A 67,797-nucleotide genomic window follows, 5' to 3' on the forward strand; every position below is an offset into this window, starting at 1 on the left:
TGGGAGGTGGAGGTTGCAGTGAGCTGAGATCGTGCCATTGCACTCCTGGGTGACAAAGCGAGACAAGAAAGGAAGGGAAGAGAAGGGAAGGGGAGGGGAGGGAAGGGGAGGGGAGGGAAGGGAAGGGCAGGGGAGGGGAGGGGAGGGAAGGGCAGGGGAGGGGAGGGGAGGGAAGGGCAGGGGAGGGGAGGGGAGGGAAGGGGAAAGAGAGAGAGAGAGAGACAGAGAGAGAGAGAAAGACAGGAAAGAAAAGAAGGAAGGGAGGGAGGGAAGGAGGGAGGGATCCTCTTACTGGGCTGTTATTATGAAGCCTGTTTTTAAAATCACTTTTATTGAGATATCATTTATGTACAATAAAAATGCACCCATCTTAAGTGTAAAGTTCAATGAGTTTTGACAAATCTGTGCGCCCGTGCAACCACCACCACAATCGTTATATAGAATATTTCCAACACCTCAGAAAGTTCTCCCATGCCTTTTTGCAGTCAACCCTCCTCTCATGGCCCCAGGAAACCTCTGCTGTGCTCTCTGCCACCATAGATTAGTTTTGCCTATTTTAGAATTTCTATAAACGAAAGCACACACACAGTACATATTCTTTTCCTCTAGCTTCTTTTGATTGTCTGTTTATTTTAATGCTTATAGAGCATACTTATGTTTACATGTGTCATAGTTTATGCCTCCTGTGTTAGATAACTGTTGGAAATAATAAAATAATAGGCAGGATACAACATGGGTTCATAAATTCCACTTATTATTAGCTATTTCAGACGTCATGGAATGCAAAATGAACAGAGTTTTTAATATGTCTTTCCCCACTTCTGAAAACTTTACTTCATGAAGCACTTAGGGACCCTCAGAATAGCATTTTATTTTTTATTTTTATTTTATTTTTATTTTTTGAGACAGAATCTCGCTCTGTCGCCCAGGCTGGAGTGCAGTGGCGTGATCTCAGCTCACTGCAACCTCTGCCTCCTGGGTTCAAGCGATTCTCATGCATCAGCCTCCCAAGTAGCTGGGACTATAGGCATGCACCACTACTCCTGGCTAATTTTTTATATTTTTAGTAGAAATGGAGTTTTACCATGTTGGCCAGGCTGGTCTCGAACTCCTGACCTCAGGTGATCCACCCGCCTCAGCCTCCCAAAGTGCTGGGATTATAGGCGTGAGCCACCGCACCCGGCAGCATTTCATTTTTGAGACGACATTTACAATCTGCCCTGTCCTTTTGGAGAAGTTTAGTTTCTAAAGCCAACCCCAGGATGCACCTTGTTTCTACTCTGGTACCAGCTGAACCGTCTTCTGTCACTCAGCCCCCTCCATGTCCTCTCCTGACACCGAGTCCCTTTGGGTTTTATGGAGCTCACCTAACCAGTTCGGCCCAGGCTGTAATGAGAGGGACCAGTGGAGTGTAAATTCCTGCAGGTGCAGGACAAGGGGGTTGAGAGGGCTCTCACACCAGATGTCCCCTCAGCTCGAAGGGCAGAGAATCAGGTTCCAGAGTGTCCAAGTCTCCGGCCACCTGGTCATAGATTCCTCTTGGATCCTGATATGTGTCTTCAGGCCAGTGGAGGTCCCAGGGGCCCTGACAGGCAAAAAGTGGAGTTAGAACCATGGAGAGATGCCCTGTAGGTCTTCATTGAAGATCTGGGGGATACACGCCCCTGCTTAACTTTCCAGAAAAAAGTGTTTTAGCTTTTACTAAAATCCCAACATATACAAAAAAGGAGTGTGATTATAATGAATGCTTATGATGAACCCCATGTGCTTATCACCTGACTTCAACAATATCAGGCTGGGCACGGTGGCTCATGCCTATAATTCCAGCACTTTGGGATGCCAAAGCAGGAGGATTGCTTGAGACCAGGAGTTCGAGACCAGCCTGGGCAACATAGTGAGATCCTGTATCTACAAAAAATAATTTTATTTTTCTTAGACAGGGTCTGGCTCTGTCACCCAGGCTGGAGTGCAATGGCACGATCTTAGCTCCCTGCAACCTCCACCTTCTGGGCTCAATCCATCCTCCCACTTCAGCCTCCCAAGTAGCTGGGACTACAGGCATGCATCACCACACCCAGCTAACTTTTGAATTTTTTTTTTTTTAAAAGACGAGGTTTCCATTGTTGCCCAGGCTGGTCTTGAACTCCTGAGTTCAATTGATCCACCCGTCTCAGCCTCCCAAAGTGCTGGGATTATAAGTCACTGGGATTATGAGCCACTGCACTGAGCCTATAAAAAATATTTTTAAAGAAATTAGCTAGGTGTGGTGGTGAGTGCCTATAGTCCTAGATACTCAGGAGGCTAAGGTAAGAGGATCGCTTGAGCCCCGGAGGTCAAGGCTGCAGTAAGCCATGATCATGCCACTGCACTCCCGCCTGGGTGACAGACTGAGACTATCTCAAAAAAAGAAAAAAAGAAAAAAGAAAAAACCAGTAGCAACCCTTGGTCAATTGATTTATCTATATTTCTATCTTGTTCCCCTCCCCTACTAACTGGATTATTTTGAAGCAAGCCCAAGATACCCAATGATTTCATGTTAGAAAAATAATGTAAATGTCAGAAATATAAAACCTTTAGGCCGAGCATGGTGACTCATGCCTGTAATCCTAGCATTATGGGAGGCCAAGGCAGGTGGATCACTTGAGATCAGGATTCGAGACCAGCCTGGGCAATGGGCAAAACCCCGTCTCTACTAAAAATACAAAAATTAGCCGGGCATGATGGTGCATGCCTGTAATCCCAGCTACCTGGGAGGCTGAGGCAGGAGAATCGCTTGAACCTGGGAGGTGGAGGTTGCAGTGAGCTGAGATTGCGCTACTGCACTCTAGCCTGGGTTACAGAGCGAGCCTCCATCTCAAAAATAAATAAATAAATAAAATTTTTAAAAATGAAAACTTTAAAAGCCCATGTTATCAGGTATGGCAACTGTGGACTGTAAGTTATGATTATATTGTCCTGTGAATTTCCAAAACAGTTCCCTAATCATAATAGAAAAACGAAGCAAAGCAAAACCAAACAAACAACAACAACAAAAAGAACATGAATGGTAGCCCTAACTGGGGATGTATTTTGTTCTAGGGCTGGGAGAAAATGATTATTTTAGTTCAGCAAACTTTAGAGCAGATTGGCCCATGCTCCAAATATGGCCTGCCGCCTGCTTTTTTGTACTGCCCAAGAGCTAAGAATGGTTTTTATTTTTTTCTTTTTCTTTTTCTTTTTTTTTTGAGACGGAGTCTTGGTCTGTCGCCCAGGCTGGAGTGCAGTGGTGCAATCTTGGCTCACTGCAACCTCCGCCTTCCGGGTTTAAGCGATTCTCCTGCCTAGCTTCCCGAGTAGGTGGGACTACAGGCGCCAGCCACCACACCCGGCTTTTTGTATTTTTAGTAGAGAGGGGTTTCACCATGTTGGTCAGACTGGTCTCAAACTTCTGACCTTGTCACCCGCCCGCCTCGGCCTCCCAAAATGCTGGGATTATAGGCATGAGCCACCGTGCCCGGCCTGGTTTTTCATTTTTTAATTGTTGGGGAAAAATGAAAAAAGATAACATTTGTGACATAGAAAAATTACATGAAGTTCAAATTACAGTGTCCAAAAATAAAGTTTTGTAGGAACATAGCCACACTCATTCATTTATGCATCGTCTATGGCTGCTTTTACTTTACCATGGCAGAGTTTGTGTAGAGTTTGAGGAAGACCGTATGTCCCACACAGCCCAAAGCATTTACTATCCGGCCCTTTTCGGAAAAAGCGCGCAGCCTCCATCTGCGCTTTAGAGAGTGCATATGGTCCAGCACCATGGACAGCGCTTTGCGCCATGCTGGTGAGGAGCTAGGATCTGACAACAGTCCCGGTATCGGAGGTCGTTCACAGAGACAGAAGGAAATCCTTGGCCCAGAGGTGCCAGAGCATCAGCCAAAGCCACATAGGAAATCAGGGGTTCTGTCCCATCTCCCTAACTGTGCAGCAATGGGTGGGGATTGGCTGGTGGTCAAAGTGCCTGTCTGTTGTTTTTGCCTGTACAGCCACCATCCTCACTTCCCTGTGAGCTCTCTGTCCCTCTCCCACTCTCAGCCCAGTGACCTGAGTGGGGCTGGCCCCTACTCCCTGATCCCATGGTGAACCGACCCAGGCCTCTCCTCTTAGCATATTCCATCCCCTGACTCAGGGATGTGTTCAGTGATGAGAATGTGACCCAAGCTAGACCAATTAAGTGTCAGCATTGGGCATTTGGGGCCACTGGAAAACAGGTATTCTCTTCCTTTGAAGATTTCTAATCTCGTAGGATACAAATCTAGATTTTCTGGGAACATTTTTTCCCTTTCTTTTTTGAAACATGGTCTCTCAGGCTGGAATGCAGTGGCACAATCAGGGCTCATGGCAGCCTCAACTTCCCTGGCTCAGGCATTCCTCCTACCTCAGCCTCCTGAGTAGCTGAGACCACAGGCATGCACCACCATGCCCAGTTAATTTTTTAAACTTTTTTTTTTGAGACAGAGTCTTGCTCTGTTGCCCAGGCTGGAGTGCAGTGGCATGATCTCGGCTCACTGCAACCTCTGCCTCCTGGGTTCAAGCGATTCTCCTGCATCAGCCTCCCAAGTAGCCGGGATTACAAGTGTGTGCCACCACATCCAGATAATTTTTGCATTTTTTGTAGAAATGGGGTTTCACCATGTTGGCCAGGCTGGTCTCGAACTCTTGACCTCAGGTAATCCACCCACCTCAGCCTCTCAGAGTGCTGGGATTACAGGTGTGAGCCACCATGCTCGGCTTAACTTTTTTTTTTTTAAAGATGGGGTATTATTGTGTTGCCCAGGCTGGTCTCCAACACCTGGGCTCAAGCAATCCACCTACCTCAGCCTGCTGAGATTAGAGATATGAGCCGTGACCATGCCTAGCCATAAGAACATTTTTAGGGAGGAAATTCTGGGCCCAGCTGGGCCTGATGACAATTGTATGCCTTGATTTTTCAGTTGAATGGGCCCCCAAATTCTCTCTTTCTCTCTCTTTAACCAGTGGAGTAGATATGGCTAATTATCTTTAAAAATTCATGTCTACTTCCTTCCACAGTAGCAGAATTGCAGCAAGACACATCACTGCTAAGCTAGACCACATTTCACAGCCTCCTTTGCCGTCAGATGTGACCATGTGACTCTCTTCCCACCAGGGGAGTGAGAGCAGAGTGGTGTGCACCATTTCTGGGCCTGGGCCACAAGGCAGGGTTGTGCCTCCTCCACATTCTTTCACCTTTTCCCATGGATTGAACCCCCAGTGAACTGGCTTATTCATGTAGACTCGGTTGACTTGAGCAGGGCCACTCACGTCTGACTGAAAAAGAAATAGACTGCCTTCTTTTTTTCAGAGACAGGGTCTTGCTCTGTTGCCCAAGCTGGAGTGCAGTGGCACCATCATGGCTCACCGCAGCCTCCAACTCCTGAGCTCAAGGGATCCTCCTGGCTCAGCCTCCTGAGTAGCTGAGACTACAGGTGCACACCTCCATGCCTGGCTCATTTTAAAAAATGTTTTGTAGAGACAAATCACTATATTGCCCAGGCTTGTCTCAAACTCATGGGCTCAAGCGATCCTCCTGCCTTGGCCTCCCAAAGTGTTGGGATTACAGGCATGGACCATCATGCCCAGCCGACTGTCTTTAAGCCACTGGATCATGGTCAGGCCTCTTTGTTACAGCAGCTAGCTGGCCCTAACTAATACAAGCAATAGGAGGTAGGCTCCCAGCACTAGCCAGGAAGGATGGTTGCTGATGCAAAGCTTCTCACCATCTGCACTTCATCGTAGAGGGGTCCCCAGGCTCCAGACGGGGGGTACGTTCTTTCTACCTCATCATACAAGTGCCCAGGGAAGGCCATATCCTCATCTTCACCTGTGAAACCTGGAGTTGGAGTGGAAGGGAGACACGATCAAGGCACCCAGTCCAGGCGTCGGGGGTACCTCTGAGTGGGGGAATCCTGACGTGGTCCTAACTCACCTCGGGAATAAGACACCTCCTCCTGCGTCGGGGGCAGCTGGGGGCTGAAGTCCCTCAGGGAGCGGTAATACGGCTCTGCCTCTGTTGTGCTGACCTGTTCCCCACACGCAAAACAAACAAAGCCCTTTCCATCCTCTGACCCCACTGTGCCCAGAAGGGCAATGATCAACCTGATGCTAACGGCAGGACTTCAGTCGCCGTCGGTGCCCTGATTGTGGGGTCGCCAGGGCCACCCCCACTTACCGTGGAGCTCTGAGTGTCCCGCTCTCCCGTCCACTGGCTCTCCTCATATTCGTTCCTGACTCGGTCCTCTTCCGACCTTCCAGGATGAAGGTGTGGGGGGAAGTTGAGTGCTGCCCCCCGCCACCAGTCTCCCCCAAACCTCCCTCAGAGCCTTCTTTACAGAAAAATATCCCCACTTACCCTGCCTCTGTCTTCTCTGAGATGCCTGAAGGAAACAGGAATAAAGGGCTCAGTGACCCTATACAAGCCCCCCTCCCCGGCCCCAGGAAGACCTTCAGTATGCAGCAACCACAGGGTTCCCTATCACCCTCAGGTCTCCACCCTGGCAGGGAAGGGTCTCTCCTCACCCTCAGCAAGACGCCTGAGTCTCCGCTGCCAGAGGACCCCCCCGACACAGGAGGCATTGGAGAGGAGCAGAAGCCCCCCAAGAGCGAACAGCACAGGCAGCAGGGGCAGCCCCGAGGGTCCTAGGGGTGGAAGATACCCCTCAGTGAATCCCAGACAACAGGCTGTAGGCCAGGGGTGGGTCTCCCCGAGAAAGTGTAGCCCTGACCAAGTCCCTCCCCCAGGGTCAGAGAAACAGATGGGCAGAGGTCTCTGTGCCCACCCTTTCTGCCCACCCAAGGGCAGGTGGCTTCTTTCTTACGTCAAGCCATTAGCAAAACTTCCTCCGTTTGCTTGAACTCTGCAAACTCAGAACGGAACTCTGGACTCAGGAGGGAGCTTCAGCTCCTTAGCTGGGCACTGAAGACTTTCTGTGGTCCAGCCTCTTCCCACGCCTCCAGCCATGCCCACCAAACTTAGACCCTGGTGCTGGACTGTCCAGCCACACAAATCAACCACCAGCTGTTTCCAGAATCACTGAAGCAAATTCACACCTCAGAGCTTTGGAATAGTTAAGTGTCTGTCCTCAAATGTCCTTTCTTCTCAAGCAAACTTCTGTTTGCCTTTCAAATTCCATCTCAAGGTCAGGCGCTGCAGCACATGCCTGTAATCCCAGCATGTTGGGAGGTCAAGGTGGGAGAATCACTTGAGCCTAGGAGCTCAAGACCAGCCTAGGCAACATAGTGAGGATGATTCTTTACAAAAAAATTTAAAAATTTAGCAGCATGGTGGTGCATGTCTATAGTCCCAGCTACTCGGGACACTGAAGCAAGAGGATTGCTTGAACCCGGTAAGTCAAGGCTCCAGTGAGCTATGATAGCACCACTGCACTCCAGCCTGGGCAGCAGAGCAAGACCCTGCCTCTGAAAAGGACTTCTTTATTTTATTTTGTTTTTTAATTAAGATGGAGTTGGCTGGGCACGGTGGCTCACGCCTATAATCCCAGCACTCTGGGAGGCTGAGGGGGGTGGATCACAAGGTCAGGAGTTCAAAACCAGCCTGGCCGATATGGTAAAACCCTGTCTCTACTAAAATACAAAAAATTAGCTGGGTGTGGTGGCAGGCACCTGTAGTCCCAGTTACTTGGGAGGCTGAGGCAGGGGAATCACTTGAACCGGGGAGGCAGAAGTTGCAGTGAGCCGAGATCACGCTACTGCACTCCAGCCTGGGTGACAGAATGAGACTCTGTCTCAAAAAAAAAAAAAAAAAAAAAGAGTCTCACTCTTTCACCCAGGCTGGAGTGCAGTGGCATGATCTTGGCTCACTGCAACCTCCACCTGCAGGGTTCAAGCGATTCTTCTCCCTCAGCCTCCCAAGTAGCTGGGATTACAGGCGCATGCCACCACACCCGGCTAATTTTTTTTTTTTTTTTTTTGTATTTTTAATAGAGACGGAGTTTCGCCATGTTGGACAGGCTGTTCTTGAACTCCTGGCTTCAAGTGGTCTGCCCACCTTGGCGTCCCAAAGTGCTGGCATTATAGGCGCGAGCCACCGTGCCCAGCCTCAAATGACTTCTTTCCACCAACTTCCATCCCAGCCAATATCAGGCTGACTTGGCTGCTATATCCCTGAGGACAAGGCTGAACCCCTCTAAGTAGGCATCTGTTGGGCGGGCAATCTCCCCTGTCTTCTACTAATAGCACTTTTTTCCCCTGGGGAGAACAGCCACTCCCCAATCTCAGTCTTGGGTTCAGGCAGGACTCCATAGTGGGCACATGGCCCGGCCTGGAAAATAAGAGTCTCCATTCCTCTCTCCACAGTGATTGTTTAGACACAGGCATTTGACCCAACGTGTGTTTTTAACAAAACATTTAGGACAATTCTACTAGCTGTCAAGAGGATGGAGGTGGAGGAGGGCTTCTCTGCCCCTCTGATTGAAGAAACTCAGAAAGAAGCCACCACAGATGAAGGCAAAGTTGAGAGAGGGTGAGAAACAGATCGCTGGTGACATTTTTGAGCACCTGAAAGTGGCCACACTTGGAATTTTTTATTTCATATACCAAGACTTTTTTTTTTTTTTTTCTTGAGACAGGGTCTCAACTCTGTTGCCCAGGCTGCAGTGCAGTGGTGTGAGCTCGGCTCATTGAAGGCTCAACCTCCTGGGCTCAATCAATCCTCCCGCATCAGCCTCCTGAGTAGCTGGGACTGTAGGCATGCACCGCCATGCCTGGCTAATTTGTTTTGTTTTTGTTTTATAGAGATGGGGTTTCACCATGTTGCCCAGGTTTGTCTCCAACGTCTGGGCTCAAGTGATCTACCTGCCTCAGCCTCCCAAAGTTCCGGGATTATAGGCATGAGCCACTGTGCCCAGCCAAGCCATTCTTTTTCGTGTTGACAAAACAGCTGCATTTCTGTCACTTGCAACCTTTTTCTCGGGCTCTGAAGGGGATTTTTTGCCAAATGGTTGCAATCGTCTCCCAGTAGTCACATCCTTGAGTGCAGGGCCTTTCCACACTGACTCTGTGTTGAGCCATGTGACTTGCTTTGGCCAATGAGACACAACTATGACAGAATCAGCTAGTAAATTGGAATGTACTCTCTTGCTGCTTTTGACCCCCGTGACCACCTCCATGTGAAAAAGTCAAGAAGAGACACGCGCCCAGTTATCTCCATTGTTCCAACCAAGAGCCAGATGACTATCAGAAGTGTGGGAAGGGGGCAACCCTAGACCACCCGGTCCAGTGGAGCTGCCAGCTGACTGCAGAGATGATTTAAGCCAGCCCAGACCAGCACTGTTCCGCCAGACTCAGAATCATGAGAAAGAATGTTGCTATAAGCACCCATGTTTGGGGTGGTTCATTATACAGCAAAAGCTAACTGATGCAGGCTTCTTACAGGACATGGAGTGAGCTAATTCTTACGCAATTAAACTAAATTTGGAAGAGAAGAAAATTTATCACTCCAGGCAAGAGGAAGATCTAAGAAAAAAAAAATTGGCCAGATGCAGTGGCTCACGCCTGTAATCCCAGCACTTTGGGAGGCTGAGGTGGGTGAATCACGAGGTCAGGAGTAAAAGACCATCCTGGCTAACGCGGTGAAACCTCATCTCTACTAAAAATACAAAAAATTAGCTGGGCGTGGTGGCACGTGCCTGTAGTCCCAGCTACTCGGGAGGCTGAGGCAGGAGAAGAAGCCGGGAGGTGGAGATTGCAGTCAGCCGAGATCGCACCACTGCACTCCAGCCTGGGCAACAAACAGAGCAAGACTCCGTCTCAAAAAATATATAAAATAAAAAAAAATAAAAAATGCCGAGTGCCATAGCTCATGCCTGTTATCCCAGCACTTTGGGAAGCTGAGGCAGGCAGATCACTTGAGGTCGGGAGTTCGAGACCAGCCTGGCCAACATGGTGAAACCCTGTCCCTACTAAAAAAGTACAACAATTAGCCAGGTGTGGTGGCAGGTGCCTGTAATCCCAGCAACTCGGGAGGCTAAGGCAAAAGAATCGCTTGAACCTGGGAGGTGGAGGTTTCAGTGAGCCAAGATTTTGCCACTTCACTCCAGCCTGGGCAACAGAATGAGACTCTGTGTCAAAAAAAAAAAAAAAAAAAGAAAGAAAGAAAGAAAGAAAGAAAGAAAGAAAAAAGAGGAAGCTCTAAGGAGTCTGCAAGTCTGCAATTCTGCAGGGACAGAACTAAGTCTTTTTTTTTTTTTTTTTTTTTTTTGAGATAGGGTCTCCCTCTGTTGCCAAGGCTGGAGTGCAGTGGCTCAGTCATAGCTCACTGCATCCTCCAACTCCTGGGCTTATGCAATCCTCCCACCTCAGCCTTCTGAGTAGTTGGGACTACAGGCACATGCCACTACACCCAGCTATTTTTTATTTTTGCAAAGATGGAGTCTTGCTATGTTGCCCAAGCTGGTCTCAAACTCCTGGGCTCAAGTGATCACATGCCTTGGCCTCCCAAAGTGTTGGGATTACAGGCGTGAGCTACTGAGCTTGGCCAGAACTAAGTCGTTAAGCAGCTGTGACTACAAGCAGAGGAGGTAGGGTCAGAGACCAGGAGGTTCCATTCTCAGGGGAGCTGGGAGGGATCAGGGGACTGAGGACTTGCCTGAAGGTGGCTCTGTGGGCAGCTGGTCTTCAGGTTCTCCAGAAGGCTGGTCGAGACCTGGGGGGTGGATATAGAGATTGTGACTTAACACTAAGAATCTGAGATAAGCTTTAAATATTTCTCAGCCTCTTCTTAAGTCTATTAGATTCATGGGAACTGGTATATAACTGCTTAAGAATATTTCAAAGAGAGCTAGAAATTGGTGATAATAATGACAATACTATTAATAGCAATTCTAATGGTAATGCTAATGCTAAGAAAAATTTGTTTTTTGAGACTGAACCTCTCTCTATTGCCCAGGCTGGAGTGCAGTGGTGCAATCTCAGCTCACTGAAACCTCTGCCTCCCGGGTTCAAGCAATTCTCATGCTTCAGCCTCCTGAGTAGCTGGGATTACAGACGTGAGCCACCACACCGGGCTAATTTTTGTATTTTTAGTAGAGACGAGGTTTCACCATGTTCACCAGGCTGGTGTCAAACTCCTGACCTCAAGTAAGGACACTTTTTTACTTGAGGCTCACACCTGTAATCCCAGCTACTTGGAAGGCTAAGGCAGGAGAATTGCTTGAACCTGGGAGGCGGAGGTTGCGGTGAGCTGAGATTGTACCACTGTACTCCAGCCCAGTTGACAGAGCAAGACTCCATCCACCTGCCTCAGCCTCCCAAAGTGCTGGGATTACAGGCCTGAGCCACTGCACCCGGGCAATTTTTTTTTTTTCCCCGAGACGGAGTCTTGCTCTGTCACCCAGGCTGGAGCGCAGTGGCGCAATCTCGGCTCACTGCAACCTCCGCCTCCCAGGTTCAAGCAATTCTCCTGCCTCAGCCTCCCAAGTAGCTGGGACTACAGGCACCTGCCACCACGCCTGGCTAATTTTTTGTATTTTTAGTAGAGATGGGGTTTCACCATGTTGGCCAGGCTAGTCTCAAACTCCTGACCTCGTGATTCGCCCACCTCGGCCTTCCAGAGTGCTGGGATTACAGGCGTGAGCCACTGCTCCTGGCCATTTTTTTTTTTTTAAAGAGACAGAGTCTCACTCTGTCGCTCAGGCTGGAGTGCAGTGGTATGATCATAGCTCACTGCAGCCTCAACCTCCTGGGCTCAAGCTATCCTCCCGCCTCAGACTCCTGATTAGCTGGGACTACAGGCATGCACCACCATGCCTGGCCCAAAAATTAATTGTTGATGAGCACTTTCGGTGTGCAAGGTCCTTTTCACCCGAATTATCAATTTGTTGAGTTAACCAAAAAAGACTTTGGGCTCTCGATCCCTTAATAAAGGTACAAGTTCTAAAGCAAAGGAGGCAAGTGTCATACTTTATGTTTTAGTGTTCAAGGGAAGACTGGAGTGGGGTGGGGGGAAGAGCAGAGAAGATTGTAGGGGTGAGAAAGTGTCCTTACTTCCATTGAGAAAAAGCCTGCTCTGTCAGGAAGAGGAAAACAGAAAGAAGAAGCTTGCAGCCAGGAGTGGTGGCACACGCCTGTAATCCCAGCACTTTGAGAGACTGAGGCAGGTGGATCACCTGAGGTTAGGACTTTGAGACCAGCCTGGCCAACATGGTGAAACCCCGTCTCTACTAAAAATACAAAAATTAGCCAGGCGTGGTGGTATGCACCTGTAATCCCAGCTACTTGGAAGGCTAAGGCAGGAGAATCGCTTGAACCTTGGAGGCAGAGGTTGCAGTGAGCCGAGATCATGCCACTGTACTCCAGCCTGAGTGACAGAGCAAGATTCCATTGCAAAAAAAAAAAAAGAAAAGGAAAGAAAAGAGAGAAAGAAAAAGAAACTGAGCCACAAAGATCTGTGCTATATATTTTTAGAAACTGAGACACTTGCCTACGGTCACACAACTAAGAGGTAGCAGAGAGGGGATTTGAACCCAAGCTTCTCTGAACCAGGCTCTGAAGGATTTACCACTACAGTAATACTGTGCCTATCAGAATTGTAACATATTCATCATATTCAAGGAATTTGTCCTTCTCATCCAACTTGCTGAATTTATTGAAATAAAGTTATTCATAATATTCCCTAATTATCCTCTTAATGTCTGTGGAGTCTGTGGTAACGTCCCTTCTTCCATTCCTGTTATTGGTAACTTGTATTTTCTCCCTTTTATTTGTCTTAATCGGCTTTATAAATGTTATCGATTTTTTTCAAATAACCAGCTTCTGGTTTCATTGATTTTCTCAATTGTTTTTCTGTTTTCTAATTCATTCATTTCTGCGCTTACCATTATTATTTTCTTCTTTCTGTTTACTTTGGGTTTAATTTGTTCGTCTTTTATTAGCTTCTTTCTTTCTCTCTCTCTCTCTCTCTCTCTCTCTCTCTCTCTTTCTTTCTTTAGATGGAGTTTTGCTCTTGTTGCCCAGGCTGGAGTGCAATGGCACCATCTCTGCTCACTGCAACCTCTGCCTCCCAGGTTCAAGTGATTCTCTTGCCTCAGCCTCCCAAGTAACTGGGATTACAGGCATGTGCCACCACACCCGGCTAATTTTGTATTTTCAGTAGAGACAGGGTTTTTCCATGTTGGTCAGGCTGGTCTCAAACTCCCGACCTCAAGTAATACACCCGCCTTGGCCTCTCAAAGTGCTGAGATTACAGGCATGAGCCACAGTTTCTTAAGATGAAAACTTAGAATATGCATTTGAGGTTATTCTCTTTAAAAAAAAAACAAAAACAAAAACAAAAACTAGGCCAGTCGTGGTGGCTCACACCTGTAATCCCAACACTTTGGGAGACCGAAGCTGGTGGATCACCTGAGGTCAGGAGTTCGAGATCAGCCTGGACAACATGGTGAAACTCTGTCTCTACTAAAAATACAAAAAATTACAGGTGCATGCCTGTAATCCCAGCTACTTGGGAGGCTGAGGCAGGAAAATTGCTCAAACCCAGGAGGCAGGGTTGCAGTGAGCCGAGACGGCACCATTGCACTCCACCCTGGGCAACAAGAACAAAACTGCGTCTCAAAACAAAAACAAACAAACAAAAAGTGGCCAAGCGTGGTGGCTCACGCCTGTAATCTCAGCATTTTGGGAGGCCAAGGCAGGTGGATCACCTGAGGTCAGGAGTTCAAGACCAGCCTGGCCAACATGGCGAAACCCCGTCTCTACTAAAAATACTAAAATTAGCTGGGCATGGTGGCACTTGCCTGTAATCCCAGCTACTTAGGAGGCTGAGGCAGGAGAATCGCTTGAACCCGGGAGGCGGAGGTTGTAGTGAGCCAAGATCGTGCCACTGCACTCCAGCCTGGGTGGCAGAGTGAGACTCCATCTCAAAAATAAAAAATAAGGCCGGGCATGGTGGCTCAGGCCTATGATTCTAGCACTTTGGGAGGCCAAGGTGAGTGGATCACAAGGTCAGGTGTTCGAGACCAGCCTGACCAACATGGTGAAACCACGTCTCTATTAAGAATACAAAATTAGCTGGGGGTGGTGGCACATGCCTGTAATCCCGGTTACTCGGAAGACTGAGTCAAGAGAATTGCTTGAACCCAGGAGATGAAGGTTGCAGTGAGCCAAGATCACACCATTGCACTCCAGCCTGGGCAACAAGAGTGAAACTCCGTCTCAAAAAAATAAAAAAAAATTAAATAATTAAATAAAATAAAAAACTAAAATAAGCACTTAATGCTATAAATTTCCCTCTAAGTACTGCTTTAACTGCAACCTCAAATTTTTATATGTTTTCATTTTCATTTAATTCAAACTATTTTCTAATTTCCCTTGGTCATTAATCACATTCAGATAGTATGGGTTGTGGTTAACGGTTGGTCTCAAGTTCATCTGCCTGAGTTTCAATCTCATCTTTATCTTTTACTAGTTGTGTGACCTTGGACAATTTGCTTAACAGCTATAGGCCTCAGTAACTCACCATAAAAGGGGAATAATATTGACTTCACCATACTACCCTACACATCCTCTGAGGAACACTCCAACCTGCCCAAGCCTCCCTTCCCACCTGGGGTAGTGATGGGAAGCTGGGTCCCTTTGTCAGCCAGTCCACTGTCCCCCAAGGCATTACTGGCCAGCAGCCAGACCCTGTATCTTGTAGAAGGCTGTAGACCAGTCAGCGTGAAGGTGGTGGCCTGGGGTGGTAGGACATCCACATAATGGAACCCTGGAGTCCCCAGGGCCTCATACCTGCAGGACAGGGGGATAGTCAATTCAGGGAAGTGCCCTAGCCCATTCCCTTCCCTCCTGCCTCGACAAGGACCCACCTGATGCAGAACCTCTGTGGCAGGCCCCCATCAAAGCCAGGCTTCCACTCCAGCCCCACGGAGTGTGGGGTCAGACTCACAACCTTTAATCCTGATGGAGGGTCAGGGCGGCCTATGGGGAGAAAGATGGGAAAGCAGTCAGAGGATACAAAAGAATTCCAGAAGATTCTGTCCAGGTTTTCCCTAGGAATTATTTTAAATACACAATCGCTTCTCATTGTTCACAGCATACTCATGTTCTGTAAGGTCATGGTGAACACTGCTCTGGCAAACACCAAACTGTCCCTGTAATCCCAGTACTTTGTGAGACCAAGTCTGAAGGATGCTTGAGCCCAGGAGTTCGAGACCAGCCTGGGCAACATAGCAAGACCCTGTCTCAAATTAAACATTAAAATAAAAAATAATTTTAAAAAGAAGTAAGTGAAAACAAAACCAAAAGAAACAGCAAAAAAATTCAAGACCAAATGGTTACTTCTATGGAAAATGAAGGGTTAGGTTTGTTTCTTTTTTTTTTCTTTTTTTTTAGATGGAGTTTCACTCTTATTGCCCAGGCTGGAGTGTGGTGGTGCAATCTTGGCTCACTGCAACCTCCACCTCCTGGGTTCAAGAAATTCTCCTGCCTCAGCCTCCTGAGTAGCTGGATTACAGGTGCCCGCCACCATGCCCAGCTAAATTTTCATATTTTTAGTAGAGATGGGGTTTCACTATGTTGGCCAGGCTTGTCTCGAACTCCTGACCTCAGGTGATCCACCTGCCTTGGCCTCCCAAAATGCTGGGATTACAGGCATGAGCCACCACGCCTGGCATGGTTAGGTTTCTTTTCTTTTTTTTTTTTTTTTTCCTTTTTTTCTTTTTTGAGATGGAGTCTCGCTGTGTCACCCACGCTGGAGTGCAGTGGTGCGATCTTGACTCATTGCAAGCTCTTCCTCCTGGGTTCACGCCATTCTCATGCCTCAGCCTCCCGAGTAGCTGGGACTACAGGTGCCCGCCACCATGCCCGGCTAATTTGCTGTATTTTTAGTACAGACGGGTTTTCACCATGTTAGCCAGGATGGTCTCGATCTCCTGACCTCGTGATCCACCCGCCTCGGCCTCCCAAAGTGCTGGGATTACAGGTGTGAGCCACCGCACCCGGCAGTTAGGTTTCTTTAAACGTCTCATCATAGCATTTGCGTCAAGCAATCAATACATGAATTTTTTTTTTTTTTTTTTTTTTTGAGACAGAGTCTTGCTCTGTCGCCCAGGCTGGAGTGCAGTGGCGCGAACTCAGCTCACTGCAACCTCCACCTCCTGGGTTCAAACAATTCTTCTGCCTCAGCCTCCCGAGTAACTGGGATTACAAGCGCATGCCATCACGCCCGGCTTTTTTTTTTTTTTTTTAAGTAGAGATGGGGTTTCACCATATTGGTCAGGCTGACCTTGTGATCTGCCCGCCTCAGCCTCCCAAAGTGCTGGGATTACAGGCATGAGCCACCACGCCTGACTAATCCTGGTATTTTCATACTACTGTTAGGAAGAGAAAGAATTCTGTTTCCTCTGGGAATTCTAACAGACCACTGTGAGGGCCCTTAGAATAAAGCCAACACAGAGACATGCAGACATAAGAATGAAGAGGGCTGGGTGTGATGACTCACACCTGTAATCCCACCACTTTGGGAGGCTGAGGCGGGCAGATCACCTGAGGTCAGGAGACCAGCCTGGCCAACATGGTGAAACCCCGTCTCTACTAGAAATACAAAAATTAGCTGGGTGTGGTGGCGGGCACCTGTAATCTCAGCTACTCGGGAGGCTGAGATGAGAGAATTGCTTGAATCCAGGAGGCAGAGGTTGCAGTGAGCCAAGATCGCGCCATCGCACTCCAGCCTGGGTGACAAGAGTGAATCTCCATTTCAACAACAACAACAACAAAAAAAGAATGGAGAGTTGCTGATGACAGCTGAACCTGGATCCAGAAACCCCTGAAAATCTATTTTTCAGTTACTTGAGCTAACAAGTACCCCCTCTCCATCTTTTTTCTTTTCTTTTCTTTTTCTTTTGCCTTTGTTGTGGGTCTCCCTGAAGATCCAGTCTCTGTTAGGATTTTCAGGGCAGGCAAAAACTCCATCCTCACACATACACAGAACTTCCGGTTTCAGAAACATGGGCAGCCCAGGGCCAATCAGGGATGTGGGAATGGATCCAGGGAGCACCCCCTCCCCAACACCCTCACAGTCCCTCCATACTGATGCTGACAAGTTGAATGTTGGTTTGGTCCGAGCCAAGGGCGTTGGTGGCTGTACATGTGAAGAGGGCGTAATCCTGGGCGGCAGACACGTTGGCAATGGTCAGGAGGCTGCTGTGGACACCACCTTGGTGGTATGTGTGCTCCGTGTACCTAGAGAGAAGGTAGGGCACCACTCACCCTTCCATTCACCCAACCACTTATGCTTGGAATCATCTATGCATCCATCCATTAATGTAACCGTCTGCCTATCTATCCATTCATCCATTTATCTTTTCATCCACTCATCCATTCACTCACTCATTCCTCCACCCATTCGTCTTCCTTCTCTGCAGGGACTCAGGGAGGGGAAGTGGGGCTGGAGGTCCAGACCTGGGGCTGGAGTGCTGCCTGGCTGGGCTTGGGCTTACCTGGGATCTTGGAGATCCAGAGGGACCCCGTTTTTTGTCCAAGTGAAAACGATGTTGGGGACACCTCGGGCACGGCAGTGGAGGGTGGCAGAACTGGTGCTGTCTCCAGCTGCAGCCACCTTAGTTAGGGGAGTGGGGTGCTCCACCTGGGGGGCAACTGGGAGGGGATGGGCAGTCAACATGAGCTATGTGGGAGACATGAGGGCTGTGGGTTCAGTGGCAGGTCTTGAAGTCAGGTGTTTGGGTAATACCCACATCTGACAACAAGACGGACCAGCCGTCGTGCTGGAGGCGCCACCCCATTGTCCACAATGCACTGGTAAGCGCCAGCCTGGGCCAGTTTCGCATGGTGAATCCGCAGGCGCCCCGTTGGTCCCCTGGATATCTTCTCCATGTCATCCAGGCTCTGGTCCTCCTCATCTTCTCCCTGGAGGCCCAAGAGTCCAGAATTGGCCTCCCAGTCTAGCCCCAAATCCATCACTGCCCAAACTGTCCCTTCTGTAGCCTCATTCTCCTAGCCACAATCACCCTCCACAGAGGTATTGAAGAAAAAAAAATTCTCCTGTCATCCATCTATCCATTTACTCAATCCATCTTTTCATCCACCAATCCAGGCAACCACCTACCCATCCATTCACCCAACCACTTATGCTTGGAACCATCTATCCGTCCATCCATTCATTTATCCATCTGCTTATCTCTCCATTCATCCATTTATCTTTCCATCCACTCATCGGTTCACTCACTCATTCCTCCACCCATTTGTCTTCCTTCTCTGCACCCATGTATCCACCCCTGTAGCTCTCCACCCATTCACTCAACTATTCACTCACGCTTGCACACCCATAAATACATGCATCTGTTCAGACATTTACCCAGCTACCTATTTATTCATCTTTCCATTGATCTACCCACCCATCCATTCATCAATTCATCCATCATCCTTCCATAGATATCTTTCCTCTGATGGTGTATCCGTCCATCATCTACCCTCTATCCACTGATTTTTCTCCTTCAATCATCTTCCCACCCATCCACTCACCCATTTATCCATCCTTTCACTTGTCCATCTGTTCCTCCATCCACTCACTCATTCATCCACCTGTTCATCCACTTACCTAACTTTTGACCTATCTATCCATCTACCTACCCACTCGCCTGGCTGTCTAGCCATTTATCCATGCATTCATTTTGCCACCAACAGTTATTCATTCTGGGAGCATGCCCTGGCGAGTATATAGTTATACAGGGTCATACAGATGTATGTGGTCCCCACTCCCAAGGAACTCACAGTCAAGAAACCACAACCCCTTGACCCCACCTCTATTCACCAAAGGCTGGGTCCTCACCAGTCTCTCCCAGCTGAACATGCCCGGGAGGATGGGATTGGCATCAACAGTGCAGACTATGTCCACAGAACCCCCGACGTTCACCTCAGTGGGGTCCTGGAGGGCACGGATGGTGGGAGCATCTGGTGGAAGGCAGAGGCTTGGGGAAGACACTTGGGCCCAGACAGGTCTGGGTGTGAGAGGGCCCCAGGTGGGAGGGATGTCTTAGGGGTTCCAGGAAAGTTATGGGTGTGGACACAATCTGCCCTTAATACCAAAGAGTTGGAGGAGAGTTCTCGAGGTTGGTGAGGTTGTCTCCACCCTCCACTATGCCTCTGTGATAATTAGAGTGAGTTGAGTGGGCTTCCAGAATTGTGTGTGTAGCAAGGCTTATACAGTGGGCTGTCATTCCTGACGGGAGCAGCTTCCGTGTCTAGGCGGGCACCCTCTCTGGGCAGAGATTCCACACTGGGTCTCTCTAGTGGGAGGGGTTCCGCAGTAGGCGTGGTTACACCGCGGCTGGGACTTCCAGAACGGGAGGGTTCCAGGATGGGTGGCTATCCCTGGGTGGGCGGAGCTCCCACAATGAGGAGACTCCACAATGGGCAAGGTTCCTTGGATGGGTGTGGTTTCCATGGTGGGCGGGGCTCACAGTGCACGTCCAGCCGCAGCAGCGCTTCCGCGGTGCCCTCGGAGTTCTGGCAGTGCAGCTGATAGAGGCCGTCGTCCGCGCGGGTCACATTCCACAGATGCAGAGCCCCGCTGGACAGGATGCGATGCCGGGGGCCGCCCGCTGGGGAAGGCCAGAATAAGGGACCTGGCAGGACCTCCCATCCCCGGGACCCCTCCCCATGCCCACTTCCCTCACCTGGACTGAGGCGATAGCCGCGGAAGGTCCAGTTGAAGGCCTCGGGGGCGGGGTTAGCGGACACGGACACGGGCAGCAACGCCTCGCCCTGCTCCACCGCGGTCACTACCAGCACCTGCTCCCCCAGAAACTCTGGACGGTCTTCAGAGGGGGCGCCGCAGGGAGTCAAGATTGTTGTTAAGGTTAGGGTCAAGGACAGATTGGAGATCAGGCACAGATTCAAGGGTTAAAGTTGGGGTCACGACGGGGTTTAAGGTTGTGGACAAGGTAACAAGTTCAGAGCTAAGCTCAGGGGTAAGGTTCGGGATAGAAGTTAGAATACAGTTTAGGAAAAGAGCAGAAGCCAGGGTCAGTTTGAAGGATGGAAACAGGAGTCATGAGGGGGGTTAGGAGAGAGGACAAATGCAAGATGGGAGGAGGCAGGATAGGAGTTGGCCCAGGACCACGGGTCAGGATGAAGGTCGGGAGTTTCAAGTTTCAGGATGGGGTTAATGATAGAGTGATAGTGTCAAAGCAAAGACCCAGGCCAGGCGCAGTGGCTCACGCCTATAATCCCAGCACTTTGGGAGGCCAAGGCAGGAGGATCACTTGAGTCAAGGTGTTCAAGATCGGCCTGGGCAACATAGAGTAATGCCATCTCTATTTAAAATTAAAAGTACAAAAAATCAGCCTAGCATAGTGGCACGCGCCTGTAATCCCAGCATTTTGAGAGGCCAACGCAGGAGAACTGCTTGAGCCCAGGGGTTCAAGACCAGCCTGGGCAACATAGTGAGACCCCGTTGCTACAAAAAGTAAAAATAAACTAGCGAAGCGTGGTAGCGCACACCTGTAGTCTCAGCTACTCGGGAGGCTGAGGTGGGAGTATCACTTGAGCTCAGGAGTTGGAGACTGCAGTGACCTATGATTGCGCCACTGCATTGCAGCCTGAGCGACAAAAAATGAAAGAAAGAGAGAGAGAAGAGAAAAAGAAGGAAAAAAAGTAAGACCCAAGGAGTAGTTTAGGGTCAAGAAGGCATCGAGAGGGGCTTTCAGGCCGGGGCACATACACAGCACGTTGAGGCGATAGAAGGAGCTCACGGTTTCGCGGAGCTCGGCGCTGTGGGCGCGGCAGGTCACGCGTTGGCCATGATCGCGGGATGACACTTGCAGAAGGACGCTCCTGGCAGCGGCGGAGCCTTTGAATGGGGCTCTCCGGGGTGGGGCGGCCACGCCCTCCAGCCTGTGGACCCGGGGTCAAGCCAGGGCTGCGAGCGGAGCCAGAGGCTGGAGAGGCGCTAGGCGGGGGCGGGACATGCGTGGAGGGGGCGAGGCCAGACCAGAGAGGGGAGGGATCCCTCGCACTCCCACCTCTCCCCTTCCTTGTCCCAGGACAAGTTGACCGGCGGATTGCTGCTGACGCTGACGCATGTCAAGTTTAAGGCGTCTCCCGGGCGCAGTGCGGATGCGTTGGCCAGGATCGTCACGTTAGTTGGGGGAACTGGGAGACGGGGTTGGAGGAGCGAGACTCAGAGGTTAGGGGCGGCCTGGTCTGCGTCCACCCCGCCTGCACCCCAGGCTCCGCCCAGTCTCGGGTCCCCCACCCCGCCTCCGCCCGCTTCCCCCGGGTCCAGGGTTCGCTGGGTCCCTGCCCCACCTGGCTCTGTCCCTCCCGCCCCGCCCCCGGGCCTCAGCAGTGCGAGCCCTCACACTGCACCGCCAGCTGCGTGGACGCGCTGAGCTGTCCAGCCTTGCACGTGAACTTGGCCTGGTTGTCCGACGGCCCTGTGACCAGCACCAGCTCTCGGGAGAAGGTGCTCCCAGATTTCTCCACGCTGCCGAGATGCACGCGCCGCGACTCCTGCGGCAGCCGCGACTCGGTCACGGTGCGCGAGTCCTACGGGCCGGGAGTGACTGGGGGCCTTAGGCAGCCCTGCCGCTTCCACCAACCCCCAACCCCCCTACCCTGCCCACTGGCTTGGTGCCGCCAGCCCAAACAAAGCCTTTTTCTGATAAGGAGAAGCACTCTCATCAGCACCACCCCCCTAAGGCAAAGCAGTGGGGAGTGGAACTGAGTGACCCCCTCCCTGGAGTCTCTCCCGCCTCCCCGAGTCCCTGTGCATGGCAGTTTTGGGGATCTGAATCCGCCTTCTGTCCCACACCCAACTCCTGCTCTGCCTCTGCAGCCACCTGCAGGCTCTCAGCACACTCCTCAAAATCTATTTCTGCTGTGTTTACCCAACACCACCTGCAGGAAACTCCCTTGAAATTCCCAGGCCTTTCCCAGAGTTCCTCAGTTCCTTTTCTTAAAATTCCTGCTGTCCCCAAAGATTTCCTTTGAAATTTTCCTTAATTCCAGTGTCTTTCCATAGATTACTTCCTTTCTTTATTATTGCTGCTGCACAAATTAAACTTTCCATAGATTTCTGAATCTTTCCCGATATTATAATATCTTATGATCCCAGTCTTTTAACAGATTCCTTTGTATTGCCCAGATTCTCAGCACTTCCCCAGAATTCCATCCAATTAAAATAAAATTCCATTGTCATTTCTATAATTTCTAGTCTTCCCCCCCAAAGTTTTCAACTAGCTCCCTAATTCCCAGGATTCTCCTAGAATTCTATTAGGCTTCTCTTTCATTTTAATGAAATTTCATTTTCTTGCCTTCAAATCTCAAGAGTTCAGTTTAATACTAATGAATTTCCGATAGTCTGTGGAATTACTAGCTTTTCTCCAAATTTTCTTTTCTTTTCTTTTCTTTTTTTTTTGAGACGGAGTCTCCCTCTGTCGCCCAGGCTGGAGTGCAGTGGCACGATCTCGGCTCACTGCAAGCTCCGCCTCCCAGGTTCACGACATTCTCCTGCCTCAGCCTCCCGAGTAGCTGGGACTACAGGCGCCTGCCACCACGCCTGGCTAATTTTTTGTATTTTTAGTAGAGACGGAGTTTCGCCACGTTAGCCAGGATGGTCTCGATCTCCTGACCTCGTGATCCGCCCGCCTCAGCCTCCCAAAGTGCTGGGATTACAGGCGTGAGCCACCGTCCCCGGCCTTTTTTTTTTTTTTTTTTGAGACGGAGTTTCGGTCTCGTTGCCCAGACTGGAGTGCAGTGGCACAACCTCGGCTCACCATAACCTGGGCCTCCCGGATTCAAGCAATTCTCCAGCCTCAGCCTCTCCAGTAGCTGGGATTACAGGCCCCCGCCACCATGCCCAGCTAATTTTTTGTATTTTTAGTAGAGACGGAGTTTCACCACGTTAGCCAGGATGGTCTCGATCTCCTGACCTCGTGATCCGCCCGCCTCAGCCTCCCAAAGTGCTGGGATTACAGGCGTGAGCCACCGTGCCCGGCCTTTTTTTTTTTTTTTTTTGAGACGGAGTTTCGGTCTCGTTGCCCAGACTGGAGTGCAGTGGCACAACCTCGGCTCACCACAACCTGGGCCTCCCGGATTCAAGCAATTCTCCAGCCTCAGCCTCTCCAGTAGCTGGGATTACAGGCCCCCGCCACCATGCCCAGCTAATTTTTTGTATTTTTAGTAGAGACAGGGTTTCTCCATGTTGGTCAGGCTGGTCTCTAATTCCCGACTTCAGGTGATCCGTCTACCTCGGCCTCCTAAAGTGCTTGGATTACAGGCGTGAGCCACTGCGCCCAGTCAAATTTTACAGCATTTTTTTTTTTTTTCTGGGATTCAAGTCTTTCCCTAAAATTCCTGACATTTCACCTGAATTCGGAGGGTTTTCACTAGAATTTTCTTTAATTTTAATGAAATTACCTTTTCTCTAGAATGCCTAATCTTGATTCAGAATTCCAATTTTTATCCTAAAATTCTCACTGTTTCCCCAGAATTTTCCTAGGATTCCATTTAATTCTCATAGCATTTGTGTCTTTCCTGATTCCTTGCCAAACCTCAGAATCTTTAGTACTTTTCAAGAAATTTAATCTTTTTCCAAGATTGCCCAAGATTCTGAAGGAGAGAAGGGGCCTGGTCCTTCCCCCACATTCCTGGCCACCCCCATAGCCCTGGCGTGGCACCAACCTTGTACCACATGAGGGAGGGCTCTGGGTTGCCCCCGATAGCCAAACACACCAGCCTCACCCGGGTCCCAGCCCGGAGCTTCTGGCCCTCTGGGGGACCCTCAATCCACAGTTTCTGGGCGGGATCTGGGGGGAGAGGAAGGAAGAATGACTTTTTCTCTGTGCTGGGTCCTGAGGCTTGGGGGCATTGCTGGGCCAGGGCAGGGGCTCACATTTTACGTTCAGGATGAGCGACTTCTTGAAGGTCTCCTTGGTGAAGGCTTCACTGAAGGCCTCACATGTGAGGGTCAGACCGTTGTCCTCCCGCCGCGCCAGGAATGTCAGGTTGGACATGGAGATGTGACCGCCATGCAGTCCCTGGCAGGGAGTGAGCTTCAGACGTGGGGACTGCAGCACCCCTATCCATCATGCTAGAGGCCTGAGTCCATCCCAGTCCCCAGCAGGGACACAGGAGACATCTCTACCTCCCCCTCTGTTGGACCCATGGTCCTCAAGGAGAAAGCCCCCCAGGCTGCTGGACCCATCCCCTTCCCTATCCACGAGTCATGCCCTCAGCCCCCTCCATGCTCAGACCCAGGAGCCTGGCCCCCGCCTCACATCCATGACTGTCTCCTCCATGGGCAGCAGCTGCCGCCAGCCCAGCCACCATCGTAGCAGGACCCGCGGGCGACTGGACTTGCTGACACAGGAGAGTGTCACGTTCTTGTTCTCAGTCTGGGATGCAGATCCCAAGATAATAATGGCACTAGGGGGAACTGCAGGGACAGAGAAGGAAGACACTAAGCTGGGCTGGATTTCTCACAGACCAGCCCAGACAGAACAGGACTGGAGACAGATGCTGAGATCTTTGGCATCCAGTAGGCATAATTTGGGGGCACACACAGATGGTTCTCTGAGGCACAGACTGACAGGGGGGCAGCTGGCACCAGGACTCACAGGTGACCTGCAGTGTGATGCCGTGCTCCTGGGTCCCTGCAGACACGCTGTTGTGGGCCTCGCAGCTGAGCTGTGCTCCATGGTCTTCTGGCCTCACGGTCATCACCAGCACACTGCGGGCCACCGCCTGGGTGTGCTCTGTGCCCCACGCTGTGGACACCGGCTGGCCATTCTGGAGACAGGGACAGGCCTGGGCCAGCTCAGGACCGGCTCCCAGACCCCACTGTCCCCCCAATCCCCATGCCCGCGTTTGCCCTCACCTTCAGCCACTGCAGTGTGGCTAAGGGATTCCCCCCTCGGGCCACGCACGGCAGCTCCAAGCTCTGTCCTGCCCGCACGTGCCCCTCATCCAGGCCTGGCCACTCGATGACAGGGGGTCCTGGAGGGACTGGGGGATATCAGTCACTCAGTGGGCCTGGAGTAGCCCATCCACTCTTTCCAGGCCCCACAACCTGCCTTTGAACCCCCATGTTTCTCTGAGTGCCTGAATTTCCATAATCCCTGTGATCCCCCCACACCCCCCAGTGCCTGCTCCCCATCCTCAGCGCCCTAGTTGGCCCAGTTCTCCACTTACACAGAACATTCACGGTGAATGAGGCCTTGATGGGGGCCTCCAGTGCTGGGCTAGATGCCTCACAGACCAGCAACTGCCTATTATCCGAGCTCAGGGGTGTCACCCTGGGATGAGAAGTCAGGGTTCTAGAGTCAGAGTCATCATCTGAAATTTGGGGAGTCAGGGAGAAGAGGTGGGAATGCCACCTCTGGTCCCCACACCTGGTCTAAGTCCCCATGCTGATCTCCTCTGGGATCCAGGGTTCCATGGGAGAGATTTTGGGGGTGAACAGTGAGAATTGGAGCCCAGAGAGCCCCACATCTGACCAAAACTTTAGTGCTTGGGACTCTAGAACTGAGGTTCCCATGAAGTTTTTTTGTTTGTTTATTTGTTTGTTTGTCTTTTGAGACAGAATCTGGCTCTATCGCCCAGGCTGGAGTGCAGTGGTACAATGTCAGCTCACTGCAACCTCCACTTCTTGGGTTCAAGTGATTCTCCTGCCTCAGCCCCCTGAGGAGCTGGGAGTATAGGCATGCGCCACCACACCCGGCTAATTTTTGTATTTTTAGTGAAAACAGGGTTTCACCATGTTGACCTAGCTGATCTTGAACTCCTGACCTCAGGTGATCCTCCCACCTCAGCCTCCCAAAGTGCTGGGATTACAGGCATGAGCCACCACCTCTGTTCCCCATGAAGAAGCTTTGAGAGTCAGGATGAAGAATTGGGTCCCAGATGTTCATACCTAGCCCAAGCTTCATGCTTGCATCCCTGGGGTCTGGGGTTCCCATGGGGACAATTAGGGGTCAAGGTTGGGGGGTTGTTTCAGTTTCCACACCTGGCTGTGGCCTCCACAGTGAAGAGTTTCTGCTGGGAGCCCTCGTTCACGTTTGCAGAGATGTCGGATATTGTCTGTCCACCTTGAGGCAACAAGAGGGCTAGAGGGGTTCCAGGCTCCCCGCAAGACAGATTCTGGGGAGCATGGCCTGGAAGTCCTCAGGGTGGGTGCGATGCCCCCTCCCTCCTCGTTCTAGAGGAAAAGGGCCTGGGGCAGAGCTGCATCCCCTCCCGACTTTCTGGACTGCGTGAATGCCGCAGTCTTCAGTGCTGGGTCCTGGGCCTCCCCGCTCTTCTCAACTCCTTGCTGGGTTGTACCATGCACCCCATCCCTCAGCTTCTCATGTCTGCACCAGCGCTACTGCCCATATTTCTATCTGGGCCTCAGCCTTGTGCTGGTTGCTGCCCTCCTCGATGTGCCCTCGCATCCACTGGGTCCCACACTGGCCTCAGCATCTCCCCACACCTTCTCCTGGGTCCCCATCCCAGGGATGACATCTTTTCTGGGGCCCTTAGAAGGGTACTGGTCAGGAACACACACCCTTCCCACTCCAGAGGCTTCATGCTGCCCCCTGCCACCCAGTTCACCCACACTCACTCAGGAGAATGGTGATGTCAGGTGCTGGCTTCGCGTCCCCAGACACACAGCTGACCACGTACTCCTGCCCAGCTACCCAGGTGACCATGGTGCCTGCCTCTGGGGTCAGCAGGAGCAGCTTGGGAGGAACTGGTGAGAGAAGGGTCTGGGGTAAGCTTCCAGCACTGAGAAGGACTTGAAGATTGGAGTTCGGTACCCAGGGTCTGGGAGAGGAGAGGCTGGGGGCTTGGACTTCTGGGTCGTGGGGTAGGGGAGGGCTTGAAGCCCAGACTCATGGGTCCTGGGGGTCTCTCACCCATACCCAGGATGGAGAGGATCACTCTGGGAGACACAAGCTCGGGCCCCGTCTCAGAGCGGCCGACCTGGCACTCATACTCCGCGTCATCGCTGAGGTCACAGGCCTCGATGTGCAGGTGGAATTCACCTGCAGGGGGAGCCGGAGGTCAGGGCCGCAGCTTCCGCTGGTGGCTGAGGGTCTCAGGCTCTGATCCCTTACCTCTAGCAGGGTCCCCTTCCAGGCGGTACCTCGGGAAGCCTGGGATCCTGGGGTCGGGGCCCAGGAGCAGCCCATCTTTGGCCCATTGCACCGCACTGCCAGGGGTGCTGACCCCACAACGCAGCTCCACTGAGGCCCCCTCCACCACCGTCAGGTTTTCGGGCAGGGCCCAGAAGCCCCGGGGAACGGAGGCAGGAATCGCCAACTGTGCCAGGCCTGGGGACACAGCGGGGTGCGAGGAAAGGGCAGAGGGTTTGTCTAGGGAAGGTAAGTGGGAAATGGGGGCCACTTGGCGCTGGGTACAAGGCTGGGATCCCACTCACCTTCAGTCAGCAGCCCCAGGAGCAGGAGAGAAGCCCTGAGCGTCGTCCCCAGGGCCATCACAGGTCCCCCTACTGTGACCCCCACAGCGCCCGCTGCCAGCCACCTGCGTCTGTCTGGCTTTCTCTGGGTCCCTCTCTCTGTGTCTCTGCCACCTGCTTTTCTTTTTTATCTCTCTTTCCGTTACTCTCCTCCCTTTCTCGTTTTCCTCTTCCCCTCTTCCCTGTGAGTGTCTCTCTATCTCTGTCTTGCTCTCAGTCTCAATCTCTGAGTCTCTTTCTCTGTCTCTTTAAAAAAACTTTTTTTCTTTTTTCTTTTTTTTTTTAGAGACAGGGTCTCACTATGTTGGCCAGGTTGATCTCAGACTCTTTCCCTCAAGCCAACCTCCCACCTTGGCCTCCCCAAGTGTTGGGATTACAGGCGTGAGCCACTGCGCCCAGTCTCTTTATCTTTCCATCTTTCTCTCCTTGTCTAAGCCGTTCTCTCTCCTTTTGTCTCTGTCTCTTCCTCTCTCTCTGTCTCTCTGTCTCTCTCTCTCTCTCTCTCAATCTCTATCTTCTCTCCTGCCACCCCTCACTCCTGCTCCTTGTCTCACTACTCGCAGCCTTTCAAGAAGGACCTGCAGCCCAGAGTCCAGCAGGCCAGGAGCCTAGGAGAGCAATGAGGCTGATGCAGGCACTGGCAGAGTCAGCCCTGCTCTCTGACCCAGCTTGAGCTCATTCTCACAGTGCAACCTCCCCCAGGTACCTTCCAGAGCCCCCAGCTCTGGCCTCTGCCCAGCAGGCTCCTCCCAGCTGGCCCAGCTGGAGCATAAAATCCCCTGTCAGCACATGCCAGGCGCGTTCCTCGGTGCCTCCCCAGCCTCCGTGACCCCAGGGCCTGGCTTAGGCTGGGAAGATGGGAGAAGTCAGATCAAGGTGGTCTCCCAGCTCAGCAGGGGAGCAGCCAGCTGGGCCCCCAGCTCTTCCTTGCCCTGATACATGACCTTGGCAAGTCCCTTTCTTTCTTTCTTTTTTTTTCTTGAGATAGTCTTGCTCTGTTGCTCAGGCTGGAGTGCAGTGGCATCTCGGCTCACTGCAACTTCCACCTCCCATGGCTTGAACCTCCCAGGTTCAAGTAATTCTCCTACCTCTGTCTCCCAAGTAGCTGGTACTACAGGTATATAGCACCATGCCTGGCTAATTTTTGTATTTTTACTAGAGACGGGGTTTCATCATGTTGGCCAGGCTGGTCTCAAACTCCTGACCTCAGGTGATCCATCTGCCTCAGCCTCCCAAAATGCTGGGATTACAGACATGAGCCAGCGCACCTGGCCTCCCTTCCTTTTTTGAGTAGACATCAGTGCCTAAATGATGTCAGGGATCTCTGCTGGGGAGGATGCAAGAGTGAGTGAGTGTGACAGGCTGGGAGAGTGTGGGAGAGAGGGAAGATATCCATGTGTGTACGTGGGTGTGAGAGTGGGGAAGGTTAGAGTGAACTGTGATCTGTAATAAGCATGTGGAGAGCGTGTGTGTGACAGTGTCTTACGTGGGAGTGCACAGGGTGTGGGCGGGAGTAAAAGGCAGAGTCCAATTCCACCGGCCCCCAGTGTGGGTGCAGTGTGAGCCCAAAGTGGGCGCCCTTTGGCAAGGACTGCATGAGCTTTCTTCTCCCTCTTTTTCTTGCCCTCTCCCCATCTCTTCTTTCCTTCTCCATGTCTCTCTCTCTCCCTCCCTCTATCTATCTTGATTTATCTTTCTTTCTTTTGAGATGGAATCTTGCTCTGTTGCCCAGGCTGGAGGGCAGTGGCATGATCTTGGTTCATTGCAGCCTCAACTTCCTGGGCTCAAGTGATCCTCCTGCCTCAGCCTCCTGAATAGCTGGGACTACAGGTGCACACCACCACTCCAGCTAATTTTTAAAAATTTGTTTGTAGAGACAGGGTCTTTCTCTATTGCCCAGGCTGGAGTGCAGTGGTGTGATCATGGCTCATTGAAGCCTCAAACCTCCTAGGCTCAAGTGTTCTTTCTGCCTCAGCCTCCTGAGTAGCTGGGACTACAGGCCCGCATCACCACTCTGGCTATTTTTTTTTTTTTGAGAGGGAGTCTTGCTCTGTCACCCAGGCTGGAGTGCAATGGTGCGATCTTGGCTCACTGTAACCTCCGCCTCCCAGGTCCAAGCGATTCTCCTGCCTCAGCCTCCTGAGTAGCTGGGAATACAGGCATTGACCGCCACACCCAGCTAATTTTTGTATTTTCAGTAGAGACGGGGTTTCGCCATGTTGGCCAGGCAGGGCTCGAACTCCTGACCTCAGGTAACCCACCTGCCTTGGCCCCCCAAAGTGCTGGGATTACAGGTGGGAGCCGCTGCACCCGGCCACTTGGCTAATTTTTTTAAAATGTTTTTGCAGAGACATTTATAAATGTTTAGAGAGAGTCTTGCTATATTGCCCAGGCTTGTCTGGAACTCCTGGGCTCAAGCAATCCTCCCATCTCGGCCTCCCAAAGTACTAGGATTACAGGCATGAGCCACCGCACCTGACCCTTGATTTATCTTTCTTTTTTTTCTTTTTTCTTTTTTTTTCTTTTTTTGAGATGGAGTTTCACTCTTGTTGCCCAGACTGGAGTGTAATAGTGTGATCTCGGCTCACTGCAACCTCTGCCTCCCGGGTTCAGGCGATTCTCCTGCCTCAGCCTCCCTAGTAGCTGGGATTACAGGCATGCGCCACCACGCCTGGCTAATTTTTTGTATTTTTAGTAAAGACGGGGTTTCTCCATGTTGATCAGGCTGGTCTCGAACTCCTGACCTCAGGTGATCCGCCCGACTCGGCCTCCCAAAGTGCTGGGATTGCAGGCGTGAGTCATTGTGCCCAGCCGATTTATCTTTCTATCTTTCTCCATCTGTTTGAGACTCTCTCGCTCTCTATATTAAGTTGTTAAATCTCAGTCAATCTTTATTTCACTGTGTCTCTCCATCTCTACATGTCTCTGTTATTCTGTTTCTCTGTCTCTGTTCTCACCTCTGTCGCTCCCCTCACCCCACAGTCTGTCTCACACACACCAGGAGCTCCATAAATATTTGTTCTCAGCCACACTCTGACCACGCCTCTTTCTCTTATGTGTCTCTCCATCTCCGAGTGGCTCTGCTCATCACATCCATGGATTTTATAACCATATGCTGGTGGGCCTGCCCTCCCCGCGTGCACATACACTTGCCTGGGATAAGCTTCTTCTGCCTGCTTATCTCCTGCGGGAATTGGAAATGCTAGTTTTCTCCCCACCTCCCCAAGACCCCCGCCAATCTCGTTCCCAGGAACAAGATGAGGCATCTGGCCTCAGCCCCCAGCTTCATCCTCGATGCTGGCCTTCCCTCTTCCCTCACATGCTTGACTCCTTGCCCTCCTCCCACCTCCCCTCTCCCAACTGCTCTCTACACCCCCTGGGAAATGGGCTGGATGCCGAGCTGGGGGAGTGGCTCTGTCCTGGGGGCCCTCGCCAGATGGTGTCCCTAGGGGCCAGAGCGTGGAGCTGTCCCTTGCTGGGGCCTTTAATTAGCACAAACCTTCCACCCTCCACCTTGGCTGTTTTCCTTCTCTGCATGCTCCTGGGACCTTGGGCTCTCCATCTTTCCATGTCCGTAGCCCCAGAGAGCCAGGAAGGGGAAGCGGCGTCAAGTGCCTGGAAAAACAGCCCCATGACTTGAGTTCCTCCCTAAGACTCAGGAGTTCCAGCCCCATGTCCATCCTATTTCAAAATCCAGGCACTAGATAAGCCACATAGAAGCCAGGAGTGTAGGCCCCCAGATCCCTCCCCTCTCAGACCCTGGGGTCTCAGTCCCTTCTCTCCAAGGACTCCGGAATTTGGGCCTCTGATCCTCCTGGCCACACTACCCACCCCCGCACCTCCCCATACACACACACACACACACACACACACACACACACATACACACAGGACTTAGGACAGATGTTCACCGTCTGATTTCCAAATCCTCCTGGGCCTGTGTGGGGGTGGGGAGAGATTGGCAGATAAATCCACCGACTCTTAAGACTTAAGACCAGATATTCTGACCCCTGTCGCCCTCTTCCAAGTGCACCATGCTGCAGGCAGGAGACCTAGGAGTTGAGTCTCCAGCCTCTCAAGGAACCGGGAGATCAGGCCATCAGCGTCTCAGCTAGCAAAGGCCTGAACCACCAGTCCCTTATAACCCTGTAAGTCCAACCCCCACTCCCAACCCCACTCCCCCATTTAGGGACACGGAGTCTGAGCCTAAGAACAGTGGAGAATCTGAATGTGGACCCTCCAGTTCTTACAGGTCCAGGAATGTCAGATCAGGGTCCCAGCCCCCCAGCCCTCCTTCAGGCTGCTCGGGGTCCCTCCCACCTGCTCGGCCAGCTGCGCAGCGTGGGAACGCCCCAGCTGGGCTGCATGGAGCCGTCAGGACAAGCTGCGCGGTTCCCAGCCTCCCTGCCTGCCCCGGCCCGGCACCGCCGCCTCCCAGCCGTCGCCGGGCAACCAGGCCGAGGGGCCCGGCCGGCCGAGTGGGAAGAGGGGCTGGGCTGGGACTGCGGGGTCCTGGGAAAGGAGGGGCCGAGGGCCTGGATTCCTGGGTCTTAGGACGTGCTGTAGTTTGCAGCAATAACAAGGGAACAGAGGGATATTTTGAGGAGGGCTTTTGAGGCTGGGGGAGTCGAGGCAGGGGTCCCAACTGTCCCCCAGGTATCGGCGTGCCCTCTTCCCGACCCGCAGGCCCGGGGGAGCCCCGGACCCCGCATCCCCCAGGGCGCGGAAACTGGCGAGGCCCCAGGAGCTCCCATTTATAGCTCAGTTTCCACTGAGCGCAGTCCCTCTAGGACCTGGGCTGAGCAAGTTTCTTCCACTCTCTCCCTTCCCTCCTCCTCACCCCTTGCCTGCCCCTCAACCCCGGCAGGGCGCAGGTGTCCAACCCAGCCGGGACCCCCTCCCTCCTCGAACCCAGGTGTTCCGGCTCCCAGACCCCCATTGAGCTGGGGGCGCCCACCCGCCGGGGGATCCCGCCCTGCGTCCCCCATTCATCCGCGTCTCAGCCGCGGGAGTTTCTCAATGGGAAGAGGGCGGAGCTCCCGGGGGGCGGACCCGGGCGGGGCGAGCGGGATCGGGCCCTCTTGGGGTCTCCCAGAGACCCAGGCCGCGGAACTGGCAGGCGTTTCAGAGCGTCAGAGGCTGCGGATGAGCAGACTTGGAGGACTCCAGGCCAGAGACTAGGCTGGGCGAAGAGTCGAGCGTGAAGGGGGCTCCGGGCCAGGGTGACAGGAGGCGTGCTTGAGAGGCAGAAGTTGACGGGAAGGCCAGTGCGACGGCAAATCTCGTGAACCTTGGGGGACGAATGCTCAGGATGCGGGTCCCCGCCCTCCTCGTCCTCCTCTTCTGCTTCAGAGGGAGCGCAGGTACCGCACGAGGGGAGCGGAGGAATATGGGGTGGGGGTGGGGGGTTGCTTGCGGGTGGCCGCTTCACTAGGGAGAAGGCAGCTGGGGGCTGGGACTCCTGGGTCCTGAATGAGGGGGCCCCTGAAGGTGCTAAGCTCAGCCCTGCTGCCCCCAACTCTCCTAGGCCCGTCGCCCCATTTCCTGCAACAGCCAGAGGACCTGGTGGTGCTGCTGGGGGAGGAAGCCCGGCTGCCGTGTGCTCTGGGCGCCTACTGGGGGCTAGTTCAGTGGACTAAGAGTGGGCTGGCCCTAGGGGGCCAAAGGGACCTACCAGGTAAGACTGTTCTCTCCACGCTGGGACAGGCTGGCTAGGGGGAGAGTTGCTGGGCTCGGCTGTACCTGCAGTTTCTATTTTGACATTTTCAAGTTTGGGAAATTGATGGGCTCGGGTAAACATTTAGGAGTCCTGATTTTTGAGCTGCTTCTTTGGGGGTGACCCACAGAGTTTGAGAATTATTATGTTATTGCAAAATAGTACATAGGCCAGGTGCAGTGGCTCACGCCTGTAATCCCAACGCTTTGGGAGGTTGAGGCCAGAGGATCGCTTGAAACCAGGAGTTTGAGACCAGCCTGGGCAACATAACAAGACCTTATCTCTACACAAATGTATATATATATATTTTTAAACAAATTAGCCGGGCATGGTTGTGTGCATCTATAGTCCCAGTTACTCAGGAGGCTTAGGTGGTAGGATTGCTTGAGCCTAGGAGTTCAAGGCTGCAGTGAGCCATGATAAAGCCACTGCACTTCAGGCAATGGTGAGACCCTGTCTCAAAAAAAAAAAGAGAGAACATAAATGCAAAAAAGTACAGTAAATATAAACGGAAGATTTACCAAATAAAATAGACACTCACACAGCCAATACCCAAGTCCATTGCTAGCTCCCCAGAAGCCCCCATGTTCCTTTCCCCTATCATAGCCCCCTCCCCCTCACTCCAGAAGTAGTATCTAACCTAATTTTTATGGCAATCATTTTCTTGCTTTCCTTTCTGACTTTATTACCCCCAAGTTTGCAGTGACTCTGGGTTGGGAGGGAGTTAGAGTCTCTCTGGGCCCAGTACACACTTTTTAATAGTGTCCTACCACCAAATGTGTGGGCCAGTTTTCTGGTGGAGGATGTCTGGGGATGGAGGCCTGAGGCCAGGATTTCAGAACCATGGTGTGCTGACTGCTTTCTCCCTGACTCCAGGGTGGTCCCGGTACTGGATATCAGGGAATGCAGCCAATGGCCAGCATGACCTCCACATTAGGCCCGTGGAGCTAGAGGATGAAGCATCATATGAATGTCAGGCTACACAAGCAGGCCTCCGCTCCAGACCAGCCCAACTGCACGTGCTGGGTAAGGACCTCGCCCACTTGTCCCCTGGGAGCCCAAGAGGGCAGCCCGTACTAGCTGTGAGTAGCAGAGCCCAGGGAGCCCAGGGGCATGGTCAATTGGAGCTGAGAAGATCAGGATCCATCTCTGACCCCAAATCCACCTTGCAGTACCCCCAGAAGCCCCCCAGGTGCTGGGCGGCCCCTCTGTGTCTCTGGTTGCTGGAGTTCCTGCGAACCTGACATGTCGGAGCCGTGGGGATGCCCGCCCTACCCCTGAATTGCTGTGGTTCCGAGATGGGGTCCTGTTGGATGGAACCACCTTCCATCAGGTCAGGTCCAAATTCCTGTGCTAGCCTTTGCCCACTGGGGGAAACTTGGGTTACACTCTGACCACAGGCTCATCCAGAAGAGAAGAAGACATGGGAGGGCAGAGGTTCATGGGTTTGGACTCCTGAAATATGATGCAGGGTAAAGATTCTAAGGGCCAGACTACCTGGGTTCAAATTATGTCTCAGCCACTTGCTAGTTGATTGATCTTGAGTAAGTTAGTTAACCTCTCTGTGCCTCAGTTGCCTTATCTATACAATCAGGATAATAGTAGCATGCATGTCATAGGGTATTGTGAGAATTAAATAAATAAATACCTGTAAATGCCCAGAAGAGTGACCAACACATAGTGAGCACTATATAAGTAAGGCAAGCTTGTCCAACCTGCGGCCCATGGGCTGCATGCAGCCCAGGATGGCTTTGAATGTGGCCCACCACAAATACATAAACTTTCTTAAAACATTTTGAGACTTTTTTGTAATTTTTTAGCTCATCAGCTATCATTAGTGTTAGTATGTGTGGCCTAAGACAATTCTTCTTCCAATGTGGCCCAGGAAAGCCAAAAGATTGGACACCCCTGATGGGTAGATGGCATTATTATTCTTATCCTTCCCTCCAGACCCTGCTGAAGGAAGGGACCCCTGGGTCAGTGGAGAGCACCTTAACCCTGACCCCTTTCAGCCATGATGATGGAGCCACCTTTGTCTGCCGGGCCCGGAGCCAGGCCCTGCCCTCAGGAAGAGACACGGCTATCACACTGAGCCTGCAGTGTGAGTGCAGCTGGCCCTGGGAAAGAGGGGTGTGGGGCCCTGACTCCTGGGTATGAGGAAGGAGGGGACTGTGGCCCTTGGGGAATGAGGAAACTGGAGCCTGGACTCCTGGATCTAAGACAGCAGGAGAGGGCTGGGTATGGTAGCTCACGCCTGTACTCACAGAACTTTGGGAGGTCGAGGCAGGCAGATCATCTAAGATCAGGAGTTCGAGACCAGTCTGGCTAACATGTCGAAACCCCGTCTCTACTAAAAATACAAAAATTTGCCGGGCGTGGTAGCACACACTTGTAATCCCAGCTACCTGGGAGGCTGAGGCAGGAGAATCACTTGTACCCGGGAGGCAGATGTTGTGGTGAGCCGAGATCGTGCCACTCAGCGGCAGTGTGAGACTCCGAGCAGGAGAGGACAGACAGCTGGGGTCCCTGGGGAAAGAGAAAGCTGGGCCTTGACTCTCACATCGGGGAGAGTAGGAGAGGGCAGAAGGCTGGCACATTGAGGTAACTGGGGAAATTGGGAACTGAAAGCCCAGACTCCTGGCTCAAAGGGAGAAGGGGATTAGGGGCCCAGACTCCTGGGATGGAGGAACCAGGGACTGGACCCCTAGGCCAGTGACGGAGGTGTTCCTGGTCCTTGCCCATCTGACCATTGTCCCACCCTCACAGACCCCCCAGAGGTGACTCTGTCTGCTTCGCCACACACTGTGCAGGAGGGAGAGAAGGTCATTTTCCTGTGCCAGGCCACAGCCCAGCCTCCTGTCACAGGCTACAGGTGAGGACGAAGACCCACCTCTCCCCAGCCCCAAGAGTGAGCTTGGGAAGGGCTGGGACCTGAGTAGGTGTGCCAGAGAGGCCGGGACAACGTTAACAGCGCCACCATTTCCTCAGGTGGGCAAAAGGGGGCTCTCCGGTGCTCGGGGCCCGCGGGCCAAGGTTAGAGGTCGTGGCAGACGCCTCGTTCCTGACTGAGCCCGTGTCCTGCGAGGTCAGCAACGCCGTGGGTAGCGCCAACCGCAGTACTGCGCTGGATGTGCTGTGTGAGCTGGGGCCGGCCTGTGGGTGTGGTCAAAGGTGGCCGTGGCTTTCAGGGCTGTTGAGGGGCGGGGCCTGGAGGGGCGGGGCCAGGAGAGCGGGCGTGGGGTATTAGGAGGAGGAGAGTGTGGAGTTGGGGCATATTCTTGCGCCCTAGAGGGTGTGGTGTTTCTGTGGGGCTGGCTGATCCCAGGTCAGTGGCTGCATTCCGCCCCGGCCATGTGACCCCTAGTCTCTCGTCCAGTTGGGCCGATTCTGCAGGCAAAGCCGGAGCCCGTGTCCGTGGACGTGGGGGAAGACGCCTCCTTCAGCTGCGCCTGGCGCGGGAACCCGCTTCCACGGGTAACCTGGACCCGCCGCGGTGGCGCGCAGGTGCAGCCCTAAATCTGAGGCGGTGGCTGGAGGGGGACCAGGCTTCCTTACAAATCCGGCTTCTGACGCCCCTTCCCTGTCGCAGGTGCTGGGCTCTGGAGCCACACTGCATCTTCCGTCGGTAGGGCCCGAGGACGCAGGCGACTATGTGTGCAGAGCTGAGCCTGGGCTATCGGGCCTGGGGGGCGGCGCCGCGGAGGCTCGGCTGACTGTGAACGGTGAGAAGGCGGGGCTTCCTAGGGGACCTGGCCCGTCCTGGGATAGGGAGCGGACAGAGGGGGCAAGGGCTAATGCAGTGGGAGTGGCCTGGAAGGAGCTTTACACCCAGCGGGGGCTGGAGACCGGACCTATTGAAGGCGAGGCTTTTAGGAGAATCGGAGTTTGGAGGCGGCGTGGCCTGATTGATTGAGGTTAGCGGAGAGTGCGCTGGACAGACCCGGCTTTGTTACAGCCTTTGGGGAGGGCAAGACCTCTCCTCTGAGTGACCTACAGTCTCCATCCCAGCTCCCCCAGTAGTGACCGCCCTGCACTCTGCGCCTGCCTTCCTGAGGGGCCCTGCTCGCCTCCAGTGTCTGGTTTTCGCCTCTCCCGCCCCAGATGCCGTGGTAAGGAAATGTCACTCCTCCCGTGACCCATCCAGCCGTGATCCCTGACCTCCCACCTGGCCCCCCGAAACTACTGTGACCATTTCTGACTTCCCAGACATCCCTCCTGCTTCTTCCCCCCCTCCTCAGTCTCCTCCGTGTCCTCCCTCTTTTGTGCCCCCAGGTCTGGTCTTGGGATGAGGGCTTCCTGGAGGCGGGGTCGCAGGGCCGGTTCCTGGTGGAGACATTCCCTGCCCCAGAGAGCCGCGGGGGACTGGGTCCGGGCCTGATCTCTGTGCTACACATTTCGGGGACCCAGGAGTCTGACTTTAGCAGGAGCTTTAACTGCAGTGCCCGGAACCGGCTGGGCGAGGGAGGTGCCCAGGCCAGCCTGGGCCGTAGAGGTGAGACCCCAGCCCGAAGACCCCAAATCTGGAGAGTCTAAACCCCACAAACGCAGGGATCCCCCAGCCGAGGGCTGCAAAACCTCAGACCCTCAAATGCAGAGGAGACCTCCAAACCTCGGGAGTCTCAAAACTGTGGGCTCATTGATTCCCAAGACACCCCTCAACCGCAAATGCCTTCGCATTCTGAATCCTAAACTGAGAGACTCCTCACACCTAGGGGCCCCAAAAAGGGAAACTCCAATGATTGCAAAGCAAATTGCAAAGTAAAGGAGCCCTCAAATTCTAAGACTCCCTAAAGCCAGGGAGTTTAAACTCACTCTCAAACTTGGGGAACCCCAAATTCAAGGGCCTTTGAATCTCCAAATGTGCGACCTTTTGAACCCAGGAATCCCAAACTCAATCCCTGAGCCCCCGCTTCCTGGTTCCCCCTCAGCCTTCTCAGGATGTCCCCTCTGCTCCCTGCAGACTTGCTGCCCACTGTGCGGATAGTGGCCGGAGTGGCCGCTGCCACCACGACTCTCCTTATGGTCATCACTGGGGTGGCCCTCTGCTGCTGGCGCCACAGCAAGGGTTAGTGCCTGAGCCCCGCCCCGGCTCCCCAGGCCCCAGCCCCACACGCGCCCTGCCTGCCCAGTGACCTGACCTGGCCTTGGGCCTTGGCTCCAGTCCCATTTCCAGCTCTGCACAGGGCTTAGCTCGCCTTCACGTTCTGGTTCCCTCCTTAAGCCCTAACTAGACCTCCCAGGGTCACGCTCCTCGGTGGGAATGATTCTTATTGGTTTCCAACAGCCCCACCCAATCAGCCTCATTGGTTCCCAGTCCTCTCTCTTCCCGCTTATTGGTCTGCACACATTGTGACCCCGCCCATCACTTAACTCCACCGGTCGCTGTTTGTCAGCCTCAGCCTCTTTCTCCGAGCAAAAGAACCTGATGCGAATCCCTGGCAGCAGCGACGGCTCCAGTTCGCGAGGTCCTGAAGAAGAGGAGACAGGCAGCCGCGAGGACCGGGTAGGATGCCAGGGTCCCCAGACCTGACTGTGCCTCCAGACCTAAATAATAGCCCAGTCCCAAGAGGGCCCCCAAATTCAAATAGGACTCTAAGGCCGGGCATGGTGCCTGACGTTGGTAATACCACTTTGGGAGGTGGAGACACAAGGATCACTTAAGGCCAGGAATTCAAAGCCAGCCTGGACAGCATAGCAGGACCCCATCTCTACAAAAATACAAACTAAAATAAAATAAAAAATGAACCGGGTATGGTGGCACACACCTATAGTCCCAGCTACTCAGGACACTGAGGTGGGAGGATCCCTTGAGCACAGGAGGTAGAGGCTGCAGTAAGCTATGATTGCACCATGCACTCCAGCCTGGGCTACAGAGCAAGACCCTGTCTCCATTTTTTTTTTTTTTTTTTGGCAGAATTTCACTCTGTCACCCAGGCTGGAGTACAGTGCTGCGATCTCGGCTCACTGCAACATCTGCCTCCCTGGTTCAAGTGATTCTCTTGCCTCAGCCTCCTGAGTAGCTGGGATTACAGGCGCCCACCACCACGCCTGACTGATTTTGTATTTTTAGTAGAGATTGGGTTTCACCATGTTGGCCAGGCTGGTCTCAAACTCCTGACCTCAGGTGATCCACCCGCCTCGACCTCCCAAAGTGCTAGGATTACAGGCATGAGCCTCCACGCCCGGCCTGAGGGCTCAAGTTTTTTTTTTTTTTTTTTCTTTTTTTTGAGACGGAGTCTTGGTCTGTAGCCCAGGCTGGAGTGCAGTGGCGCGAACTTGACTCACTGCAAGCTCCACCTCCCGGGTTCACACCATTCTCCTGACTCAGCCTCCAGAGTAGCTGGGACTACAGGCACCCGCCACCACGTCCAGCTAATTTTTTTGTATTTTTAGTAGAGACGAGGTTTATACCATGTTAGCCAGGATGGTCTGGATCTCCTGACCTCGTGATCCGCTCGTCTCGGCCTCCCAAAGTGCTGGGATTACAGGCGTGAGCCACCGCGCCCGGCCAAGGGCTCTAGTCTTAACAGTGACCCCACACCCAAATGTCACCCAAGTCCATGCCCCTGACCCAATTATTCCCTAGGCCCAGTATGTCCCCACAGCCCGTTTTTGTTGTTGTTGTTGTTGTTTTTGAGATAGAGTCTTGCTCTGTCGTCCAAGCTGGAATGCAGTTGTGCAATCCAGACTCACTGCACCCTCCACCTCCCAGTTCAAGTGATTCTCGTTCCTTAGCCTCCTGAGTAGCTGGAATTACAGGTGCCTGCCACCATGCCTGCCTATTTTTTGCATTTTTAGTAGAGACAGAGTTTCGGCATGTTAGCCAGGCTGGTCTCAAACTTCTGGCCTCAAGTGATACTCCTGCTGCGGCCTCCCAAAGTGCTGGGATTACACGCATGAGCCACCGCGCTGGCTTCTTACAGCCCTTTTATTGTCCTGAGTGCAGTCCCCAGCTCTTGGGTGCTCTTACTCCCTCCTGCCTGGCCTCCACTGGCTGGCTGAAGGTCCTTGGAGTCTGGCATTGGGGCGGGGGGATCCTCTGACTATTCCCTCTCACTAAGTTCCCTACCCCAGGGCCCCATTGTGCACACTGACCACAGTGATCTGGTTCTGGAGGAGGAAGGGACTCTGGAGACCAAGGTGAGTGTTGAGAGGGGCGGGGCTCCCTTCACTGTTGGGAGAGGCGGGGCTCCCTTCATTGTGTTTCCATCTCTCTCCCACACCTGTCCCCTCCTTTTTCCTTCTGTTGTCCTCGGAGCTGGGACTCAGCTCCCCACCCCACTCCTCCTGCCCCCTGGGCCATCTCACTCAGCTCCCAGCCTCAGTTTGCCTGTCTGCAGACTCTTCCCACACATCTGTCCCAGCCCTAGCCTCCATCTGGAGCCCCGGACCAGGGCTCACCCTGCCTGTGCTCTCCTCATCACGGTCAAGCCCCCTTTCAGCCACCAGGTCCTACACTGGCCCCACATCTCCCCAAACTGATCCTTCCTCTGGGGTCCTACCTCAGGACAGCCACATTGACTCCAGGCCATCCCCAGGCCAGAGCACTTCTCTCTCTCTCTCTCTCTCTCCTGTGTACCTAGCACATGCCATTCTCTCTCTTCTTTTTTTTTTTTTTTGAGACGGAGTCTCACTCTGTTGCCCAGGCTGGAGTGCAGTGGTGCAATCTCAGCTCACTGCAACCTCTGCCTCCTGGGTTCAAGCCATTCTCCTGCCTCAGGCTCCCTAATAGCTGGCTAATTTTTCTTGTATTTTTAGTAGAGATGGAGTTTCGCCATGTTGGCCAGGCTGATCTGGAACTCCTGACCTCAAGTGATCCGCTCGCCCCAGCCTCCCAAAGTGCTGGGATTACAGGCGTGAGCCACTGTGCCCAGCCGACATGCCATTCTCTTGGCCTGAAACACTCCCACCTTCCTTCCCATGTCTATCTAATTCCCTCCTTTAGTCCTCCAGTCTCAGCTCAGACATTTCTTGTTCTAGGAAGCCCATGCTTCCGTCATGACAGCCCGATCATTTTGCCTGTGTTCCACCCATCGCAGCCATGACCACTCTGATCTGGGCTTCCTTATCCCACCCACTATGCTGAGGGCTCCACCATCACAGCCCCTGTCATTGCCTATGCCTTTCCTAGGCACAGCCCTGACCCCTCTGGGTACTGTCTCATGATCTGTCATTTTTCCTTTGGTGTGGGATTCTGTGAGGACAGGGTCCAGTTCTATCCTAGTGACATGCCTTGTAGCAGCAACACAGGGTGTGACACTGAATCAAAGCCTAGAGGCTGTTGGGCAGGTGAGTGTCTCTCTCCTGTTCCCTCTGCACCTTCCACACCGACACCCCTCAGCAGGCCTATATCCCTCCATCTCTACCTTTCTCTGCCTATGTCCTATCCCTTTGCCTCTTATCACTGTTCCTCTGTCTCACTTTCTCTCTCTCCCAGTCCATGTGTGTCTCTGTGTCTCTGCCCACTCCTGTCTCTTTTTGTCTCTCTCAAGGTCTGTTCTATTTCAGTGTGTCTCTCCATCAGTGACCCTCACCCCCCCTGCACGCTCACAGACTTTACTGAGTCCCATTTGTCCCCTCAGGACCCAACCAACGGTTACTACAAGGTCCGAGGAGTCAGTGTGAGCCTGAGCCTTGGCGAAGCCCCTGGAGGAGGCCTCTTCCTGCCACCACCCTCCCCCCTTGGGCCCCCAGGGACCCCTACCTTCTATGACTTCAACCCACACCTGGGCATGGTCCCCCCCTGCAGACTTTACAGAGCCAGGGCAGGCTATCTCACCACACCCCACCCTCGAGCTTTCACCAGCTACATCAAACCCACATCCTTTGGGCCCCCAGATCTGGCCCCCGGGACTCCCCCCTTCCCATGTGCTGCCTTCCCCACACCTAGCCACCCGCGTCTCCAGACTCATGTGTGACATCTTTCCAGTGGAAGAGTCCTGGGATCTCCAACTTGCCATAATGGATTGTTCTGATTTCTGAGGAGCCAGGACAAGTTGGCGACCTTACTCCTCCAAAACTGAACACAGGGGGAGGGAAAGATCATTACATTTGTCAGGAGCATTTGTGTACAGTCAGCTCAGCCAAAGGAGATGCCCCAAGTGGGAGCAACGTGGCCACCCAATATGCCCACCTATTCCCCGGTGTAAAAGAGATTCAAGATGGCAGGTAGGCCCTTTGAGGAGAGATGGGGACAGGGCAGTGGGTGTTGGGAGTTTGGGGCCGGGATGGAAGTTGTTTCTAGCCACTGAAAGAAGATATTTCAAGATGACCATCTGCATTGAGAGGAAAGGTAGCATAGGATAGATGAAGATGAAGAGCATACCAGGCCCCACCCTGGCTCTCCCTGAGGGGAATTTTGCTCGGCCAATGGAAATGCAGCCAAGATGGCCATATACTCCCTAGGAACCCAAGATGGCCACCATCTTGATTTTACTTTCCTTAAAGACTCAGAAAGACTTGGACTCAAGGAGTGGGGATACAGTGAGAATTACCACTGTTGGGGCAAAGGGGATTCTTGGGATAAAAATATTTATGTTTAATAATAAAAAAAAGTCAAAGAGGCAAGTGTGTCTTAGGGAGTCTACTGGCATTATCACTCTCCACCAAGGAAGAGGTCCCTTAGACCTGTCCCAAGGTCCCTCCTCTGCCCTAGCCTATGAGGTGGCTGTAGGAGTAAAACTGTGAGCCACCTCTCAGCCTCTTGCTACCTGCAAAGCACTCTAGGCTCTTTTTTTTTCCTTTTTTCTTGAGACAAGATCTGGCTCTATGGCCCAGACTGGAGTGCAGTGGCATGATCTCAGCCCACTGCTACCTCTGCATCCTGGGCTCAAGCCATCCTTCCACCTCAGCCTCCCAAGTAGCTGGGACTACAGGTGCATGCCACCACACCCAGCTAATTTTTGTATTTGTTTGTAGACAGGGTTTCACCATGTTGGCCAGGCTGGTCTCAAACTCCTGACCTCAAGTGATCCGCCCACCTAGGCCTCCCAATGTGCTGGGATTACAGGCATGAGCCACTGTGCCCAGCCATGGGCTCTTTTAATATACATCTCCACACACACACACACACACGCACACACACACACACGAGTTGCAAACAGAAAAGACACACACATAGGCATGTATGCACAGACACACGCATAGATGTCCACACAGTTGCACACAAGTGACAGGGCTGCCCCAGGGGTCCTGGGGAAGACTGAATTCTAACTCTCATTAGAGGAGACAAACAAGTGAGCCCTGAAGTGGAGCAGGGAAGGGGAGACTATGGGTAGGAAAATGGCAATCCCCTGGTCCTTACAGCAAGCGTGGAGATCCAGACCCTAATCCTGAGGTGCTGCATCCACAGTGGGCATGGTGCTGGTGCCTGCTTGGATGATCCTTAAAGAAGGGTCCTGGGGGCTTTGGTTCATGGATCCTTGAGCTAGGAGTTAAAGGTCCAGGCCCCTGGGACCCTTGGGAAGCAGAGCAAGAAGAGTGAACTCCTGGGTCTGAAGGAGAATGGGCTGGGGGCTTGGTCTCTGGTCCTGAGAGAGAAGGTGCCCAGACTTCTGGATCTGAAAGAGGAGGAGACTAGGTCTCAACTGCTGCCTTCTTGACTGGGGACATTTTGGAGGCCTGTATTCCTGAGCCCTCAACAGAGGAATGTACTAGGGGATGGGGGTCTCTGATGCTTGCATCCTTGGAAAAGGACAAAACTGTGAGTGTCTGGGTCTAAAGAGGGTGAGAGTCCTGCGGGAGGACTCAAAATCCACAACGGGCGGAGCCCATAGCCGGACTCCTGGCTGGGCCCTTCATGGGGCGGGACGCCTGGAATCTCGAGGGGCGGGGGCCTGGCGCAGGCTCCCGCCCGGGGTTCCCGAGCTGCTCCACTCTGCGCGAAGCCGCCACGCTATTGTCCTGACCAGGAAGGCGGGGCCGGCGCGGGGCGGGGCTGGCGGCGCCGGCGCAGCCCGGGGGCGGCGGGAGGAGGAGGTGGCGGCGGTGGCGCTGGGAGCTCCTGTCACCGCTGGGGCCAGGCCGGGCGAGAGTGCAGGGGACGTGAGGGCGCAAGGGCCGGGACATGGGGCCCGCCAGCCCCGCTGCTCGCGGTCTAAGTCGCCGCCCGGGCCAGCCGCCGCTGCCGCTGCTGCTGCCACTATTGCTGCTGCTTCTGCGCGCGCAGCCCGCCATCGGGATCCTGGCCGGTGGGAGCCCCGGTGCGGCCGAGGTGAGGCCGGGCCGGGTCCTGGGGGATGGGGGAAAGGGCGGGACCGGGTCTCTGGACGCCGGCGCGGACATGTCCAGGGCAGAAAGCGCGGTCTTTCCAGCCAGGTGGTCAGCCCCCAGGCGCCCCCAACCACATTTATGAACCCAGGGTTCCAGGCCCCAGCTCCCCCATCATGCGACGTCCCAGCCCCCTCCCATCTCGAGCATAGGAACTGGTCTATTCAGAACCCCTGGTCCCAGAAGTCCAGCCCCCTCTCCAGACCCAGGTGACTCGGCCCCAACCCCCTCCCGCCTGGACATAGGACCCACCAAGCAGCGAGGCATTTAGATCCAATAATCCAGACCCCTTGTATTCTCTGGACCCATATGGAGGCCCTTGCAGCCTCCCAGGACCCAGGAGTCCAGTCCTTCAGTCACCACCCACCCCAACCAGATGTAGCTCTCCAGTCCTCAAGGACCTGGTGTCCAGGACTGTAGGCCCCTGAAGCCAGGCCTTATCAGCTTTGCATCCTGCAACGGGAGCCTGAGCAAGGGATGGAGGGAGGAGGAGGCCAGAACTCCTGGGTTCTGGCCTCCTCCTCCGCGATTCAGGTTTAACCCCTTCGGGCTCCAGAGCGGCTGCGCTGGGGTGGGGGCGGAGTCTGTCTCCGCGGCAACAAGGCAGAAAGAATCCCGGGGGACCCAGGTCGCCATAGCAACGGGAGCGCCGGGGCGCCCCCGCCCTACGGGAGCTGTTTCCCAGGGAACGGTGCCTCCATGGAGGCGGTGTGCGGTGCTTGGGGGAGGGGGCTGGTGCTGGGGGTCTCGGTCCTAGGGAGCAAAGAACCAGGGGACCCTCATGCCAACGCCCCCCGAGCCCTCACTGTCCTCTCCACTTCCATCCAGGCCCCGGGGTCGGCCCAGGTGGCTGGACTATGCGGGCGCCTAACCCTTCACCGGGACCTGCGCACCGGCCGCTGGGAACCAGACCCACAGCGCTCTCGACGCTGTCTCCGGGACCCGCAGCGCGTGCTGGAGTACTGCAGACAGGTGGGCGGGGCCGAACGGGAGAGGCGGGGCCGCCCATAGAAAGCCAGACTTGAAAAAGGCGTGGTCCAGGGTGCTGCGCGATCTAAGGCGTGGAGGCTGGGGGGCGTGGCCAATAAAGAGGCGCAACTATGCTAGGGGCAGGGGACCTGTTTTGAGATACTAAGTCAGGAAAAGGGGAGAGCCGCGAGATAGCCAGAGAGGAAGTGGAATTTAGGAATCTGGTGGTCTTTGTAAAGAGTAGAGGTGTAGGGGGGAGTGGCGAAAGGATAAGCGGGGCTAAGACAGAAAGAGACCTTAAGGACCAGCAAGATGGGGAAAGGGGTGGAGCCCAATGAGAGCGCGGAGAGCTGGGGGGGCGTGGCCATGAAAAGACAAATCTGTAACGGGAAGGGAGAGTTTTGGAGAGGCGGAATAGAGGAAAAGGCGGGGCCTAATGGAGGGTGAGACCTTTGGGGAGACGAATCTGACTGCGGGGAGGGGTGACCGGGGAGGGGTGACCAGAGAGGTGGGCTTAGAGGGACCTTCAGAAAGAAACAGCACAGGAAAAGAGATAGGGCTTAAAGATGACGGGACTTTTAAGGGAAAACTGCTAGTGGGCGTGGCCAATGAGCACAAGGAGCTTGGATATCTAAGGCTGGTGCTAGGGAGAAGCAGGGCCTAGGGAAGCGATGTCCTCATGAATACTAGAGCCTTGAAAACGGACCTGGCCGGGCGCGGTGGCTCACGCCTGTAATCGCAGCACTTGGGGAGGCCGAGGCAGGCGGATCACCTGAGGTCAGAAGTTCGAGACCAGCCTGGCCAACACGGCGAAACTCCGTCTCTACTAAAAATACAAAAATTAGCCTGGCATGGTGGTGCGTGCCTGTAATCCCAGCTACTCAGGAGGCTGAGACAGGAGAATCGCTTGAACCTGGGAGGAGGAGGTTGCAGTGAGCCGAGATTGTACCATTCCACTCCAGCCTGGGCGACAAGAGCAAATCTCCGTCTCAAAGAAAGAAAGAAAGAGGGAGAAAGAAAGAGAAAAGGGACCTGACTACTGGAGAGGGGTGGCTGGCAGGGGCGGGGCAGTGGGCTGATTGCCCCCATCTGATCCCCCCAGATGTACCCGGAGCTGCAGATTGCACGTGTGGAGCAGGCTACGCAGGCCATCCCCATGGAGCGCTGGTGCGGGGGTTCCCGGAGCGGCAGCTGCGCCCACCCCCACCACCAGGTTGTGCCCTTCCGCTGCCTGCGTGAGTCCCAGGCGGGGAGAGGGGAACTGAGGTGGGAGTTTCTGAGGGGCAAGGTTCTGAGCCCCTCTCTCAGGCCTACATTAAGGGGCTGGGTGCTTGTGTCCTAAGTGGGGCAGAGAAGCCTCTGAGGATAAAATATCTGGATTCTGAGGAGGGTAGGGTTGGTGGCTGTAGGAGGATCTCACCCTGGTGTCCCGTGCTTCCCCAGCTGGTGAATTTGTGAGTGAGGCCCTGCTGGTGCCTGAAGGCTGCCAGTTCTTGCACCAGGAGCGCATGGACCAATGTGAGAGTTCAACCCGGAGGCATCAGGAGGCGCAGGAGGTCAGGACCTTGGCCCACCCGTCCCCAGCCCCCACAACCCAGGAACTGGGACCTCTAACACCCTCCGCCACCAGAACCGAGGAGTCTGGGCCACCAGCATCCTCTTCGCACTTGGGATCTAAGAATTTCATCCCCCAACCCCTTCCTCTAGAAGCAGGAATCCAGGCTCCCAGCCTCATCAACCCCCAACCCTGGCAGCCCAGTTCCCCATCTACCCCCTCCCATCCCACAATCCTGGCATCTGGGCCCACTCTTCCCACAGGCCTGCAGCTCCCAGGGCCTCATCCTGCACGGCTCGGGCATGCTCTTACCCTGTGGCTCGGATCGGTTCCGTGGTGTGGAGTATGTGTGCTGTCCCCCTCCAGGGACCCCCGACCCATCTGGGACAGCAGTTGGGTGAGTGGGAGGGAACCCTCCGTGCCCATCTCAAGGTTCCTGAGGCAGGGGTTGGAAGCCTGGGAGCCCAGGCCTGGGTTCTTACTGCCTGGGTCCTCTCCTGCTCCCTCAGTGACCCCTCCACCCGGTCCTGGCCCCCGGGGAGCAGAGTAGAGGGGGCTGAGGATGAGGAAGAAGAGGAATCCTTCCCACAGCCAGTAGATGATTACTTCGTGGAGCCTCCGCAGGCTGAAGAGGAAGAGGAAAGGGTCCCACCCCCAAGCTCCCATACACTTGCAGTGGTCAGCAAAGGTGAGGCAGTCTCTGAACCCCTGGGGCCTCTCCACCATAGAGGGAGAAAGATCTGGGGGAGTCTTGCTGGGGGGTGTCTTTGGGAGGGGCCTATAGGGGAAAGGCCCAACTGAGGAGAAAAGACGAGAGTATCTTTGGATAAAATAGAGGTAGAAGGGCTAACCTGCCAAGGGAGGGGGTGGTTTGGGGGTACTTGGGAGTAGAGGGGCCATTGGGTAGGTCTTGAGGATCATTTCAGGAAAGCTTGGAAGATGGTGTAATGGATTCCTAAGCTTTGCAAGAACAGGCCCAGTCCAGAACTACATCTCCCATAATGCCAGGCAGCAGCGGTGGCTAAACTGGGTGCATGATGGTCTCCGGTGCACTCTAGGAAATGTGGTTCTCTAGGTAGAAAAGGCGACCTGGAGGTGGGCTGCAGACTGACCTCCTGATCCCTGGTCTTGCAGTCACTCCCACCCCGAGGCCCACAGATGGTGTGGATATTTACTTTGGCATGCCTGGGGAAATCAGTGAGCACGAGGGGTTCCTGAGGGCCAAGATGGACCTGGAGGAGCGTAGGATGCGCCAGATTAATGAGGTGATAATACTGGGGGCCCCAGGACCCCCTACAGTACAGAGCTCCCTAAATACCAGGAAATTCCTCCAGGACACATTGATACTACCTCCAAAGGCTCCCTAAGCCCCTTTGACCTTGAGCTCTCAACACCACCCCCTAAGATGGCCAGAGATCCATGGCCCATCTAGAATCCCACTGAGATGCTACCAGGTTCTCTGGAAACTCTGGTCTATGGTACTCTTTCACTTTATTGGTTTTTTTTTTTCTTTTGTTGTTGTTGTTGTGACGGAGTTTCGCTCTTAACACCCAGGCTGGAGTGCAATGGTGCGATCTCGGCTCACTGCAACCTCTGCCTCCCAGGCTCCAGCGATTCCCCTTCCTCAGTCTCCTGAGTAGCTGGGATTACAGGCACCCACCACCACGCCCGGCTAATTTTTGTATTTTTAGTAGAGACAGGGTTTCACCATGTTGGCCAGGATGGTCTTGAACTCCCGGCGGGAGGAGATCCACCCGCCTCGGCCTCCCAAAGTGCTGGGATTACAGGCATGAGCCACCACACCTGGCCTCTCTTTCACTTTAAACTCCTTCTGGATCTTCCCTCTTGGGAACCCAGGAGCCAGCGAGACTTAAGGGATCTGGGGCTTTTAAATCTTTTTTTTTTTTTTTTTTTTTGAGACAGAGTTTCGCTCTGTTGCCCAGGCTAGAGTGCATTGACGTGATCTCCCACCCACTGCAAGCTCCACCTCCTGGGTTCACGCCATTCTCCTGCCTCAGCCTCCCGAGTAGCTGGGACTACTGGTACCCACCACAGCACCCAGATAATTTTTTGTGTTTTCAGTAGAGACAGGGTTTCACCATGTTAGCCAGGATGGCCTCAATCTCCTGACCTCGTGATCCACCCACCTCGGCCTCCCAAAGTGCTGGGATTACAGGTGTGAGCCACTGCGCCCAGCCATGGGGCTTCTAAAATCTTAAAGAGGGGTTGGGGGACTGGCCAGGTGGATCAGGGTGGATTCTGGGATCCTGAAGCTCCCCTCCCTATGCAGGTGATGCGTGAATGGGCTATGGCGGACAACCAGTCCAAGAACCTGCCTAAAGCCGACAGACAGGCCCTGAATGAGGTAGGACAGCCCCAGTGGGTCCTACTCATGCCTGTCCACCACCTGGAGCATGCTCAGTTTCACCTGGCTCTGGCTGTGACCTGCCCATCCAGTTCCACCCCTTCCCACCTATCTCAGCCTTTCCTGGCCCCATGCCTACATGCAGCTCTGCCCCTCTTAGCTGTCATCTGACCTGACACTGCTCTCCTCCCCAGATTGGCCATATTCGGCCCCATCTACAGACTTGATTTGCCTCTCAGGGCTGGCTCTGGAGTCCTGTCCCAAGCCAGGGCCCCTGCAGATGCAGCCAGGGCCTTCTTGGTCTCTCTTTGATGCATTTATGTCTCTATCAGGCCCCGCCCCCTGATTCTGGCTCTGCCGGGCCAATCTCACCTTTATTAACCTGACCTACCCCATGGAGACCCCACTCATGTTAGCCCCCATTCCAGCTCTTGGTCCCACCCCTATCGTGTCATTTATACACAGCCTGTCTCCAGTTTGACCCTGCCCAGGCCAGGAGCCCTGCAAGGCTTTGTCCCTTTCACCTTAACATTGGTCAGTTCTGCTCCCAGATTGCTCCCACTCAATCTTACAGTTTACATCCTCACATTGGCTCCCAGTGGGCCTAGTCCCACCTCCACTCTGCCTGGCCCTGTAGCCCACCCCTTCCAGTCCATAACCTTTGGTTCTGCCCAGGCCTGGACCCCTGGAACGCCCCCCAACCCCATGTAGCCCTGCCTTTCCAGGCTCTCTTTGACCAGGCTTTGACCCATCTTCTCCTCTCCTGACCCTATGCCCACCCGCTCCCCAGCACTTCCAGTCCATTCTGCAGACTCTGGAGGAGCAGGTGTCTGGTGAGCGACAGCGCCTGGTGGAAACCCACGCCACCCGCGTCATCGCCCTTATCAACGACCAGCGCCGGGCTGCCTTGGAGGGCTTCCTGGCAGCCCTGCAGGCAGATCCGCCTCAGGTGCGGGGACCGTGGGGGCAGAGAGCAGAGGGTGAGAAGGGTCAGGGCGGGCTTGGGCATCCTGTGTCCCTTCCACAGGCGGAGCGTGTCCTGTTGGCCCTGCGGCGCTACCTGCGTGCGGAGCAGAAGGAACAGAGGCACACGCTGCGCCACTACCAGCATGTGGCCGCCGTGGATCCCGAGAAGGCACAGCAGATGCGCTTCCAGGTGCTCACATACTTCCAGCTCCCAAATGCGCCGCTATTCCTCAGACGCCCGCGCCTCAGGCTCTTCTCTTGTCCCTTAGACCCTCTTTCTGTCTCTTGGACCCCTTCCTATCCCCTGAACACCGCTTCTCTGCCCCTTCCCAGTCTCTCAGCTCAGCTTCCTGACCCTGAAACATGGACCCTCACATGCTGTGTCTTTGACCCCTGCTTCTTGTCCCTTGGATTCCTACTCCCCCCGCCGTCGATCCTATGTTCTGTCCCTTGGATTTTCACTGCCTTTCCCAGAATCGTCTTTTTTTTTTTTTTTTTTTTTTTTTTGAGACAGGTTCTTGCTCTGTCGCCCAGGCAGGAATGCAGTGTGCAATCTTGGCTCATTGCAACTTCCACCTCCTGGGTTCAAGCAATTCTCCTGCCTCAGCCTCTCGAGTAGCTGGGATTACAGGAGCCTGCCACCACACTGGGCTAATTTTTTTTTTTTTTTTTTTTTTTGACAGAGTCTCGCTCTGTTTCCCAGGCTGGAGTGCAGTGACATGATCTGGGCTCACTGCAACCTCCGCCTACTGGGTTCAAGCTATTCTCCTGCCTCAGCCTCCTGAGTAGTTGGGACTACAGGCGGGTGTCACCACATCTGGCTGATTTTTGTATTTTTAGTAGAGACAGGGTTTCACCATACTGGTCAGGCTGGTCTTGAACTCGACCTCAGGTGATCCACCCTTGGCCTCCTAAAGTACTCAGATTACAGGTGTGAGCCACCACGCCCGGCCCCAGCTAATTTTTGTATTTTTGGTAGACACGGGTTTCAGCATGTTGGCCAGGCTGGTCTTGAACTCCTGACCTCAGGTGATCTGCCTGCCTTGGCCTCCCAAAGTGCTGGGATTACAGGCGTGAGCCACCATGCCCAGCCAGAAACCCCAATAATTTTTGCACCAATCTAATATTTTTAGCAGAGACAGGGTTTTGCCATGTTGCCCAGGCTGGTCTCGAACTCCTGACCTCAGGTGATCTGCCCACCTCGGCCTCCCAAAGTGCTGGGATTACAGGCGTGAGCCACCGTGCCCGGCCAGAAACCCCAATAACTTGCACCAATCTAATATTTTTAGCAGAGACAGGGTTTTGCCATGTTGCCCAGGCTAGTCTCAAGCTCCTGACCTCAGGTGATCTGCCTACCTCGGCCTCCCAAAGTGCTGGGATTACAGGCATGAGCCACCGCGCCCGGTCGAGAATCTCCTTCTTGTTCCTTGAACCCTCTTCCTGTCCCTCAACCTCCTTTCTCCATAACTTCACTTGTTTTCCCTGGAACCCCTGTTCTGTGCGCTCAAATTTGAATTCCCCTTTCCTGGATGTTTTCTTCCCGTCTATGAAACTCCATTCTGTGCTCTTGAACTCCAAATCTTGCCTTGAACCATGTCATTTCTATATGACCCTCCAATCCTCAATCTCTGTCTCTGGAATCCCCTCAAACACCACTTTCTGTTCCTTGGACTTTATTCTTCAATTTCCTTCTCCTATGGCCCAGTTCCTAACCCTTGTACCACACATCCTGTCCATTGCATGTGCCGCTTTTCCTCAGTCGCTATTGAATTCCTCCTTCATACTGCTTCAGTTTCCTCGTCTCCAGCCTGCATTGCCCAGTTCATCCTTCATGTCCACTCACCCACAGGTGCAGACCCACCTTCAAGTGATTGAGGAGAGGGTGAATCAGAGCCTGGGCCTGCTTGACCAGAACCCCCACCTGGCTCAGGAGCTGCGGCCCCAAATCCGTGAGTGTCTATTACCCTGGCTCCCATTACAGATCTCTGAGGGCAGATCTTGACTCCTAAATGTTGGGCCCCCCCAATTTCATTTATTCCTCTGTAACAAACAGCCCAGACCTTAGCAGTGAAAATCAACAATGATTTTTCTTTGTTCATGATTCTGCCATCCGGTCTGGGCTCAGCAGAGTGGTTCTTTCAGTGGTCTTGCCAGTGGTCAAGCATGCAGCTGTATTTAGCTAGCAGATCATCTAGGGGCTGGGAGTCTAGCACAAATGGACCTTTCTCTCTCTCCAAGGAAGCGCAAGGCCTCTCTTCTCCGTGGAGCTTCTCCATGTGGTCTCATCAGCAGGGTAGCTGGATTCCCTACATGGTGGTTTATGCTCTCTAAGACATCACAGTAGAAGTTGCTAGGTCTTAAGGCTTGGGCCCACATTCTATTTGTTAAAGCAAGTTACAAATTCAGTCCAGATTCAAGGGAAGGAACCTATATGCATACCGGAAAGTGTGACCTATTGCAGCCCCCACATCTATTGTGGCTTTCTCCTGGATATCTCACACATAACCCTGATTCTCCTAGTATTTAAGAAAGCTATCATCTTGAGGCGCAGTGGCTCACGCCTATAATCCCAGCACTTTAGGAGGCCGAGGCGGGTGGATCACTTGAGGTCAGGAGTTCGAGACCAGCCTGGCCAACATGGTGAAACCCCGTCTTTACTAAAAATACAAAAATCAGCCGGGCATGATGTCGCTTGCCTGTAATCCCAGCTACTTAGGAGGCTGAGGCAAGAGAATTGCTTGAACCCGGGAGGTGGAGGTTGCAGTGAGCTGAGATCGCATCATTGCACTCCAGCCTGGGCAACAAGAGTGAGACTCTGTCTCAAAAAAAAAAAAAAAAAAAAAACATAATCTTGAAACTTCAGCCTCCATCCTTCCTGCCAGCAGTGCCTCCATCCAGCTTCCCACTTTCTCAGATCACACTTCTGGCTACCCCACACTTGGGGCTGACTCTGCTGTCTGCATGATCTCCCACTTGCTCTACTGGTAGGGTGCCCTCCACTCACCCCTATGCTCACTACCTCAGCCACCTTTCTGCATGTCCCCCTCAGAGGAACTCCTCCACTCTGAACACCTGGGTCCCAGTGAATTGGAAGCCCCTGCCCCTGGGGGCAGCAGCGAGGACAAGGGTGGGCTGCAGCCTCCAGATTCCAAGGATGGTGAGTGAGCTCGCATATAGATGACCCCAGACATTAGGGAACAGGCCCCAGCCTAATTTGTAATCCCCTAGAGTCTGAGGGTGTCTTCACCACCACAGTGACTGGGAGAGGATGGGGAGGAACGTCTAAGGTTGCAGGGGCCTCTGTAGGATCCCCAATCCTCCTTCTTAGTCCCCGGAAGGATGTTTCTCCACCTTTCTTTGCTGATACCCTCCTCTCTTCACTGTTCCACTCCCTTGCTTCCTCTGGCTGCCAGCAGACACCCCCATGACCCTTCCAAAAGGTGAGTGTCTCACAGTTAACCCCAGCCTCCAAATCCCACTGAATCCCTGAACCCAGAAGGAAACAGGGTCCATCCATTGGGAACCTCAGACCCCCTGGGGTAGAGTTTGATGTACTTTCCAGCCCCCTCCTCTGGACCCTAAAGAATGAGATAGGGCCAGGCGCTGGTGACTCACACCCGTAATCCTAGCACTTTCAGAGGCTGAGGCAGGAGGATCCCTTGAGGCCACGAGTTCTAGACCAGCCTGGGCAACATAATGAGACCCTGTACCTACAAATAATTTAAAAATTACCTGGGTGTGGTGGGGCATGTCTGTAGTCCCAGCTGCTCAGGAGGCTGACGTAGAAGGATCACTGGAGCCCAGGAAGTTGAGGCTGTAGTGAGCTGAGATCATGCCACTGCACTCCAGCCTGGGTGACAGAGTGAGACTCTGTCTAAAGAAAAAAAAAAGAATGAGATCAGACTTGGGGGTAGGGTCCACAGAACAAGATGCTGCATCCCCTGAGAAAGAGAAGATGAACCCGCTGGAACAGTATGAGAGAAAGGTAAGTTAGTCAGAACTGTGGGCTCCCTAAGGGGAACAAGATCGGGGCCTATATGGCTGGGTACGAGGGGGCTTGGATTCCTTGTCCTGAGGGAAGAGGGAGCTGAGGACGTGGAATTGAGATCCTAGAAAATGAGAGGGCTGGGGGACGCTCTCTTGGGCCCTTGGGTAGGAAGAAGCCAGTGCCAGGCTTCTGGGTTCCTGACACCTCCTGCTCCCCCAGGTGAATGCGTCTGTTCCAAGGGGTTTCCCTTTCCACTCATCGGAGATTCAGAGGGATGAGCTGGTAAGAGGAGGAACAGCCGGGTACCTAGGGGAAGAGACCAGAGGTCAGCGGCCAGGCTGTGATTCCCAAAGCCACACAGGACCCTCAAAGAAGCCCTCTGCCCCATCTCCTCTCCCTGCAGGCACCAGCTGGGACAGGGGTGTCCCGTGAGGCTGTGTCGGGTCTGCTGATCATGGGAGCGGGCGGAGGCTCCCTCATCGTCCTCTCCATGCTGCTTCTGCGCAGGAAGAAGCCCTACGGGGCTATCAGCCATGGCGTGGTGGAGGTGAGAACCATGGCGTGGTGGAGGTGTGGGAAGAGTTCCTGAGCCCGGGTGTGGGCGGCCTGAGAGACTTGCGGGCAGTCCTGCCCCCGCACCACACTGTCCTGTCCCTCCCCTGCTCGTTGCAGGTGGACCCCATGCTGACCCTGGAGGAGCAGCAGCTCCGCGAACTGCAGCGGCACGGCTATGAGAACCCCACTTACCGCTTCCTGGAGGAACGACCCTGACCCGGCCCCCTTCACCCCTTCAGCCGAGCCCAGACCTCCCCTCTTCCTGGAGCCCCAGAACCCCAACTCCCAGCCTAGGGCAGCAGGGAGTCTTGAAGTGATCATTTCACACCCTTTTGTGAGACGGCTGGAAATTCTTATTTCCCCTTTCCAATTCCAAAATTCCATCCCTAAGAATTCCCAGATAGTCCCAGCAGCCTCCCCACGTGGCACCTCCTCACCTTAATTTATTTTTTAAGTTTATTTATGGCTCTTTAAGGTGACCGCCACCTTGGTCCTAGTGTCTATTCCCTGGAATTCACCCTCTCATGTTTCCCTACTAACATCCCAATAAAGTCCTCTTCCCTACCAGGCCAGTCTGAGTCTCTGTGGGAGAATTAGTCTGTAACCACAGCTGGACGCGGTGTCATCGCCGCCCAGGCCGCCTTGGCCTCTTTAAACGGGATGACGGAGCTTTAAATCTGGGCGGGTCCTGCGGGAAGGGCTGGCGCGCCGGGGGCGGGGCTCAGAGACCAGGGATAGGCGCCTGTCCTGGAGCTCTCCGCGGTGCTGAACTGGCCGCACCTTCCAACTGTCAATTGGGTACCAGTGTGGACCCCAAGGAGGCTGGGCTCCAGCGAGTTTCCCCTGCCATCTGTTCAGCCTCACACACAATCACATGCAGCGCCCACCCCAATCTTCGAGAGTCCTGTAAGAGATTATGAATCGTGAACCACCGTTCCCATTCCCCAAAGTCTTCATTCCTTCTTGGGGAGTCTATAGAAACCCTCCTGGAGTGTGGAAATTCCAGTCACGTGTCCCAGAAAGGGATATATGATATCTGCACGTGCCTACTGAATTTCGTTTTATTTTCTCCCCCTACTGCCCGTATAAATGCAGAAGAATTTCTTTTTCTTTCTTTTCTTTCCCCACCTCCCTTTTTTTAAGACAGGGTCTAACACTGTCACTTAGGCTGGAGTGCAGTGGTGCAATCATAGCTTACTGCAGCTTCCAACTCTTGGGCTTAAGTGACCCTCCTGCCTCAGCCTCCTGAGTAGCTGGAACTATAGGCACGCACCGCCACCCCTGGATAATTTTTTTAAAAAAATTTTAGGCCAGGTGCGGTGGCTCACGCCTGTAATCTCAGCACTTTGGGAGGCTGAGGCGGGCGGATCACCTGAGGTCAGGAGTTCGAGACCAGCCTGGCCAACATGATGAAACCCTATCTCTACTAAAAATACAAAATTAGCCGGGCGTGGTGGCGTATGCCTGTAATCCCAGCTACTTGGGGGCTGAGGCAGAAGAATCGCTTGAACCCAGGAGGCGGAGGTTGCAGTGAGCCAAGATTGCGCCACTGCACTCCAGCCTGAGCAACAAGAGCGAAACTCCATCTCAAAAAAAAAAAAAATTTAGAGATGGGGTCTTGCTATGTTGCCCAGGCTGCTCTCCAAGTCCTGGCCTCAAGTGATCCTCCCACCTCAGCCTCCTGAGTAGCTGGGATTACAGGCGTGCAGCACTGTGCCCAGTATTGGAATTTATACCCTCACATGTCCCATTATGCTGGCTCGGGTTAGCCCTCTACATATACAGTTATCTGTCCCAAGAGGGTTAGGAGGATTTAAAGGGTTAATATTCGTGGAGCTGTTATAACTGCACCTGCCACTTAGCAAGTATTTGCTAAATAAATTTTAAAGTATTAAGGTAGCAAACACTCATATGGTGTTCACCCTGTGCCAGGCACTACTCTGAGGGCTTTACATGCACTGGCACACTTAACCATTACTCCTGTGAAAGGAAAATAAATCCTGGGGGCCCCAAATCACTAAGTTAAAGGGAAAAGTCAAGCTGGGAACTGCTTAGGGCAAACCTGCCTCCCTTTCTATTCAAGGTCATCCCTGTACTCACTGAGAGAGGCATATTCTGATTGCCTCCTTTGGAAAAGCTAACCAGAAACTCAAAAGGATGCAACCATTTGTCTCTCACCTACCTGTGACCTGGAAGCCCCCTCCCTGCTTTGTGTTGTCCTGCCTTTCCAGACAGAACCAATGTACATCTTAACATATGTTGATTGATGTCTCATATCTCCCTGAAATGTATAAAACCAAGTTGTACCCCGAACACCTTGGGCACATGTCGTCAGGACCTTCTAAGGCTGTGTCATGGGTGCACATCCTCAACCTTGGCAAAATAAACTTTCTGAATTAATTGAGACCTGACTCAGATATTCGGAGTTCACATTTCCATCCAATGGAGTCAGTATTATGACTATTCCTATCTATAGATTAGGAACTGAGGCTGAGAGTCGTTACATCACATGCTCTATGTCATCATCCAGGAAGAGTCAGAGCTAAGAATTCGATCCAAGAAGCCTGGCTCCAGCATCCACTCTCCTGGCCACTTTGCTAACCTGTTTAATACTCCAAGGTTGTCCAATATGGTGCTCCGATTGTGTGCTTCAAAATTCCACGTGGCTGGGCACAGTGGCACGCTGCTCTAGTCCCAGCTACCCGGGAGGCTGAGGCAAGAGGATTGCTTGAGCCCAGGGCTTCTGGACTGGAGTGCACTGTGCCACTTGGGTGTCCACACTAAGTTTGGCATCAATATGATGACCTCCTGGGAATGGGAACCGACCTAGGAAACATAGGTCAAGACTCTCATGCTGATCAGTAGTGGGATAGCACCTGTGAATAGCCACTGCGCTTCAGCCTGGGCAACATAGAGGGACCCAGTCTAAAAATAAAAATAAAAATAAATAAATAAATAAATAAAATCCAAGTGATACCATTCACCTCCCAGACTTTGTAGATTTGCTTTTTTACCACAGCTTCCCAGGAGATGGCAGTAAAGTGTCATGTTCTAATGTCAGTATCTTGCATGATTTTCTGACAGATGGTTTGGGGAGGGAGCATCTATTTCTAATTCTCCCAAAGGGCCTATGAGCTAGCTGTGGTTCTTCATAATATATAACTGTAAATATAGGTCATGTATATTGAATATACACCTGGTAGATGTTAGGAGAAGACGCTTCATGGTGCAAGTTGGATGCAATGCCAGTCTCTGTAGAGAACTCAGTTTGCACCATCACTCTGATACTGGTTATATCTTTGGTTATACTTGGATGAGTCCAGTGGAAATCTATCACTAACGCCACAGGCACCACAGGGGTTGAAAGCCGCCTTTGTATTTTCACAACCAAGAGTGATCAACAGGCTAACAACAGGTAAGGAGCTCCAAGCAGGTGAAACAGGAAAAGTAAGGCGGTTTTGCTCAATAGGGTCAGTGTGTAAAGTAAAGTTTAATGGTAATACTTAGAGTATTTAATTTTAAAATGTTGTTATTCAAATTCCAGCAGGAAAAATAATTTTGCTGTTATTTATCTGATGTTCTTGCACTGCTAAGTCATTCTTTTCCCACTGAAGATGATCTTGGTAATTCTGTTTTTTTGTTTTGTTTTGGTTTTGGTTTTTTTGAGACAGAGTCTTGTCAGGCTGGAGTGCAGTGGTGTGATCTTGGCTCATAGCAACCTCCACTTCCCAGGTTCAAACGGTTCTCCCACCTCAGCCTCCCGAGTAACTGGGATTACAGGCGCCCGCCACCATGCCTGGCTAATTTTTGTATTTTTAATAGAGACGGGGTTTCACCATGTTGGCCAGGCTGGTCTTAAACTCCTGACCTCAAATGATCCACCTGCCTTGGCCTTCCAAAGTGTTGGGATTACAGGCGTGAGCCACCGGGTCCGGCCAATTTTTCTTATAATAATTCAGTTTCTACCATGTGCGTGGCTCATGCCTGTAATCCCAGCAATTTGTGAGACTGAGGTGGAAGGATCGCTTGAGTCTAGGAGCTCAAGACCAGTCTGGGCAACATAGTGAGACACAGTCTTTACAAAAAAAAAAATTAGTCAGGCATGGTGGTGAGTGCCTGTAGTTCCAGCTACTCAGGAGGCTGAAGTGGGAGAATTGTTTGAGCCTAAGAGGTCGAGGCTGTAGAGAGCCAAGGAAGACAGATTGAGACCCGGTCTCAAAATAATAATAATAAGAAGAAGAATATATGGACAGGTGCAGAAGCTCATGCATGTAATCCCAGCACTTTGGGAGGCCGAGGTGGGAGTATCCCTTGAGCCCAGGAGTTCGAGACCAGCCTGGGCAACATAGTGAGACCCTGTATCTACAAAAATAAAAACGAAAAAAATTAGCTGGGTGTGGTGGCATACACCTGTGGTCCTAGCTTCTCAAGAGGCTGAGGCAGAAGGATCTCTTGAGTCCAGGCAGGAGGTGGAGGCTGCAGTGAGCTGACATTGCACCACTGTACTCCAGCCTGAGCAAGAGTGAGACCCTGTTCTTATTTAAAAAAAAAAAAAAAAAAACCACAAAGTTTCTGAGGGACATTTTATCATGTTAGTGGGGTGGGTGTGTGCACATGTGTGTATTGATATGCATCTTAGTTTGGGCTAAGAATACCATGGGCTGGGTGGCTTAAACAACACACATTTATTTCTCACAAGTGCTAGAGGCTGAGAAGTCCAAGATCAAGGTGCCAGCAGCTCCAAAGTCTGGAGGACTCTCTTCCTGGTTTGCAGATGGTTTTTTTTGTTTTGTTTTGTTTTTTGACAAAGTCTTGTTCTGTCACCTGGCTGGAGTGCACTGGTGCAATCACAGCTCACTGCAGCCTTGATCTCCCAGGCTGAGGCAATTCTCCTGCCTTACTCTCTCGAGTAGCTGGGACCACAGGTGTGCACCACTACACCTGGCTATTTTGTTTTTTTTTTGAGCAGAGACAGGATTTCACCATGCTGCCCACGCTGTTCTCAAACTCCTGAGCTCAAGCTATCCTCCCATCCTGGCCTCCCAAAATGCTGGGATTACAGGTGTGAGCCAGTGTGCCCTGCCCAAGATGGCCATCCTCTTACTGCATCTTCATATGGCACAGAGTAGAGAGCAGGGAAGCAAGCTCTCTCCTGTCTCTTCTTCTTCTTTTTTTTTTTTTTTTTTTTTTTTGAGATGGAGTTTCACTCTTGTTGCCCAGGATGGAGTGCAATGGCATGATCTCGGGTCACCGCAATCTCCACCTCCCAGGTTCAAGTGATTCTCCTGCCTCAGCCTCCTGAGTAGCTGGGATTACAGGCATGCACCACCATGCCTGGCTAATATGTATTTTTTAGTAGAGACGGGGTTTCTCCACGTTGGTCAGGCTGGTCTCGAACTCCAGACCTCAGATGATCCACCCGCCTCGGCCTCCCAAAGTGCTGGGATTACAGGCATGAGCCACCACGCCCGGACTCTCCCATCTCTTCTAACAAGGACATTAGTCCCATTCATGAGGGCTCCACCCTCATGACCTAACTACCTCCCAAAGGCCCATCTTCAAATACTACCCCACTGGGGCTTATGGTTTCAACAAATGAATTTTAGAGGGACACAAACATGCACTCCATAACAATACAAATTGAGATATACATCTTATATGTCAACAAAACCTCAGATGCCATCAGTGATAAAAAATAGCATTATTTTAGGTACCACAAAAGGAAAAAAAAGGCAAAATATAAACTATGTCATACAATTGACTATAAGATGATCCCAATTAAGTTCTTCTGTATTTTTTATTTTATTATTATTATTTATTTACTTACTTTAGAGACAGTGTCTTGCTGCCTCCCACGCTGGAGTGCAGTGCTGCAATCATGGTTCACTGCAGCATCAAACTCCTGGCCTCAAGTGATCCTCCTGCCTCAGCCTCCAAAGTAGCTGGGACTACAGGCACCCGCCACCATGCCCAGCTAATTTTTGTATTTTTAGTAGAGACAGGGTTTCACCATGTTGACCAGGGTGGTCTCCAACTCCTGACCTCAAGTAATCCGCCCTCCTTGGCCTCCCAAAGTGCTGGGATTACAGGAGTGAGGCACCTCGCCCAGTCCCCAGATAACTCTGTCTCCCAGTATTGAGACCCTTGTGTAATGCCTCCCACACTGATCTGGGATAATGACATGTCAACAAGTATGATACAAGCAGGGACTTGTCTCCTTGGATCTCTCTTTCTTGGAACCACTGAGCCACCACCTGAAGTTAAGAGATCCACCTGCCCTCCTGGACTGCATGGAAAGACTCTTGGGCCACTCCTGGAAGCTCCATTATCTCAGCTGAGCTATCAGGCATGTGAGTGAAGGTGTTGTGGATTTCCAGGCCAGTTGGGCCTCAGGTTGATTGCAGCCACATGAGGAACCAAAGGGAGACAGCAGAACAGCCAGCTGAACCCGGCCTAGATTTCAGTCAGAAACAATTAAGAGGGGCTGGGTGCCATAGCTCACACCTGTAATCCCAGCACTTTGGTAGGCCGAGGTGGGTGGATCACTTGAGGTCAGGAGTTCGAGACAAGCCTGGCCAACATGCTGGAACCCCAATCTCTACTAAACAAATACAAAAATTAGCTAGACGTGGTGGTGGGTCCCTGTAATCCCAGCTACTTGGGAGGCAGAGGCAGGAGAGTCGCTTGAACCTGGGAGGCAGAGGTTGCAGTGAGCAGAGATCGCGCCACTGCACTCCAGTCTGGTGAGACTGAGACTCCTTCTCAAAAAAGAAAAAAGAAAAGAAATAATTAAGAGGGTGTTGGTTTAAGCCTTAAGTTTTGGGGTGGAGACATTGGCCAGAGCCCCAGAATGTGCTAACATGTACATTCGGTCTGTGGTCCATGAAAGGTTCCTAGCTATGGGGGCTATCATGGGTCCAAGGGCTTTCTGGGATGGGGGCTCTTTGTGTGATTATATTGCAGAGGCCAGAGCAGAGGCTGTGGAGCGGGTATGAGAATGGGGTTTGGGTTTTTTTTTTTTTTTGAGACGGAATCTTGCTCTGTCGCCCAGGCTGGAGTACAGTGGTGTGATCTCGGCTCACTGCAAGCTCCGCCTCCTGGATTCACAGCATTCTCCTGCCTCAGCCTCCCAAGTAGCTGGGACTACAGGTGCCCGCCACCATGCCCAGCTAATTTTTTTTGTTTGTTTGTATTTTTAGTAGAGATAGGGTTTCACCGTGTTAGCCAGGATGGTCTCAATCTCCTGACCGCGTGATCCGCCCGCCTCGGCCTCCCAAAATGCTGGGATTACAGGTGTGAGCCACTGCGCCTGGCCAATTTTTTTGTATTTTTAGTAGGGACAGGGTTTCATCATGTTGGCCAGGCTGGTCTCAAACTCCCGACCTCAGGTAGTCCACCCGCCTCCGCCTCCCAAAGTGCAGGGATTACAGGCATAAGCCACTGCGCCCAGCCTTGGGGGTTTTTTTGTATCTTTTTTTGAGACAGAGTCTTGCTCTGTCGCCCAGGTTGGAGTGCAGTGGCGCAATCTCAGCTCACTGCAACCTCTGCCTCCCAGGTTCAAGCGAGTCTCATGCTTCAGCCTTCTGAGTAGCTGGGATTACAGGCGCACGCCACCACGCCTGGCTAATTTTTGTATTTTTAGTAGAGATGGGTTTTTGCCATGTTGGCCAGGCTGGTCTCAAACTCCTGACCTCAGGTGATCTGCTCGCCTGGGCCTCACAAAGTGCTGCAATTTTAAGTGTGAGTCACTGCGCCTGGCTGAGAATGGGGTTTTGTGGAATTCTTAGTTTGGGTTTCTCCAAAAGCAGCTATGGAGGGAAGGATTGGAGGGAAAGTTCATTTGGAAGGGATGGAGAACATTGGTAGGGGAGACAGGAAGAGACACAGAGCAGAAAGAGCAGCCAATAAAGGGTATTTTATCAAGCCCAAACCACTGTGGGGAACTGGGGATTCATTTGCTGGGGAACTCTGGAGCCCGCATAGGCCATGCACTTCCAAGTTAGCCCAACAGACAGGTGGGGGACTATCTCCTATCAGTAACTGGCTGAGGGCTGCTGGAGTGGGAAGTGGGCATGAACCCCCTGGCTTTCAACACTTGCCATGCTCATACCTGGGGCAGAGCCGCACCAGTGGTTTGAGATTGCCCAAAGGCAAATATTCTGGGGCTGACACCCAGGCTGGTCTCAAACTCCTGGCCTCAAGTGATCCTCACACCTTGGCCTCCTAAAGGCCAGTCCCTCTTGTGTCGCCAGGGTGAGGGTGACAGGATATGGACTTGGCACCCATGGTGGCTGCTACATCCTCCCCCCTCAGGCACATTCATCCCAATATGACCCCTCAACAGGCATCACAGCCACTCCCCTGCACCAGTGCCCCCAGAGATCAGACAACAGCGGTTCTAGTCCAAATTGAGTTTAAATTTTTTTTTTTTTTTTTTTTTGAGACAGAGTCTCTCTTTGTCACCTAGGCTGGAGTGCAGTGGCGCAATCTCGGCTCACTGCAACCTCCGTCTCCTGGGTTCAATCAATTCTTCTGCCTCAGCCTCCCAAGTAGCTGGGACTACAGGCGCACGCCACCATGTCCAGCCAATTGTTTTTGTATTTTTAGTGGAGACAGGGTTTCACCATGTTGGCCAGGCTGGTCTCAAACTCCTCACCTCAAGTGATCCGCCCGCCTCGGCCTCCCAGAGTGTTAGGATTACAGGCATGAGCCACCGAATCTGGCCCAAATTGAGTTTAATAAAGAGCTTGAGTGATGCTCAGATTAGGGAGGGAGTGACCGGGAATGCTGGGGTCTGGAACTGGAGGCCCAGCTGAGCTCTGAATCAGAGAGCAGTGGGACCTAAGGGTCCCTGATCTCAGAGGGTCCCTCCTGTCTCAGGGTGAGGACCTGAAGGGTGTGGGTCCCGGGGAGGGTGAGGAGGCCATTGTAGGAGCTTTACTGAGATGGCATTGGGATGCCCCAAGCACCACGTAGGGGGATTACATCTGGGTTTCTGGGAATGAAGAGCTGAGTTAGGGGAGAGAACCCAAAAGATCTCAGTGGGGAAAGGACTAGGGGTGCAGGGTGTTTCACAGAAACAATCAAGGGGCCTCGATTTCACAGAAATCATCAAAAGGGCTCCTTGTGGGTAGAAGAGGGGTATCACAGCACCCCAAATATTGGGGCCTGTTCACCCATCTGCAGCCATTCTGGGGTTTTAATGTAAGACCCCAATGGCAGGATATTCCACATACATTATCATGGGTTTGCAACATTAGCATACGCTGGCTGTCCCGCAGGACGGTGGGGACTGGAAAATCAGTCCAGGGTCTGGGTTTGAGTCCTAAGAGGACAGGCCTGGCGGCGCCACACGGCTCCTCTTCAACAGCTGCCGGAGCTGTAGACAAGGCAAAGGAGGGAGAGAAGTCTGTCAGGTTGGAAGGAGAGGTGGGGAAGGCACGCCATGCGGAGGGAGGGGCTAGAGAAGAGAGGTTGAGTGGGTCCCTCTGGATTTGAAGATCAGAGGTCCAGAGTCAAGATTTTGGAAGAGCCAGGTGCAGTGGCTCACGCCTGTAATCCCAGCACTTTGTGGGGCTAAGGTGGGCAAATCACCTGAGGTCAGGAGTTCAAGACCAGCCCAGTCAACATGGCGAAACCCCGCCTCTACCAGAGATACAAAAATTAGCCGGGCATGGTGGCGCGTGTGACTTTAGTCCCAGCTTGGGAGGCTGAGGTGGGAGAATCACTTGAACCTGGGAGGCGGAGCTTGCAGTGAGCTAAAATTGCACCACTGCACTCCAGCCTGGGTGACAAAGCAAGACTCCGCCTCCAAAAAAAAAAAAAAAGATTTGGGAAGGAGGCTGGGAGTGATGGTTCCTGTGATCCCAACACTTTGGGAGGCCAAGGAGGGAGGATCAATTGAGGCTAGGAGTTTGAGACCAACCTGGACAACATAGTGTGACCCCATCTCTTAAAAAAAAAAACAACAACAAAATTAGCTGGGTGTGGTGGTGACTGCCTGTAGTACCAGCTACTGGAGAGGCTGAGGTGGGAGGATCCCTTGAGCCCAGGAGCTCGAGGCTGCAGTGAGCTGTGATCATGCCACTGCACTCCAATCTAGGCAACAGAGCAAGACGCTGCCTCAAAATAAATAAATAAATAAACAAACAAACAAACAAATAAAAATAAAGATGTGGGAAGAAGGTCAAGGCCTGGGTTCATACACTGAGAAAGGGTCAGGAAGCAGAACTTCAGTGAAGGGAAAGGGGCTGCTGGCTGGGGGTTCCCACCTGGGGGTGAGGAATGAGAGGGAATTGAAGGGAACAGGTAAGAGGTCAAAGGTCACATCTGAGGTCAGGACCCAAGGTTAGGGGCAGGGGGTAGGAGGTCACACTTGGGGGGATCAAAGGTCACACCTTGAGGTCAAGCAAGATTCAGGGTTGGGAGTACAGGTCACACTGTGAGGTCAGGGTTGGGGTAGAGATCAGAGAAGTCACCATTCTGGGGTAAGGGATGAAACACTGAGGTCAGAGGCCACATTATAGAGTCAGGGTTGCCTGAGGGCTGAAGTCACCTTCCGAGATTAGAAGTCATTCTCTGAAAGCGAGCACTGGGTGGGGCAGGGAGGTCATCCCCCGCCCGCGAGCTCAGAGGCCACTCTACAGGCAGGCTCAGTGCTTACTTACCCCCTCAGGGCCCGGCCCGGGCCGCAGCAGGTGAACGGGCTGCTCATTCTCCAGGTTGCGCAGTGTGGGGTCCGCCCCAGCTGCCAACAGGTGCCGCACGATGGCCTCCTGGGCCGGCCCAGGGGGCAGGGCAGCCGCCATGTGGAGGGCTGTGTTCCCGTGGGCCTGGAAAAGTAAGGGGAGGGCTGGTGGGGATCTGGGCTCAGCTGGCCCAGGCCTCTAAACTGCACTTCAATTTCTGCCTTGTCTACGTCCTACACTTGTCCTTTCACATCCCAGACCTCCCCCGGCCACAGCCACGCTGCATGCATCCCTGTGTCCACGGACTACATGTTCTGGGGCAATCTGTGTCTGCTTCCTATACATTCCCCTGCAGATCCCACACATCGTCCCCTCCACGTCTACAGCCCCCAGGACCCCTAACATCCCACTGCCCCCCCTACCGTACCCCACACAATCTGCACTTCCCAGCCCCAGCTCCCACCTTCATGTTGACAAAGGTCCGCAGGTCTCCCCGGGGCAGCTCCAGCAGCAGCTGAACCAGAGTGGGATTGGCAGCCTGCACGGCCAAGTGCAGAACTGTCTTGTTGCTCTTGATCTCCTGAGGGGAAGGGAATGGCAGAGGTCAGGGCCAGCCTCACACCTAGGTGCCCTCCCACAGAATCCAGGAGTCTTTAAAGACCCTGACCCTTGGCGGAGTGCGGTGGTTCACGCCTGTAATCCTAGCACTTTGGGAAGCTGAAGAAGGAGGATCACTTGAGGCCAGGAGCTGCATACCAGCCTGGACAACACAGCAAGACCTCATCTCTACAAAAAATAGAAAAATTAGCCAGGCGTGGTGGTGCGCACCTGCAGTCCCAGCTGCTTGGGAGGCTGAGGCAGGAGGTTCATTCGAGCCTAGGAGTTCAAGGCTGCAGTGGGCCATGACCACGCCACTACACTCCAGCATGGGTGACAGAGTGACACTCTATCTCAAAATTAATAAATAAATAAATAAGATGCTGGCCCTCTTCTGCGAGCCCCACCAAGAGTGCCTTATTCAGTTGTATGTCTTATGCACCGCACACCACCACGTCTCAGGGTGTACCATTCACACCATACACCTTCCAGAACTGTACATTTCTCATGACAATTTTCCCACCAGTGTCTGAGAAAGAGACTCCTTTTCCAGTTCTTCAAAGCAACTGCCTTGGCTACCTGCCCTCCATTCAACACATTAAATTGCATCCCGACCCACACAGACTGTACTTTATCTACAAGCACAGGAGTTGGCAGCATTAATCAGTGGACTAGCTAATATTGCAATACTGCACCACAATATTGAGCTGTTCCCATCATATTTGGGGGAAAATAAAAGACATTTTCTAAAATGAAACCTTTTTATGTGTCTTTAAGGAGTTTGTAACGATAATGAATGTTAAACATTTTATGTGCTGATAACAGGGCAAAACCACCTAGTTTGCTCGTCCAAAAAATGATGAAGACAAAACCAAAGCTCTAGATTAAGAGTGATTTGAAAAGACGTAACATCATAATATGTGTGCTTATTTGGATCTTGATTTTTTTTAATGAAAAAAATTATCATTTTACAGCCAAAAGGAAATTTGAATACAGCCAGGATATTTGGTATTACAAGAAAATCTTTAATTTTTTAAAGACAGAGCAATGATACTGAGGTTTAAAAAGTTCTTTTTTTTCGAAGGGCGCAGGGGCTCATGCCTGTAATCCCAGCACTTTGGGAGGCCAAGGAGGGCGGATCACTTGAGGTCAAGAGTTCAAGACCAGCCTGGCCAACATGGTGAAACCGTCTCTACTAAAAATACAAAAATTAGCCAGGCGTGGTGGCACATGCCTATAATCCCAGCTACTTGGGAGGCTGAGACACAGGAATAGCTTGAACCCGGGAGGCAGAGGTTGCAGTGAGCCAAAATCACACCATTGCAATCCAGCCTGGGAAACAGAGTGAGACTCCGTCTCAAAAAAAAAAAAAAAAAAAAAGCTATGTTTTTTGTTTGTTTTTTGAGACAGGGTCTCGCTCTGTTGCCCAGGCTGGAGTGTGGTGGCAAAATCATGGCTCACTGCAGCCTTGACCTCCCCAGGTTCAGGTGATCCTCCCACCTCAGCCTCCTGAGTACCTGGGACCACAGGCATGTGCCATCAAGCCCAGCTAATTTTTGTATTTTTTTTTTAGAGATGGGGTCTCCCTATGTTGCCCAGGTTGGTCTCGAATTCCTTTATGCCCCATCACTAGCACACTACAT

The 67,797-nt window shown here is 52.8% G+C and overlaps 4 protein-coding genes across 11 annotated transcripts in view; 2 read left to right on the top strand and 2 right to left on the bottom strand.

Moving 5' to 3' along the window:
- Positions 1 to 311: 311 nt before the first annotated feature.
- Positions 312 to 28,170, bottom strand: NPHS1 (NPHS1 adhesion molecule, nephrin). The gene is made up of 29 exons (XM_016935727.4): positions 27,449 to 28,170; positions 27,126 to 27,341; positions 26,931 to 27,053; positions 26,630 to 26,758; positions 26,033 to 26,114; positions 25,219 to 25,322; positions 24,905 to 25,032; positions 24,645 to 24,816; positions 24,306 to 24,463; positions 23,921 to 24,065; positions 23,710 to 23,834; positions 21,387 to 21,573; positions 21,048 to 21,177; positions 20,747 to 20,919; positions 19,701 to 19,841; positions 19,485 to 19,625; positions 18,854 to 18,975; positions 17,760 to 17,931; positions 17,505 to 17,661; positions 17,096 to 17,247; positions 14,874 to 14,985; positions 14,615 to 14,796; positions 10,661 to 10,717; positions 6,574 to 6,693; positions 6,407 to 6,431; positions 6,227 to 6,302; positions 5,984 to 6,077; positions 5,775 to 5,887; positions 312 to 1,585 (listed from the first exon to the last, which is right to left on the bottom strand). Exons 1-29 carry the CDS (start codon positions 27,504 to 27,506, stop codon positions 1,454 to 1,456), a joined length of 3,726 nt encoding a protein of 1,241 aa, XP_016791216.3. The 5' UTR covers positions 27,507 to 28,170; the 3' UTR covers positions 312 to 1,453.
- KIRREL2 (kirre like nephrin family adhesion molecule 2) lies at positions 27,052 to 42,770 on the top strand. 3 transcript variants are annotated; one of them, XM_063800727.1, is made up of 16 exons: positions 27,052 to 27,392; positions 32,607 to 32,850; positions 33,015 to 33,164; positions 34,080 to 34,229; positions 34,376 to 34,536; positions 35,154 to 35,304; positions 35,970 to 36,075; positions 36,192 to 36,340; positions 36,580 to 36,707; positions 36,793 to 36,925; positions 37,212 to 37,312; positions 37,476 to 37,695; positions 38,164 to 38,268; positions 38,597 to 38,706; positions 40,278 to 40,343; positions 41,786 to 42,770. In XM_063800727.1, the coding sequence occupies exons 2-16, from the start codon at positions 32,790 to 32,792 to the stop codon at positions 42,119 to 42,121; spliced, it is 2,127 nt and encodes a 708-aa protein (XP_063656797.1). In that variant the 5' UTR covers positions 27,052 to 27,392; positions 32,607 to 32,789; the 3' UTR covers positions 42,122 to 42,770. The 3 variants fall into 3 exon arrangements, with proteins under 3 accessions (XP_063656797.1, XP_009433675.1, XP_512603.3); XM_512603.8 differs by lacking the exon at positions 27,052 to 27,392 and having other exon boundaries at positions 32,703 to 32,850; positions 41,786 to 41,824; positions 42,094 to 42,291; XM_009435400.5 differs by lacking the exon at positions 27,052 to 27,392 and having other exon boundaries at positions 32,581 to 32,850.
- A 1,383-nt stretch (positions 42,771 to 44,153) lies between these two features.
- APLP1 (amyloid beta precursor like protein 1) lies at positions 44,154 to 55,436 on the top strand. Of its 2 annotated transcripts, none has more exons than XM_009435399.4 (17): positions 44,154 to 44,415; positions 45,300 to 45,443; positions 46,543 to 46,675; positions 46,884 to 46,996; positions 47,259 to 47,392; positions 47,505 to 47,683; positions 48,130 to 48,260; positions 49,286 to 49,360; positions 50,151 to 50,309; positions 50,388 to 50,516; positions 52,176 to 52,275; positions 53,376 to 53,483; positions 53,740 to 53,766; positions 54,241 to 54,311; positions 54,534 to 54,596; positions 54,718 to 54,861; positions 54,987 to 55,436. In XM_009435399.4, exons 1-17 carry the CDS (start codon positions 44,269 to 44,271, stop codon positions 55,083 to 55,085), a joined length of 1,956 nt encoding a protein of 651 aa, XP_009433674.1. In that variant the 5' UTR covers positions 44,154 to 44,268; the 3' UTR covers positions 55,086 to 55,436. The 2 variants fall into 2 exon arrangements, with proteins under 2 accessions (XP_009433674.1, XP_003316371.1); XM_003316323.5 differs by having other exon boundaries at positions 53,743 to 53,766.
- Positions 55,437 to 63,265: 7,829 nt separating this feature from the next.
- The window catches only part of NFKBID (NFKB inhibitor delta), a 13,596-nt gene continuing 9,064 nt past the window's right edge, over positions 63,266 to 67,797 (bottom strand). For 4 of the 5 annotated variants that reach the window (XM_063800729.1, XM_009435392.5, XM_009435393.5 and 1 more), the window contains exons 10-12: positions 66,021 to 66,137; positions 65,537 to 65,701; positions 63,266 to 64,248 (exon numbers count right to left, since the gene is read on the bottom strand). In XM_063800729.1, the coding sequence (XP_063656799.1) occupies positions 64,195 to 64,248; positions 65,537 to 65,701; positions 66,021 to 66,137 (336 nt within the window). In that variant the 3' untranslated portion in view covers positions 63,266 to 64,194. The remainder of the gene's footprint in view (positions 64,249 to 65,536; positions 65,702 to 66,020; positions 66,138 to 67,797) is intronic. The other variant, XM_016935732.4, reaches the window with a different exon arrangement.

This window comes from Pan troglodytes, chromosome 20 (genome assembly GCF_028858775.2).
Source record: "Pan troglodytes isolate AG18354 chromosome 20, NHGRI_mPanTro3-v2.0_pri, whole genome shotgun sequence".
Lineage (NCBI taxonomy): Eukaryota > Metazoa > Chordata > Mammalia > Primates > Hominidae > Pan > Pan troglodytes.

Excerpts from the sequence above, each read along its gene's own strand:
- NPHS1 (XM_016935727.4), bottom strand. The coding sequence starts at position 27,506 with ATGGCCCTGGGGACGACGCTCAGGGCTTCTCTCCTGCTCCTGGGGCTG. Across the intron at positions 24,464-24,644 it reads CATCACACTGCAGGTCACCT|TTCCCCCTAGTGCCATTATT; the intron begins GTGAGTCCTGGT and ends CTGTCCCTGCAG. Across the intron at positions 24,066-24,305 it reads TGGAGGAGACAGTCATGGAT|GGACTGCATGGCGGTCACAT; the intron begins GTGAGGCGGGGG and ends ACTCCCTGCCAG.
- KIRREL2 (XM_063800727.1), top strand. The coding sequence starts at position 32,790 with ATGCTCAGGATGCGGGTCCCCGCCCTCCTCGTCCTCCTCTTCTGCTTC. Across the intron at positions 35,305-35,969 it reads TATCACACTGAGCCTGCAGT|ACCCCCCAGAGGTGACTCTG; the intron begins GTGAGTGCAGCT and ends CCACCCTCACAG. Across the intron at positions 38,707-40,277 it reads CAGGCAGCCGCGAGGACCGG|GGCCCCATTGTGCACACTGA; the intron begins GTAGGATGCCAG and ends TCCCTACCCCAG.
- APLP1 (XM_009435399.4), top strand. The coding sequence starts at position 44,269 with ATGGGGCCCGCCAGCCCCGCTGCTCGCGGTCTAAGTCGCCGCCCGGGC. Across the intron at positions 49,361-50,150 it reads ACAGACAGGCCCTGAATGAG|CACTTCCAGTCCATTCTGCA; the intron begins GTAGGACAGCCC and ends CCCGCTCCCCAG. Across the intron at positions 53,484-53,739 it reads GCCTCCAGATTCCAAGGATG|CAGACACCCCCATGACCCTT; the intron begins GTGAGTGAGCTC and ends TCTGGCTGCCAG.